This window comes from Nannospalax galili, unplaced genomic scaffold, assembly GCF_000622305.1.
Source record: "Nannospalax galili isolate Female #2095 unplaced genomic scaffold, S.galili_v1.0 scaffold319, whole genome shotgun sequence".
Classification (NCBI taxonomy): domain Eukaryota; kingdom Metazoa; phylum Chordata; class Mammalia; order Rodentia; family Spalacidae; genus Nannospalax; species Nannospalax galili.
Window position 1 is genome coordinate 338,663 of NW_008343413.1, and position 61,415 is coordinate 400,077.

Below are 61,415 nucleotides of genomic sequence, written 5' to 3' on the forward strand. Positions count from 1 at the left end.
AAGGTAGGCAGATCTCTGTGAGATTGAGGCCAGCCTGGTTTGTATTGTGAGTCCCAGGTCAGTTGGGGCTACAGGGAGACACTGTCTCAAAAAACAACAACAAAAAAAGTAAATAAATAAATAAATAATTCTGAATAAATGTTCTACTAAAATGCATTACCGCAAAGGAATATAAATTAAAATATTTTAAAAATTCATATATTAACAAATATTCAAACACTTAAAAAATCAAATTATTATACTCAGGTTCAGAAAAGATAAAAAGATCCTCATCAATTTTCCTATAGCAGTTGTGAATTTTGACATTTGAGGGAACAATTTTTTTTTCTTTTTTAGTGATCTCATGTAGCCCTGACTGATCTCAAACTCAATATGTAAGTGAAAATGACTTTGTACTTCTGATCCACCTGCCTCTACTTCCCAAGTGGTGGGATTACAGGCATGTACCACCATGAACTAAGGGCTTCATGCATGCTAAATAAGAACTCTACCAGCTGAACTATACACCCAGCCCAGGAGGCAATTTGATAATGTGGACCCAAAGCCTTATAAATGTCATTAACTCCACAAGCCTTTTGTAGTTTTGTTTAAAAAAAAAAAAAAAAAAACAAGTATTTTTTGTGTGTGGTGCTTAGGACCTAAAGACGTGCTAGGCCAACAGTCTACCACCACTGGTAGTCACATCCACAGATCCTGTGGTAGTTAACTTTGTCAACTTGACTGGATCTGGAATCAACTAAGTGATTCACCCCTGGTGAGGACATTTCTTAGAAAGATAAACAGAGACGGGGGAGAACCTTTCCTAGAGTGGGCAGCACCTTCCAGCTGCAAGCCAGATAGAAAAGGAAAAAGTGTCAGTTTATCTATCTACCTTGTCTTCTGGCTTCGCAGTGCATCTATCTTGTTGCTGCCATCTTCTGCAAACATCACAGCCCAGCTTCTTCAGCCTTCCAACATGTACTGAAGACCAGTGGCTCTCCAGGTATAATGCAGGCCTTCATGGGCAGATTGGGTCTGCTGAGACATCCAGCCTCATGAACTGAGTAACTACCAGGCTCTCAGCCTGTCCATTGTGTGGGTAGCCTTTGCTGAACTACCTCCCTTCTAATTAAACACCCTTTGTAATATGTATTCATGCTATCAGTTTTATTTTTCTGCTGAACCTTGACTAATACAGAATCCTCCCCTTTTTCAAAATAGTATACTGTTGCAACTTACTTTTTCATCTTTTTCTGTAGCCGGGAATTGAACTCAGAGCCTCATGCATACTATGTATATGCTCAACCACTAAGCTGCATCCTCAGTCACATTCCTTTATTTTATATTTTCATTTCTTTTTAATATTTTATTTATTATTATTTTATTTTATTTTTATTAATTCTTTTTTGGTCTTTTTGAGAAAAGGTCTCCCCGTAGTCCCAGCTGGCCTGGACCTCACTATGTAGACCAGGCTGGTCTCGATCTTACAGAGATCCACTTGCCTCTGCCTCCAGATTAAAGGCATGCACCACTGCACCCAGCTTTATTTATTATTTTATTTTATGTGTATGAGTATATTGCTTGCATGTATATAAGTGTACCTGTGTCGTGCAATGCCCACAGAGGTCAGAAGGTGTCAGATCCCCTAGGACTGGAGTTATGATGGTTATTAGCCCCTATGTGGGTGCTGGGAATCAAACTCTAGTCCTCTGCAAGAGCAGCTGGTATTCTTAACCACTGACCCATCTCTCCAGACCCTCTTTTCTTTCTTTTCTTTCTTTCTTTTTCTTCTTTCTTTCTTCTTTCATTTTCTTTCTTTTTGGGGGGGTGGGGGAGTGGAACTCACTGTGGAGACCAGGCTGATCTCGATCTCACAGAGATCTGCCTGCCTCTGCCTCCCAAGTGCCAGGATTAAAAGCTTGCACCACCACTCCCAGCTTTTCTTTTTATTATCCTTTCTTATTTGTTTTGAGGAAGGGTCTCACACTGTTTCCTAGACTAACCTGCAACTCGCTTTGTAGGCCAGATTGGCCTGAAACTTGATGCACCTCTGTTTGAGTCTCACCAGTGTTAGAATTATGGGTATAAATAGCTGAGTGACCACCTTGTACCAAATACTCTGTTGCTTTCAGAAGGCTGATGGACAAGACAAGCTGGAAGGAAGCTACAGACTCATGAAGAGAGAGGAAAACAAGTGTACAGATAAATTCAAATAGCGGTAAATTCTAGGAAGAAAAGCAAAAGATGGTATATTTGTTACTGTCACATTGTGACAAAATTCTGTGACAAAAGCAATTAAAGAAAGAAAAGCTATTGGCTGGTAGCTCCAGGGTAAAAGCCATCATAGAAGCAATACCTTAGCAGCAGAAGCTTTAGGCCACAGGTCACACTGCATCTGTAACCAGGAAACAGAGGGAGATGAATGTTTATATCTAGTTAGTGTTCTTTTTATGAAGTCTGGGGCCCCAACCCATGGAATGTTGCCCCCCTCATTCAGGGCAGGTCTTCCTACCTCCATTAACCTAATCTATTTATAAGCAGGTCCAGAGGCTAGCCTAATCTAGATAGTCCCAGGCATGCCCTGAGGCTTGCCTCCTAGGTGATTCTAGATCCTAGCAGGTTGACAATCAGTATTAACCATCACACAGGGACACAATGGGAGCCTGAAAGGATGAAAGGGGTTGCTGGTCGCATTCACTTGTCATCCCAGCACAAGGGAAGTTGAGCCGAGAAGATCATGAGTTTGACCCAGCCTGAGTTACACAATGAATTCCAGGCCATCCTGAGTTGTATGTTGAGATTCTGTCTTAAAAAATAAAGCAGGATGTGGTGGTTCATGCATTTTAGTACCCTAGCTCTAAGGGCTGAAGCAGGAGGATTGTGAGTTTGAGTAAGCCTGGGCTTCATAGACCTTGCTGGGGCGGAAGGAGAAAAGAGCTCCTGTGTCAGAGAGACCAATGCTCTCACCCCATCCAGCCTCCCACTAACTCTTCCTGAGATAGCCCCAACTGAAAAGCAAAGCTCAAAGCCCAGCCTTGTGGAACAGGGTAGTCACATGAACTGCCGTGGGTGCTGCACTAGGCATCTAGGTGGGGACCTCTCAAGTTAATCACATACAGTAAGATTTCAGAACTATTTGAGGGAAATTTGAATTTCAAGTTAACAAAAAGCTAAGGAGGAAAAGTGATTATGGATTAGACGGTGCTCTGAAAACATATCTCCTTTACTTCCTCCCCCTTTCTTAACTTATAAAGCTTTTAGGGACATTGTTAAAGGTTTGGTGAGAGCTTCTTGTTTGATTGAAAGTGAGTCTTGGGGGAAGAACTTTTATGATACACAGGCAGCAAACCTGTGCTCATGTACATAGAAAAGCTAACTAATACACGGAGAAGGGGAATGAGTTAGAATGACTGCTGGACTCTGGGTTCTGCTCTAATCAGCTCTTTAATCCTGACAATTATGTAACACCAGGGATTCTAGCTCCTCACCCAAGGGAAACTGGACTAGGGCATCTGTAAGGCCTTACCTGCTTTCTTTTTAAACCTGCCCTCAGATTAATATTGCACATACAAGTACACACTGCTGTGGTGTGGATATGGTTTTCTCTAAAGGTTCAAGTGCTGGAAGTGTCCCAATGGCGTAAAACTGAAAGGGCGTTATCAGGTGAGACTTCCTCAGGTGAGGCCTTTAGTTGGTGACTCAGTCATTGGGATGGAGTCCTATGTGGACTCATGTCTTTCTCTTGAAATTGGAGTAAGCTTCCTGGAAGTAAGCTAGGATTCATTACTCACCTCAAGACACAGTTGATATAAAGTGAAACCATTCCATGTGCGTGCCTCCTCTCACAGTACACATTTCCCTTCTCCACTCTGGATTGATCCAGCACAAGGTCCTCATGGAAGTCAAGTAGACACTGGCACCATGCACAAGGTCCTCACAGAAGTCAAGTAGACACTGGCACTATGATCTTCAATTTCCTAACCTTTAGAACTGCAAGCTAAATAAACCTCTTCTTTATAACTTACTTGCTTCAAGTATTTTGTTGTAACAAAACACACCATTATAACACACACACACACACACACGGGGGGGGGATTTAAAACCCTCTGTGGTCTTCATAACAAACATATCCACAGAGACAGATGATTACAAAACATAATAGAGAACTAGTCAAAAAAACTTGAACAGGTTGCACATAACTAACATGAATATCAGACCAGAAATCTGAAATGCTCCAAAGTCCAAAACTTTGAGCAGGACCCAAAATATTTTTAGATATTTGGTTTTCAGACTAGGGGCATTCAACCAGTAAAGTCTATGCAAATATTCCAGTATCATAAAATCCAAAAAACTCTTCTCCAAAGTCTGAAAAAAATTCTGGAACTAAGCATTTTGGATAAAGGACACTCTCAGTTCATAGAGATTTCAGGATAATGAAAGAATGAATATGACCTTTGAATTTGATAAACATGAATGTATACCTTCTATCTAAGTCAGAGACAGAGACACGTGTATATATACAAATTTTATTTTTTTATATTTATGTTTTGCTTGCATATATGTAAGGGCACCATGTCATGTAGTGCCTTCAGAGGCCAGAAGAAGATGTTGGATCCCTTGGATGCCACGTTACAGACAGTTATTAGCTGCAATGTAGGTCCTGGAAACCAAATCCAGGTCCTCTGCAAGAACAGCCAGTGCTCTTAACTGCTAAGTTATCTCTCCAGCCCAAGATTTACATTTTAAAAATATTTTATTTATTATTTTATTCAATGTGTATTGCCTGCATGTATGTAAGTGCACCCGTGTCATGCAATGCCTGTGGAGGTCAGAAAAGGGCACTGGATCCCCTGGAACTGGAGTTCTGAATTGTTGTTAGCCACCATGTGGGTACTGGGAACCAAATCTGGGTCCCTACAAGAACAGCTGGTGCTCTTAACCACTGAGCCATCCCTCCATCCTCCAAGACTTATATTTGTATATGATTTTAGTGTTTATAAAACAATATTATGCCATATCCCTTGAGACTCAACGACTAAGAGGTAGGTAGAAGGATTGGAGAGATGGTCCAGCAGCTAAGAGCTCTTACTGTTCTTCCAGAATACCTGAGTTTAGTTCCTGGATTCTACATCAGGCAAATCACCACCTGCAACTCTGGCTCCAGGGAATCCAACACTCTCTCCCGGCTTCCTTGGGCTCCAGTACTCACATACACCTACATCCACATAGATACATATATGAACATTTTTTTTTAATTTAAAAGTAGCTAGAGCAGTAGGAATCATTTCCTTGGGCTGTCGCCCAGTCCACCAGCATTTGTTCCCATGTGCTGCACAGACAGAACAAGGAAATGACTGGGGGCAGCATCACCAGTGTCTTTGGCAGCTCAGCTGAAACAACCAGAACACTAGGACAGCAAAATGATAGGCTCTCCAAACAGCCTTGAAGCAGAAGGCATCATGGAGTGGTCCCTGTCATCTCTTCACAAAGTCCCATTTTAATCTGTGCAGTGAGAGCTGCAGGACCCTGCTCTCCCCTTCTAAATCTTTGATTCAAAAACGTAATACTAAGGCTCTTCCTTTAAGAACAATGATTCATAACTGATATTTCTTGAACAACAATATGGCCTGTATCATCCCAGAGTAAACCTGCTGCTGTCTGCCCATGCCACAGCTCTCAGCACTCCCAACACCCCAAACACAATGTGAACACTGAATCAAACCACTGCCAAGTGTTGGTGAGCTGAAAAGACACCCGACACAAGTCATACATAAGATTCACAGAGGTCGTGGAGATAGTAAGTACTTACCTTAAACCAATTACTTAAAACTTGATAGGAATGTATGAAGGTCATATTAGGATGAACCAAACGCTGCAACCTGTTTTGTCATCTCATTAAAACAGATGAAAGCATTGCCGTTGGTGTTTTGTTGTTGTTGGTGGTGGGGAAAGGGTGGGGCAGTATGCTGGGGATCCCACCCAGGGCCTGTACATGGTAGCTAAGTGCCCTACCACTGAGCTACAGCCCCAGTCCCACTGAGCTTTCTGAGTTCTCATAGACTTCAACACTCTCTATGGGAAAACTTGATTCTAATTTTAAGTCTAGATATGTTCAGAAACATTAATTAAGGAACCATTGTGTATGGAGTAACCCCTAGGGTCTTAAAAAGGAGCTAGTCCTTGACACCCCCCTTTCTTCAATTCCCTCCTGACTCTTCCATTTCCTTAACACCCTCCCCTTTTAGCTCCCCTCTTTCCTTGATTCCCCTTTGACCCCCCTTTCTCTAACTCCCCTTCCCTGACTCCCCTTTCTAGCTCTCCCCTTTCCTAGACTTTCTCTTTTCTTTGCCCTCTTTCCTTGACTCCTCTTCCTCTGATTCCTCGTTCTTTGACTCCCCTGTTCCTTGACCCTCTCCCCTTTCTTTGACTCCCTTTTCTCACACCTCACCTTCAGGAACTCTCACCAGCTCTGCAGGAACCCTGGGCCTTCTCACTCACCACCTCTAGCCAGGGAGGGCTCTGGATATTTGCAGCATTCCATCTACTCTGCTCTGTCCAGGACCTGTGGTCTTTTTATAATGCAGCAACCAGAGCTTATCTTGAAAAAATGAGACAGATTTTACCATTCCCAAGATGTCTCCTAGCTCACTCCTGAAGAAGGTCAATCTTTGGGGTGGCATCAGTGGCCCTAGACAGTTCACCCCTATCTTCTCTGACCTCGACTCCTCTTCCTGCAGCTGTCACTCAGTTTGTTTCTGCCACCCTGGCTTCCTTGCTCCTCTTCCTGCCTCAGAAACTTGCCCTGGCTGGGGCCTCTGATGGAATAATCAGCCAGGCATCACTTGGCACAGTCTCACCTCTTTCATGCCTCTGCTCAAATGTCACCTCCTCACCAAGGCGCCCCTGACCTCTCCATTTAAATGTGCAACCTCTTCCACTCCCCAGGGCTCTCTGGCCTCCTTAATTGGCTCTTCTCTTTGCCATGGGAATAATACCTTCGAATTCACTAAATAACAGACTGATTACGTTCACTTCTCACTAGATAGCGTGCTCCATAAAGGCACAAATTTTTGTTATTTTTCATTTTGTCTAAAAGCACCTGGCACACAGAGGACCTGTAAAAGATCTCTGTTGAATGAATGAAGATAGACAGATAGATGCCAGAAACCAGTCCGCAAGCATGATTTTTAAGTTTAGATACTCAGAGTTACTGAATTTCCAGCATGTATTCTAGGTATTGCGAGACTGTTATGTGTTTTTGCAAATCTCTTTAAAAATTATTTAAATATTTTTATTTTTATGTGTATGAGTGTATTGCCTGCATGTGTGTAAATGCAACATGTCATGCAATGCCCACAGAGGCTAGAAGAGGGCATCAGATCCACTGGAACTGGAGTTATGAAAGATTGTTGGCCCCCATGTGGGTGCTGGTATTTGAACCCAGGTGCTCTTCAAGAGCAGTCTATGCTCTTAACCACTGAACCCGTTTTGCAAATCTCTGATTCCGTATTTGTTGACCTTGTGTGTAGTTGGTAGTTGTGAGAGATAAGAGACCACAGCTGTAGGCTGGGTGTGGTAGCACATGCACCTTTAACCCCGGCACATAGGAGGCTGAGGCAGGTGGATCTTTGTGAATTCGAGGCCAGGCTGGTCTACATAATGAGTTCTGGGACAGCTGGGGCTACAGGGAGACCCTGTCTCAAAGAGTCCACAGCTGAGCCAAGGGTAGAAAGAGATGAGCATCAGTGAGCACGTGGCACAAAATACTTCACTTGGAGAGACCTATAAAATAGGTATCAGAGTTTCAAGATGATTTTTCAGCTGTAAAGTTAGCAAACATTTTAAATAATTATAACAATATTGGCAAAGAAACAGGGTTAAATGTATTTCAAAAATAGAGCACTTCTGAAAAATTACTTGGCCAATAGGTCAAGACCTATTGAAAAATTAGCCAGGTGTCGTGGTGCACAACTTTAATTTCAGCACTCAGTAGGCAGAGTCAGATGGATCTTTGTGAGACTGAGGCCAGCCTGGGCATCAAAGTCCAGGCTAGCTGAAGTGACAGGGAGACCCTGCCTCAAGAAACCAAACAAATACTCAAGAATTAATTTGTTGGAATGTGCCCTATATGCGGAGGAAAAAAAGTTAAATGGACAAAGATTTTATTTGTATTTATAAGAGCCAAACTTGGAGCTAAGCATAGTGGCACACACCTGAAATCGCAGCACTTGGAAGGTAAAGTTCAAGATCATCCTCAATTACAAGATGGAAGCAAATGTTTAAATATTGAAGAAAAGGCTAGAGAGATGGCTCAGCCGTTAAGAACACTGGTTGTTGTTGCAGAAGACCTGTGTTCGAATCCCAGCACCCACATGGCAGCTAACTATACATAACTCCAGTTCCAGGGGATCGGACAGCCTCTTCTGTCCTCGGCAGGCATTGCACAACACAGGTGCATTTACCTACTTGCAGGCAATACATGAATACACATAAAATAAAATTAATAAAATATTTAAATATTGAAGAAAAATATGGATGATGAAGGAATTACAATGGACTTTCACCAGAGAAATCTATTTTAAAAGACAATAAAGGCTGGAGAGATGGTTCAGTAGTTAAGGGCACTGGCTGCTCTTGCAGAGGACCTGGGTTTGATTCCCAGCACCCACATGGGGGCTAACAACCGTTCGTAACTCCAGTTCCAGGGGATCTGATGCCCTCTTTGACCTCCATGGGAACTGCATGATAGGGGTGCACTTACACAAATGCAGGCAATACACTCATACACATAAAATAAAATAAAATTTAAAAAAAAAGTTTACCTACCAAATGCCCTTGATTTGCAGAGAGAAAAGTAAAGTGTTTTCTTTAGGTCAAATCTCTTTGTTATTCTATTACATAACAAACTGATTAGATGATTGACAGACTGATTTTTGTGCTTATTTCATAGTGTGCTAAGGTACTTGGAGTGGCTGTTTAGTTAACTGCTTTTTAATTAAATAACCACAGTAGTCCATATTTGTAGCTATAAATCCACGTGGAACCTTATCCTACTGCTTGAATAAACTATATTATCAATTATTTGACCCCAGCAGCTCTCGCCACAAAACCAGAGCTTTCCACTCTAGGCCTGCTGTGGTTTGCAGAGGGGATAAGATCAAACCTATGTGCCAATTGGGTCTGTTTTTTAATGAATCATTAATAGTTTAATAAGTGAAAAGTTCTAATGTGATTCTATATAATAAGCCCCTGCATCAATAGTTTACAGAGAAAAGATGGAAGGAAGTAGGTCAAACATAAACAGATGCGCCCAGGCTGGAGCTCACCGCCCACACTCTTAGCTCTCTGCCTTCAGGAAGTGGTGTCCATCTGATGCCAAATTCCCAGGGACTACAGTGCCTTCCATTCTCCTGCTCTGGGATGGGAGCTGAAATGCCCAGAATTCTTTGTACTTCTAAACCCTTCCTCTATTTCTCCTCAGGGCTCTGGGAACCCTAAGCGAAGAGGCACTCAGTCGCCTTCCTTGAGACCCCAGAACTCCTGAGGAACATCTATAAATTAGGTTTCTGAGTGACCCTCATTCTGATCACATAAAACATAAGTAGAAACAAAGTTGTAAAACTGGAGCTGGGTGGAGGGTAGGAATTAAAGGAAAGTGATAAGGGCAAAACAGAAACTGACCTTATTTTATCTAAGTGCTGTCCCTATCAGACCATTTCCTTAACTGTATATGCAATAATATGATTTTAAAAGAAATAATAAAGAAGAAATTAGACTGTTAGACCAAAAAATAAATAAATAAAATGTAGCTGGGGGAGGAGGGGACAGTGCTTTGAAGAAGGGCAGAAATGTACGGAGGCATCATACCCATCAGAATATCCAAAGTCAGAAACTCTCAGAGGCCCTCAGGAGCCCTAACCCTAAGCTGGGAGTCATGACTCAGTAGATGAGGTGCGTTGGAGGCCGTCAAAGTCAAGCTCTAGAAAGAAAGCCAACAGAGCAGAGCGAGCAAAGGAGGGCTAGGGAGGGCACTCAGGAAACCAGCTGCAAAAGGTGAGTTCACTTGGGCCGCATGGATGGAGCCACTGCTCTTTGAGTATGTCCTGTAGAGGACATGTTAAAGAAACAGCAGGTGGTGGGCCACCAAGATAGCTCAGCTGGTAAAAGCAGTTGCAGCACAAGCCTAGAGACCTGAGTTTGATCCTTGGTACTCACATAAAGGTGGAAGGAGAGAACCAACTCCACAAAGTTGTCCTCTGTCTTCCACACATGTGCCCATCATCACACACATATCATGCGCACACTCATGTACACATATAACAATAATTTTTTGATTGATTTTAATTTTATGTTCATGTGTTTTTCCCGCATGTATGTAAGCGCACCTGTGTCATACAATGCCCCTGGAGGCCAGAAGAGAATGTTGGATTCCCTGGGACTGGAGTTATGGATAGTGGTTAGCCTTCATGTGGGTGCTGGAAACCGAACCTGGGTCCTCTACAAGAGTAGTCAGTGCTCTTAAATACTGAGCCATTTCTCTAGCCCCAATAATTTTTTTTTAATAAAAAAGAAACAGCAGGAATTCCTTCAAAGCTCCTACCACACTGCTGAGCCTTAACCAAGAAAACCAGAGGTTTTGTCAATGTAAATTACCTAAGAAATGTCTTTTCTGAATTCTGATTCAGTGTCCTGCTCTCTGCTTTTATCAAGGATTCAGATAAGTAATGACTGCAGCAGAGCCATTGATTGGTCTCCAGATCATCTAGATCCTCTACACACATGCATGATAGTCCTCTTCCCCCCCCCCTCTCTCTCTCTCTCTCTCTCTCTCTCTCTCATTCTCTCTCTCTCTCTCTCGGACTCTCTGGAATATGGGATCTCATGTGTGTGAGCTAAGCACTCTTCTGCTAGGCCATATACCACATCCCCAGCCTGATGCACATTTATGAACTATATAGTAAAGCATGTTTCCTTTCTTATAATGCCTCTTGTGACTTCTCAAAAATAAAATAAAACTGAATTTGAATTTTAAGGGTTTGTGAGCATACAAAAGTATAGCATAGAAACTGCGAGACTTCAAAACCAAAAAATGGCCCAAGATCTTAGTGTTACATTGTTTATTCAGGAAGATACATTTTGAAGCTTTTCAGAGTGGCTGTCATGTATTTTTCATTTAATTTTATTTTTTATGCGTGTCTGTTTGTTACAGGGTCTTCCCCTATAGCCCAAGCTGGTCTCAAACTTAGGATCCTCCTGCCTCAGTCTTCTGAGTACTTAGATTCCAGGTATGTACCACCATACCCAACCTGTCATTTATTCTGTTGTAAATCAAATAGAATTCTGTAATTTGCTTCGTCTATAGCTACAGGTTTGATTTTCCTTGAGTCATGCCAAGAAGGACGTAAAGCTTATTTCTGTGTTTTGCTTCTGTTTAGGACAACATTTCAGGGAAATAGGATGACCTCAGTTTTACTTGAAAGACTGTGGGAAGTTAGCTCTGGGGTGTCTAAACTGTGACCTCTATTTTTATTTACTTCTTTTAAAAAATAGAACCATATGTGCTCATGTATCTCTCTAATGAGCTCTGATTTCCCTCTTTGTCTTGAACCATCTAGGGAAATTTTTGGTTTTGTTTTAACCTTTCAATGATGAAATAGAACATATGTAAAAAGGAAAGGACAAAATAAAATGTACAGCACAATAATTATCTCAATAAATACATAATCGCCATAAGGGTCAATAAATAAAAATTGTCAGCACCACAAAAGTCCTTTCACCCTCCTCCCCAACACCAGTGTCCTCTCTTTCCACTGCCCCTCCCTTGGCAGTCTGACTACAATGCCAATCACTCTTTAAATTATCACTTCCTAGAGTGCTTTCAACATCATGATTCAGTGCTGACATTTTTATTTTAAAGCCACATAGCTGGAATCATGCAACATGCAGCCTCTGGTAACTGGTTAATATTACCTAATGCCACATTTTAGGATGTAACTGTGGTCACATTTGTAGCTCACTGGTTTTTCACCCCTGTGTAGTAAGACATATTTATCAATTATTCTCTTTAGGAGCATTGAGATTTTCTAATTCTATTTTATTTTCCTTGATTACAAATGGGGCTGAGAGCCTGGGCTCTCATATACCATGGGCCACCTGGAAATCTTTCAAATCATTTTTTTTTTCTTTTTTGGACATAGGGTCTCACTAGGTAGCCCAGGCTGACCTCAAACCCATGGTTCTCTGGCTTCCACCTCCTGAGCACTGGGGTTCCATGCTTGTGCCACCACACCCCACCAGAAAATATTTTTGAACCATCTTTCAAAATTCTTCTTTTGCTGACCATGATGGTGCATGCCTTTAATCCCAACACCTGGGAGGCAGAGGCAGGCAGACTCTGTGAGATCTAAGCCAGTCTGGTCAAGTTCTAGGCCAGCTGGCGCTACAGGGAGACCCTGTCTCAAAAAAATGACAAACAACAAACAAACAAATGAACAAAAACTCCTCTTTTTGAACAAAGAAAAAGGATTCTGCTTGGATTCTCTAGAAGAGCCCAGCCCCACCTACACCCTGAGTTTAGCTCCGTGAGACCCATATTGGACTTCTAGCCCCCAGAACTGTGAGATGAGCAGCTTGCACTGCCCGAGGCTCCCAAGTTTGAGGAAATTTGTTACATAAGCAATCAGAAATCACTTCAGTTATAAAAATGAGTTCTTTCAAATTTAGGTATGATTTACCCACAATGGTATTTCAGAGGTCCAAAGTACATAATTTGATGAGTTTTAACAAGGGTGTACATTTGTATAGTCAACACCCTAATTCAAGATAGAGAACTTTTCAATGACTCCAGGAATTTTTCCCATACCCCTTCTTATTTACCCCACCCCCGACCCACACCCAGGAAACCACTTGTCTGGTTTCTACTCTCAGGTATTTATTTAGCCTCTTGGAGAACTTCAAATAAATGCGTGACACAATATGTAGTCTGTATTTGACAAGGATGCTGAATGTCAAGTTCAAAGCTAAAGATTCTAAGACAAATCGTGGCTCTTCTGCTCATCAACTCTGAGTTCAGGCAAGGTCAGCCTTTCGGCGGCTAAGATCCTATTTAGACTATAGACTGTCTACCTCACTCTCTCATCATGATGATCATGGGAGAAAAAACAAAAACAAATAAAAAAACCAAAAGAACACTTTGCTATTTCTTAAATGATACATATTCACAAACACCGATTTCCAACTCAAAACAGAAATTAGATACTAACAATATTTGTACAAGAAAATAATGAGTTATTCTTAATTTAAAATTGTTCTGTTTCCTGGTTCATACATTAACATTATTCTTTTTAGAAAAAAAAACATTTTAAAAGTATATTAGCATAGGAGTATTTAACAATTCCTAGCTTCTATACAAGTTACAGTTACCTCTTCAGAGGGAGAAATGTTAGAGTAGCCAAAAGCCCCATAAAAATAAATAAGAAAAAGAAAAGAAAAGAAAAAAAAGTGATGGGGCGATATGGGAGGTGTTGGAGGGGAGGGAGTGGGCATGGATTTGATCAAAACATCTTATATGCATGTCTGAAATGTTCAATAAAGTATTTTAAGTTAAAAAATAAATAAGGATGTCTCTTTTTTAAAAGGCTGAACAAGTTCTTTTCCTTTAGACCTTTAAATGAAAGAATTACGAATTTAATATTTTTTCAATTAACAATTGCAGTCTTCATATATGTATTTGTGCAAACTATGGTAGAATTGTGTTTACCACTACAAGAGAAACAGCAATAAAAGAATGGTCATTTTGTAATTTTATAAATATGAAATCAACTGGAATGAAAAATGTTGTTACTGTAATGCTCTGCCTAAGAATAAGCTATATCTTTGGGTCTAGTACATTGAACTACTCACAGTAAACATCAGGGGATGAGACCTGTGAACCTCTTGTTTATATTCCTAAGAGCCTCCATCAATAGCTAGGTCACTGTAATTGGATAAATCTTATTTCCACATGGGTCATGATGTTACCCTTCTAACTTGGTCATCCTGGATCAAGTCCTCTGTGCTGGATAGCTTTAGTTGTCAACTTGACACACCTGGGTAGATAGAATTGCAACTGAGGAATTCCCTCCATTGGGTTGGCCTGTGTCCATGTCTGTGGGACATTATCTCAAGTGTTGAGTGATGTGGGAGGGCCCAGCTCACTGTGGGTGGTACCACTCCTAGGCAGATGGTCTTGTGTTGTATAAAAAAGCAAGCTGAGGGGCTAGAGAGATGGCTCAGTGGTTCAGAGAACTGGCTGCCCTTACAAAGACCTGGGTTCATTTCCCAGCACCCACAATGGCAACTAACAACCCTCCATAACTCAAGTTTCAGGTGATCTCATGACTTCTTCTCCACTGAGGGCATTGCATGATACAGATGCACTTGCATACATGCAGGCAGTACACTCATACACATAAAATAAAAATAATAAATAAAATATTTAATAGAATTTTTTAAACTTTAAAAAAAATTTTATTTATTATTTTTATGTGTATGTGTGTATTGCCTGCATGTAGGTAAGTGCACCCGTGTCATGCAATGCCCGCAGAGGTCAGAAGAGGCTGTTGGATACCCTGGGACTGGAGTTACGGACAGTTGTTAGCTGCCATGTGGATGCTGGGATTCGAACCCAGGTCTTCTGCAAGAATAACCAGTGTTCTTAACTGCTGAGTCATCTCTCAGCAGGCTGAGCACAATCCAGGTAAGCAAGCCAACAAGCAGCTCTCCTCCACAGTCTGTGTTCTAGATTCCTGTCTTAGATTCCTTTGATGATGAACTGTGCTGTAAACTAAATAAACTCTTTCCTCCCCAAGTTGATTTTGGTGAAAGTTTTTATCACAGTGATTGAAGACAAACTAAGACACCTTCCACATCCTTATTTTGATAATCCAGAACTTCATAGCCAACTCTGTTACTCTACTAATCAAATACAACTTAGAATGTTTTTATAGAGCTGAGTCCAGTGGCACTCACTTATAATCTCAGCACTCTAGAGTCTGAAACAGGAAGATCACAAGTTCAAGTCCAGCTTAGGCTTTACAGCAAGACCCTGTCTCAAGGCAAGTAAACAAGCCAAAGGGACTTTTTTTTTTACTATATTAATGTTGTTTAATTTTATAACAGTAATTCAAGAAATAGCACAGTTGAATGTTAGTAATACCATCAAACCATCAACAATTGAATGAAAACTTCATTCTTTATAATTGATGCAGTGATTGTTGACTATCCATCACAGACTCAGTACTGCATGACTGCAACCAGGGGCGGGAGAGGGCTGGACATAGAGGTGGGAAGAAGAGAGATCCTTGATGCTATAAACCAAAGAGGAAAGACTTGCTAGAAGTGGTTTGTCTATATTCTCCCTGTCACCAGGGGGAAAAATATAGCAACAGAAGTCAGAGAGAGAAAAATTATTTTCAAGAAGTGTACTAGGCTAGTCAGAACTCTTAAGAGAATGGCCCCTAGACAAGCTCCAATTCTCCGCACTGAACAGAGGTCAGTGTAATGAAAGCCAGCACAAATGGGGGTCAACGCAGTAACGACTAACACTTCTTGAGTGGTTACTATTCACTAGGCACGATTTTAAGTACTTTGCAAACATTAATCTTTCATTTCTCATTCTAACCCTACCAGATTGGAGCTATTATGCCCTTATTTAACAGAGGAAGGCCATTTATTAAGTGAGCCTGGGCTCTCAATCATTACACCATTCTCCCTCTCAAAGGCTGGAAAATGACTCTGCATTTACAGTTAGAATTTTGAGCAATTACAATCAAAAAGGTTGAAAATTCTCATGATATACTACATTACTCTTGAGGGAAAAAAAGTGATCATTCAAACACACATAGAGTATGTGTAACTGAATGGAACACTTCAAAAGACCTAAATCCAGTATACAAACCAAGGACAAGAACAGAAATTGTTCTAGGCAGAACCAGGAGGGACTAATTGTCCTAGACACATTTCTTACAAGTATTCCCAATTCCCTATGGAAGGCAATACAGTTTACACTAGAGTTAACATTTGTACCACAAAGTAGCAATTTAGATAACAACATATTGTTCCTTCCTTAGCTCAAGTAGTTTACCATCAACTGATCCCGTCTGTCATTTTAAAGCCCCAAGGACAGAAGTCACATACAAGGATTATTAAAGTGCAGTATCAGAACCAAATAAACCAGTTCAGGTAAGGAAGTGAGGCCACTGAGGGAACTGCACCTTCAGCAAGCCGAGTTCCAAGACTGCCACTCCTGTAGCTTTGCACTATTGCTCTAGGATCCCAGCAGCAGAGCAACAGGAAAGCTGTTATTGTCACTTCAGAAGAAAAAAGCACCTCAGACATATGAAGGCCAATACAGGTCCTAAAACAGAACAGAATCCAGACTTCCCTTTCTTCCAGAACTCTGACCTGCTTGAGTTACAGTTTCTCAAATGTATCAAAAGGCAACATAACTGACTGGTGTCCCCCTTTGGGGACTTATAAGTGATCAGTGACAGGTTCCAAGCTTGAGCAGAGACAAGGAGGTAAAGCTTTCAGAACTTAGAAAATGTTACACTAATATGAGAACTGCCACGTTTTTAGCACTTCAGATATACCAGGTATGTATAAATCTATTTATTTATCATCTTTCTATTCATCATCCATCATCTACCAATCTACCATCTATCATCTCTCTTCTATCCATCTATCACCTATTAATTATCTATCTATCATCTATCTGTCTATCTATCTATCTATCTATCGATCTATCATCATCATCTGTGTATCATCTATCTATCATCTATCATCTATCTATCATCAATCTATCTATCTATCTATCTATCTATCATCTATCTCTATCTATCATCTATCTATCTATCTATCTATGTAGGTCTGCATATCATCTATCATCTATCTATCTATCTATCTATATCTATCTATCTATCTATCTATCTATCTATCTATCTATCTATCTATCATCTCTACCTACCCTTCCTGATGCACAAATCCTTAAAGCATAGCTATGAGGGTCACATTGTGAGCTATATTTTACTAATTAGAGAACCACAGAAGGTTAAGCAAGTTACCAAGTTAACACTGTTTCTGTATGAAATCAGGTCCAGAACTTATCCCAGCCACATGAATCACTCAAGACTGGCATTCAACAGGCTATGGTGACACATGCTGAAGACAGTCACCTGTCTTCCTCCTCATTCTCTTGCCAACTCCCAACACCTAGACCATTTCTGTTGAAATCTTTCCTATTATGCAGGAGATCCTAGCAGGCCTGTGTGAGGCTGTTTTGCTACTTCAAAAAGGGCTTCCCTTTGGTTTATTTTCCTCCTTGTTAAGAAGGAAAAATTCAGAAATAAGTCAGCAGATGGAGGAGGGAGGACTTAGAAACCAGGCCATATTGTGTGTGACTCTGTCCCTCATGCACCCAGTCTGGGACTGGATCACACACAATGCAGCCTGATTTTACCATCACACTTTTCCACGTCCTATCCTCCCTCCTCCACCTGTTGATTGTTTACTATACCTTCCCAACAAAAAAATGACCACATGGTGCACACAAAGCTCATAGCTGATAAGCACTCGACTCCACCTTCCATCAGAGCTCTTAGGCAGACTTCTGCTAGCTCTTCTTGTTTTTTTGCTTAAAGGACACTTTATATACAGTCAGTTGAGCACTCTGTCAAGAGGGAAATTCCCTTTCTTTGAAACCCTCAAATCAGGCTTGACGTGTTTCCAACTTTGAATTCCCAAGACTACTTTTCAAGGAAGCTTCTCAACCTGTACAGAACAAATCCCCAAGCTTCTCAGATCAATGAAGCCAGTATCTCCCAAGGGAACAGCTGGCACCTGTCCCAGTTACGGTTTTCTAGGTGACTAGTGTGCAGGTGGGGCTGAAGCACTTGCATTTAAGAAAGGCTGAGTTTTCCTTTTCCTTGCTCAGATAGTTTTCCTTGTGGCCTTTCCTGAAGGACATTGCCATTTAGTGCTCCAGAGGCAGAAGAACCTAGATTCAATTCCTAGTGTTTCCACTTCTAGCTTTGTGATCTTGGAGAACATACTTGACTTTGATTTTTTTGACTGTGCTACGGCAGCGACAGTGGACTCTCCTCTTGGACTCATATAAGGGAATCAAGCTAAGACATTTGAAGCACCTAGCAGGGAGCCAGCTCTTCCTGTGCACACACCATTTAAACATCAGTGGTTATAAAACCCATTCTTCAAACAAAAAGATGAGGAGCCCAATTAATGCACAGGCAAAACTACACTGAAGCCATCTGTCAGAGAGCGATGAAACCTATCTTCCCTTCCTCAGAGTACTCTGCACAGCCCTTATGGTTCCTGGGAAGCAATCTGAAGACCTCTGGTCTGGAATGTAATGACAAGAAGGAGCTAATATGGCTGCTTGGAGTTGCTTTTTTTCTGTCTCAGAACTGCTCTCTTCATCTTCCATCTCTCTTCTAGTCTCAGGCATCTGCCAGCCAGGTGACTCAATGTGGCCACAGGAGCAAGCAAGACAGAGCTAGTTGATTCAAATGTTATCTCTGCTCCAGCTAAGAAGGGGAGTAAGAAATTACTGAGCTCTCCTGGAAGACGTTGCTATAAATTCCCAGACCCCTCCTGGCTGTTTTTTAGGTGTGTGGTGGTGGCCAGACACTTGTACATAGCATGCTTCCTGTACAAGAGTAGAAAATCAGTGTGCCCTGGATGACCCTGGGTCATCCTGACTTGGCAAGGATCACTCTCTTTGGGAGAATAGCTTACCTGTTTCTCGTTCTAGGAATAGCTGTGTTCTGTTTCTTAGGCAGTGTTGATGGTTTCTGCCATAAGCTAAACCCAACCAATCAAAAACCTCAGCTCAGTTAGGCAACCTCTAAGGAAGCACGTACAGACTGAGATCAGCATGAGTGAAGTTGGCCCTGCCTCAGAACTCATCCATGCCACAGAACTGTCTGTTTTCTTTCCCTATGGGGAAGCTGATTTGAGCTTCACTTATGTGTATGTAGTTTCCATTACTTCGGTTCAATCTATGCAGTGTCTTCAATTCTTTTTTTTTTTTCAGAGTAGAGCATTCTTTATACCAACCTAAAGTTGAATAACTACTCAACAGTGAGAGTGTTTTGTTTTCACCTCCCCTAAGCAAGAGTCCATTTCCAGGCTTGTTTAAGAAAGCTGGTATTTCATACCATAGTGTGCTTAAAGTGTAAGCTGCAATTATTCGTCATGGCTGTTTTGGCTCTTTAATTGCAAGTAACAGAAACCAGCTTGTGCTGACTGTAGCCATAGAGGGGATTTGCCGCAGGATAAAGAAACATCTCATGGGAGCCAGGAGAGGAATATGGCTAGCTTTAGGAAGGCACCAGGCACTGGTGTGCTGCCAGGCCTCTCTGCCACATCTCGTCTGTTTGCCTGTGTTTTTCTGTCTGCTCACTGGCATTTACTGCCTGTGTGCAAGGAGAAGTGTCTCTGTCACTCATCACTTCTACTCAGGAGATGAGCTGAATATGCCTACTATCTTTCAGTACTGGTTGTCAAGGGGAAAGAATCTGATGGGTCAGATCCCATCAGTGATGGGCAGTGGTTGGTGGCTAGTAGCCTGGAGGCTGTCCACTCAATCAGTTTCCAGTTCTGGCTAATTATTAGTCACTTTGGGAGACTCTTTTTTTTTGTTTGTAACTCACTCTGTAGACCAGGCTGGCCTTGATGTCACAAAGATCCACCTGCCTCTACCTCCCTAGTACTGTAATTTAAGGTATGTACCACCACACCTGGCCTGCTTTGTTGTTTTAAAATGCAGACCTAGTCCCCACCCTACTGGAACTCTGAAATAAAATTCAAGAGATTCTCATGATAAATTAGAGAGTTACCACCAAACTGGTATTCACAAATCCATTTAATCTAAGAGATTGCCCTTTAAACTGTCTACTATTAGAGGTTACTTACTACAGTGCTGTGAGCAGTATTTCTGTGCAAATGTACGTGGTTGGAAATCCACTCCTCACAGCCCTGGCTGGCTGCAGAACCAGTCCAGTAGGGATGTGGGGAGCCAGCTCAGAGATGGATCTAGTGTACTACTCTTAAAGGCTTCATGGTTCAAACTCCCAGGCAACAGTTCCAGAGCAGTTTTCACCAAATGAAATCTGGCTCCACATCAGCCAAGTGGATAATGCAGGTGTGGGTCAGTGTGAGTCCTAACAGGTTTGGAATCTGTGCTTTCACACTAAGGAAAGGCAGAACTTCCCTAAGAAAATACTTTATTAAAGAATCCACATGTGGGGGGGCTGGAGAGGTGGCTCAGTGATTGAGAGCACTGGTACTTTTGCAGAGGACCTGGGTTCAATTCCCAGCACCCACATGGCAGCTAACAACCGTCCATAACTCCAGTTCCAGGGGAATCTGACACCCTCTTCTGACTTCCGAGGGCATTTCATGACAGGGGTGTACTTATACACATGCAGGCAATATACACTCATTTCTATGAATTTCTTTAAAAAGGAATCCAAATGTGTTCATGTTTTCATTTCATCGAAAGGTTATGCTGGCTGCATGGTAAGGTACTATCCTTTTCTCCTGTCTATTGGTTTTTTCCTTGTTTCCACTCAGAAGCTGCCTGGTGACAACCTGCCCTTGTTGATCTTTGCTCCTGCTCCTGTAGTGCCCCGAGTACTTTAACACCACCAATTGTAGTCACACCTCATCATCTCCACTTGGTTAAGGTGGTGGTTGGCAATTTGGTCACTGAATCTACTTGGAAAGTGGCCAGCAGAACCACTGTTCTACTGAGCTGATACAGTGACATGCCTGCTAACCTGCCCCCTGGTGTCCTTCCTGTCCCCCACCACCTTCCCCTTATTCCCACAGCCAGAAGCCACTTTCATTTTGTCAATAATCCAACAGCATTCCAGGATCTGGGGTCATACCTTCCCCAATTATAGAGAACTTGAGAAGCTCTGGACCTATACTCCTAGATCTAGGATGTCGTGCTGTTTCGGACAGCCTTCAGGACCATAAAGAATTCTGAAGATATTTATTCCTGTCCTAGTCTGGGATACTCTTGCTAAATCAGCAGTAATTCACAAGGCATGATTCAGATGCTGGCTCACTTTGTGCCTACAATAACCCTATAAAGTTTTGTAAGGAAACCTGGGAGCTCAGGAAGATTAAGTAACATGCTTAGCAGAGCACAGGTTACATTTCAGAACCAAGATCTAAAACTAGATTCGACCCCCAGCTTCATACTCTTATTAAACACTGTGCTGCACTTCAGTTCCCTTTTGAAATTTCATTGTAGCTCTTTCCTGTATGTGTCTTACTTTCTCAATTAGAATAAGACATTCGATAGGATTCCTTAGGTGAATATAAACAATACAATTATCCTAAGTTACTGGAGTGAAAGAGCCTCTACAAGTGCCTTTCTCATATAGCATATCTAATACAGTATGATTTTCTAGCAGTATGCGTTTTAAACTTTCTAACTAAATGTGGATTCAGGACTATTTGCATCTTTTAAAAGATTTATTTTTAATTATGTGTATGTCTCTATGTCTGTATGTGTCTATGTGTGTATGCAAGTATTGGGGGTATGTAGGTATGTTACTGACTGTGGAGGCTAGAGAAGGCATTGGATTCCCTGGAGCTGGAGTTACAAGTGGCTGTGAGCTGTCTGATTTGGGTGTTTGGAACAAAATCAGGCTTCTCTGTAAGAGCAACAAGTGCTCTTACAGACCACCTCCCTACTATGGCTGATGAAAAGATTTCTCCACTGTTATCTTCATTTTCCAAAAAGAACATTTCCAAATTTGAAGCCCAACTTCTTCTGGGCTGCTTATTGTAGACATGGATCTATATGTTTGGATCTGAAACTGTTCAAAGTAACATGTGTCAAGGCAGAGGGCAGCCACAACCTCAGCATTTTCATGACTGAGTCATTAAAGAATTGAACAAGCTGGGCTTGAAAGTACAGGGGGTCCAACATCTCTGGCCTCCACAGGCATCTGCATTCACAAACCCACATACCCACAAACACAAATACACAATAACACATTTAAAAAAAAATAAATCTTAAATAAAGGGAAACACTCACTTGCCTTAAAGGAGTTTTAAGACATAAGTGTTCTAAGGGGTATTGAGAACATTTTTCACATGAATAGAAAAACACAACTAATCACAATTATACACCCCTTTCACATTCAAGATGGTTTAATGGCTAAAAGCCTAAAGTGGTGCACTTGTGAAGCTGAAAGAGAGGATCACCATGAGTTTGAGGGTAGCCTGGCCTACATAGTGAGCTTAAGGCATACCTGGGTTATAAAACAAGACCCTATCTTGTAAAGCATAAAAAAACAAAACAAACAAACAAAAAGAAACCCCACACAACCGACTACAAGACTGCAAGGATGCAACAGCCAAGCCTTTTACTGAAAACTGCTCCAAAGTTTGGCAGAGACTACAGTTATGCACCAACCAGAAAAAATGAGCCAGTATTTGAAGAAATGCCGATTTATGCAGACTCAGGTATATCTCCTGGAAGTAAAACACCTGTCTCCAGTTTCATTAGCAAACTTTAGTTTTAGATATGATGTGTCATCATATTTAGGCTTTCTGCCCTCCCATATGTGTGACAAAGGAAGTGTTAAGTATACTCAAAAAGAAGGGAACTGACAGGTTTGAGCAGGAGAGATGTGAGAGTGCTCCCTGACTTGGCTGTGTGTTGGAGAGAAAGGGTAGAAGGTGAGGAAACAGGTACAAGTTGTTTCTTCATATATTGACTTTAAGATGCTGGTGACACCAGTGAAATATCCAGGAAGCTAACAGAGACTTGGAACTCCGGAGGCCAGGGCAATAGATTTCAAGAACCCTCTGCAAAGAGAAGATGGATAAATCTTGTGCACCACCAGAATATCTGAAGAGGACAAAGTTTAGGGGAGGGTACACTGGGTGAAGCAGAATGGTTCTTCCTCCACTACTACAGAGCGTTCTGACTTGAAAAATCCCTAATGCTTACTTTATTGTTGCCTTCTGCTTGAACAGCTGTAAATTTCTCTCCAAGCCTGTGCTGGAAAGCTTTAGTGTCAACTTGACACACCTGGGTTGAGGGAGCCTCAACTGGGGAATTGCCTTCATTGGACTGGCCTGTGGCCAAGTCCATGGGGCACCTTCTTGATTGTTGAGTGATGTAGGAGGGCCCAGGACACTGTGGGTGGTGCCACCCTGGGCAGGTGGGCTTGTGTTGCCTAAGAAAGCAGGCTGAACAGGGGCCAGGGGAGCAAGCCAGTGAACAGCAATCCTCCATGGCCAGTGCTCCAGCTCCTGCCATCAGGCTCCTGCCCTGAGTTCCTACCTTGGGCTCCCTGATAAACTGTGACCTGACCCGGGAGATGTAAGATAAAATAAACCCTTTCCTCCCCAAGTTGGAAGTTGTCAGAGTGTTTTGTCACAGTAATGGAGAGACAAACTAGGGCACTGACTCTCAAGCAGAGCCTGGAAATACGTGACTTTAAAGGGTCATGAAAACATATGGCAGTAGAATATGGTCTTTGAATAACCTTTCTCAATAAAAAACATGTGGTTTCTAAAAGCATAAAATTCTATCTATAATATTTGAGCAAAGAATCACATATTTCAGACTGTCATGTTGAAATTCTCTTACATGTCATTTTACAAGGCTCACTTTCCTTCTTACCTCTCAGATCACGAACTGGTAGACCAAAAGGGAGTTGCCTGTTAAGCAATGTAGGAGTTTATGTTTTATGACTTAAGGTGTCATTATTAAATTTTACTTGTTACTCCTCAATTTCAAATAACTTATCGTTTTGAATTTTTCTCACTATGCACAGAGTGAATCGAAGTTAGGTTGCTCTTTACATGTTTTAGGCAAAGTAGCAGGAGTGTAACTGTTGCAAAACCACATGGTGAGAAAATAACTGGAATATTCCATTCCACTATTGTTAGGGAGCAAGCATTTCAATGCAGCTCAGATATGAATAAATTCTTGACTGAAGGGGCACGAATGCTCAACCAGGTGTGGTGTGCTTGCCATCAGATAAAGGGAATTCAAAGGTTGTTGTTGGCTGCTGGATGGATAGGCTTCATGACATTAGTGAGAAGCGGCAGATTTGTTTTATACTCCCCCAAGAAAATGTTAGCTTAGTTTTCTTAGTGCTCACTGAAGAAGTCCTCAATAAGAGCTTTTACCAAATGTGAAGAAGAAAAAGGGAACACTACTGATAATAAACATTTTATCAACATGTATTAATGACAACTGGAAATTGAATACTGTGGACCAGAGATCTTCATGTGAGGTATGTCCAAACCTAGGGGTACTAAGGATCTCCAAGCAAAGGTTAATTTGCTCTATAGTCTCACCTTTTGTATGTACTATCCTCAACTGAGTCACCTAAAAAAACAAATGCGTACATTAAAAAAAAAAAAACAACAGCAACAATGCATCCACATTATTTCTCCCAGTCTACAAATCAAGGCACACCATTCACCTGCAGTCTAGGCATGCTGCCTGAGGCACTAATACTGTTGCGCAAAGGTAGGACCTCCCGAAGTTTCTCCGGCATTTTCTCCATTTTAAAGTATTTACTAAGGGGGTACTAGGAACCTGGCTCAGCAGCTAAGTGGGTTTGTTCTTCAGGCTTAAGGATCTGCGTTCAAATTCCCAGCACCCACATACAAACAGGGCATAGCGTCACTTTCCTATAACCTCAACAATATGGGGAGGAGACAGGCAGGATCAGAGAGCCTAGCCTTCACCTATGCTAGGTTCCAGTTCAGTGAGAGGCCCCTTCTCAAGGCAACAGAGTGGTACAGGAAGACACCTGATGCCCTGCTCTGGTCACACACATGCATGCACCACACACACGGACACCAGGTGTGGTGGCACACACCTGTAATCCCAACACCAGGATACTAAGGCAGGCAAGCTGACCGCCGTTACCATGATTTGAGGTCTTTAATCCCAGCATTCAGGAGGCTAATTTACGCTGGATCTCTGTGAGTTCCAGGCCAGCAAGGGCTACATAGTGAGACCCTGTCTCAAAAATCAAACAAACAACAAAATCCCCACAAAACAAAACTTTATCTTTAAAACAATGATGAAAAGCATCTTTGAATAATAAAAAAATTATAGTATTTTGGTGGTTTATTATTTTCATTGTAGCATCAAGTATTTCTCAGAACTATCAAAATTCTCATGATGAACTGAAAAAACTATACATTTCAGAATCATGCTATACAACATTTACTCCAAATACAGGCACCAATTTACTTAATCTTATAAATTACTACTATCTACTAGCAGAAAACAAATTCTAGATGCCAGATCAGCTGAATATATGTCAAATCTCAGTTGAATATATGCACACACTTTTACTGAAAGAAAACATCTTGCCCCTTGCCAACTACTTGCTTACTAAATTGTAATTTTAGCCAAATGACTGACTTGTTACAACCTAAGAAAATACTGAATCTTGTCTAAGTTAAATCTACATGAGTTAAAATCCTGACTGCTCCGCATAACCTTTTATGAGAGACTATATTGCTTCTTAGTGATTTTCATGTCTTCAGAATTCATCAGCCCATTTGAATTTCCAAGTCACTGTTTCTGACAAAATTAGCCCAATTTGGTTGCTCTAATATGATGGTTATTTAACTTGATCTCATATGATGAATATTTGTCTTAAATCATTAAATGTGAAATGCATTATTATGAAAGTATTAAAAACAACTTCTCCCCGACTCCTTGGCAGTCTGTTAGTGGGAGATCTCTGTCACCCTCCCTTCACTTCCTCCGTTTCCACCGACCTCTTAAAGACCAAATAAAATATGCTTGAGTACATCTCCATTCATGTTGGCCAGGCTGGTGTTCAGATTGGCAACGCCTGCTGGGAGCTCTACTGCCTGGAACATGGCATCCAGCCTGATGGCCAGATGCCAAGTGACAAGACCATTGGGGGAGGAGAGGACTCCTTCAACACCTTCTTCATTGAGACAGGTGCTGGCAAGCATGTGCCCAGGGAAGTGTTTGTAGACCTGGAACCCACGGTCATTGATGGTTTGCACTGGTACCTACTGCCAGCTCTTCCACCCTGAGCAGCTCATCACAGGCAAGGAAGATGCTGCCAATAACTATGCCCGTGGGCACTAGACCATTGGCAAGATTATTGACCTTGTCTTGGACCGAATTCGCAAGCTGGCTGACCAGTGCACAGGTCTTCAGGGCTTTTTGGTTTTCCACAGCTTTGGTGGGGGAACTGGCTCCGGGTTCACCTCCCTGCTGATGGAATGGCTCTCTGTTGATTATGGAAAGAAGTCCAAGCTGGAGTTCTCCATCTACCCAGCCCCCCAGGTTTCCACCACTGTTGTTGAGCCCTACAATTCCATCCTCACCACTCACACCACCCTGGAGCACTCTGATTGTGCCTTCATGGTAGACAACGAGGCCATCTATGACACCTGTCATAGAAACCTCGATATTAAGCACCCAACCTACAGTAACCTTAACCGCCTTATTAGCCAGATTGTGTCTTCCATCACTGCTTCCCTGAGATTTAATGGAGCCCTGTATGTAGATCTGACTGAATTCCAGACCAACCTGGTGGCCTACCCCCAAATCCACTTCCCTCTGGCCACATATGCCCATCATCTCATGCTGTAACCATGAGAAGCTTACAGTAGTCTGCTTTGAGCCAGCCAGCCAGATGGTGAAATGTGACCCTCACCATGGTAAATACATGGCTTGCCGCCTGTTGTACCGTGATGTGGTTCCCAAAGATGTTAATGCTGCCATTGCCACCATCAAGACCAAGCATAGCATCCAGTTTGTGGATTGGTGCCCCACTGGCTTCAAGGTTGGCATCAATTACCAGCCTCCCACTGTGGTACCTGGTGGGGACCTGGCCAAGGTACAGCAAGCTGTGTGCATGCTGAGCAACACCAGAGCCATTGCTGAGGCCTGGGCCCGTCTCGACCACAAGTTTGATCTGATGTATGCCAAGCGTTCCTTTGTGGACTGGTATGTGGGTGAGGGCATGGAGGAAGGGGAGTTCTCTGAGGCCCGTGAGGACATGGCTGCCCTGGAGGAGGATTATGGGGAGGTTGGTGGAGAGGGTGAGGAAGAAGGAGAATACTAATCTGTTCCTTTCAGCCCTGTAGCATGTCAAACTCCCAGAACTTCAGCTTCAACATTAGCTGACAGGCATCAATGTTTGCTGATTAGGTTAGCTTCCCTGTGATCATGTCTATTTTTTCCAAGTGAACCTGTAAGTTTTATCCCTGATGTATCAAAGTAAAAGCTTTAGGGAGAAAACAATAAGAAAAACAACAAAAAAGTATTAAAAACATAATTATACAAAAATTATACATATTATACATGTATAAAAGGTGTTGTAAAGGAACAGGTTGGACTATCCCAACTCTTTATGAATACACTGAATTGAACACTTCTCCTCTAGTTTTGGCAAGGTTCTTTGGGTTTGTATTCCCAAATTTGAGAATAATTCTAGGTAACAAATACTTCTAAAAGTTAAATAACCTCTAATTCTGTTTTCAACAACAAAAGGTCATGAAACCAGTCATGTTATTAGTTGATGACTTTTTAAAAAGCAATTTTGAAGACAGATCACAATGTAATCTTTGGCATTTAATTAAAAACCTAAGCAAAATGTTTTAGTAATTTCCATTTCTTTCTCTTTATGCAGAAGATGCATTCACATTTATGTAGACACAAATAAGAAACAAAACCAAACCAAACCATGGAACTGATACTGGGCTCTCTTCCATAATTGGGAGAAAAATTAAAGGATTTCCAAGTCCATGGATTACACCCCGCTGCAGCGTGCTTAGCTAATGTTATCCATGAAACTGTGGGTTCAACCCCTGGAATCATCCCCACTCCCCAAAGGATTACTCCAGATTTTACATTTCATTTAATATCAACCTTTTAAAATATTCCTATTTTAGGGGCTGGAGAGAAGGCTCAGTGGTTAAGAGCACTGACTGCTCTTGCAGAGGACCAGGATTTGATTCCCAGCACCTACATGGCAGCTAACAACCATCTATAACTCCAGTTCCAGGGGAATCCAACACCCTCTCTGAACTCGACATTGCACTACATGGATGCATCTACCTATATGCAAGCAATACACTCATAAATAAAATGTTTAAAATACTTCTATTTTAATAACTGAAGAAACATAAGTCTTAAGTCAGAATAAATTTTAAAGTGTTATTGAATATGCCTTTATTGCAAAGATGTATGGGAGGCATGACCAACATGACTTTCAAGCACAGAAGTATGTAATAAATCCCACAACAATAAAATCTAAAGACTAAGATAAATGGATCCAATAGGAATAACCTCTAGCCTAGGCCAAATTCTCAGACACAAGAGCTGAACAAGGTAAGCTTCTCAGGAGATGAAGGTGATGGCAAAGTGACTGCGCTGAAGACTTTCTAAGTGTGGGAATGGTCAGTTTTTATGTTTCACCACTTTTACCCTTTGTATAACTTTTCCTCATTTGCACTAATACAACCCCACATTTTCACCTATCTTCTGTGAGGTTTTATTACATTATAAAATCTTCTATGGGTAGTTGAAATATGTATGCAATTTAAGGAAGAAAAAAGGAAAGATTTAAAAGTATCTTTATGAATTTTATTTTTAAAAAAGAATTTTATTTGCAATTATGTGTGTGTTGGGGGTATGTGTACACGAGTGCAGTTGCCCATGAAGGCCAGAAGAGGGCTTCTGTTCCCCTAGGGCTAGAGTTAAGGCATTTGTGAGCTGCCCAATGTGGGTGCTGGGAACCAACTCAGGTCCTCTTAATCATGGAGCCACCTCTCCAGCCCCTCTCTTCATTTTCTATATGGATAATGGTATTACATTTCTATAGCACTTAGATTCCATTATAGAGTGATGCCTATCCTAAAATGTGAAATATTTATATTAAACTGGATATTCTACCTACTGAAAATATTAAACCTGGGAACAGATTCAAACTTGCAATGTAGCTGGGAGTAGTGCTGCACACCTTTAACCCCAGTGCTTGGGAGACAGAGACAGGCAGATCTCTGTGAGTTCAAGGCCAGCCTGGTTTACACAGCAAGTTCCAGGTCAGCCAGAGCTACATAGTAAGACTCCATTTTTTTAAAAAATAAAACTTTTTAAAAAATTATTTTAAGACGTGCCTTTAGTCCCAGCACTTGGGAGGCAGAGGCAGGCAGATCTCTGTGACTGAGGCCAGGCTGGTCTACATAGTGAATTCCAGGCCAGCTGGGGCTACAGGGAGACCTTGTCTCAATAAATAAACAAACAAATAGACCCAAATGTGTAATGGAATAATTAAAGTATTGGAGAATATTTAGTTTTGTTGTTTTTGTTTTTCACAGTCTCCCCAGTCCTGTCTGCCTCAGCCTCCTGAGGGCTGGAATTAAAAGTGTGTGCCATCATGCCCAGTTTGAGAGTATTTATGCAAAACAAAAATGTTTGTGAATTACTGCTCCAGCAGAAAGACAAACAATGGCCTTTTTCAAGGTCAAAGGTACCTTTAAATTAGCAATGCATAAGCTGAAAGACTAGGAAAGACCTTAGCATTTGTTTGCTTGTTCTGGCACCTAGAGGGAAAGCCAAGCATTAACAGGGACTCAACATTTCTTCCTCTAAAATGTATTTATGTTTCATTGGAACAAAGGGGAAGGCTTGTATCTAGTTCTACCCAGATAGCCACTACTTCATCAGATTGAAGCCACCTACCCAATTTTAGGAAGAGGTACCGATCTTACAGAATATGTTTTCAACTAACCATCATATGTTAGGGTCTGAGGATACAACATCAAAGAACCTCCATAGGAAAAAATAGTGAGTGTGAATCTCTAGCACAATTTAAAGGACTAATGGGTAGAGAAGATGTGTAATGAACAGAGGGAGGTGCCAAAGGTCAGGGTAGTCTGGAAAGAAGGCTGGAATCAAAGACAGTCTTACAAGCACAGAATCAAGAGAAGAAAGTTGATGGGCTAAGTTCTGGGGTCAGAGTAGAAGAGTGCCATGTGATATGATGGTGGGGAAAGTGATTAGCCTGGAGCAAATGGTCATCATGAAAGCTGGAAAATAGAAAACAGACTGGAAGATCTTAAATATCAAGAGACCTGAGTTTCATTCTGGAAGAAATGTTATTCCTGGAATCAAGGTACAAAGCAACATATTTATGGGAGGAACATGTAGGAAGACACTATTTTGAGTATGTCACCCGAAGTTCATGTTGATGGTATTGGGTGGTGGGGCCTTTGGGAAGTAACAGGTTAGATGAGGTCATGAGGATGGGACCCTCATAATGGAGTTAGAGGCTTTATGGGGAAGAGATCTGAGCTAGCAAACTAATACTTTCTGGCCATTATGATCTCCTCAATGTTGACACACAAAGTAAGACCCCTACCAAATTCTTAGCACTGTTTTTCCCAGCCTCCAGAACACAGTGAAAGCAGCGTGTTCTTTATAAATGACTCAGTCTGTGGTACTGTTACAGTATCATAAAAAGGACTAAGATAACAGACAAAAGCCAATTAAATTTTAGCAATGGTTAAAGATAATCTGATATGCTAGAGGACATAGGCTGAAGGGAGGAAAAGACCAAGAATACTGACAAGGTTTCAAGCCTATTGTCAAGTGGTCACACTGACAAAAACAAACCAATGAGGAAAACACATTCAAGTTCAAATGTGCAAGGTCAATAAGCAAGAATGGTTCCTCTATCACCAGCCATATCATACTAAGGTACATTAAAATCCAGAAAATCATGTTATTTTGTTTTCTTGATCAATTCTAATAGTATTATCGATCATAGTACATGAATTCAGGTTGGTCTCTGAATCTAAGGTCTCGCTGCACTTTCAATCAGGTTGAAAGCATGGGTTAAGAAAGAAATGTATCTGTCACAACTGCCTGTAACTAGTTTCAAGGATATAAGGCCCTCTTCTAGTCTGAGGTCTGCACGTATGCGACCCCCCCAACCCCATGTAAATCTTCAAAAAAATAAATGCATCTATCTGTACCAAACATGTACATATTTCCTAAATATACTAAATACAACTCTTCTCAGCATTCAACCTGGGGTGTTTATTATAAAATAATTTAGAGATGATTTCAAGTATATGAGTACAGGCTCCATGCAACCAAGACACGATTGATATTATATAAAGGACTATAGCATCATCCTTGCTGCTGGGTCCACCAATGGCTCTGGGTCCCAAAAGATGCCAGCACCCTATTCCTCTATCCCAAGCTTAAGCCTTTTAGCCTCTGCCTTTTATGGACTCAAGATACCAACATTCCTCACAGTACTCGGGTACTTTTAACAAAGATCCTTTTCCTATAGAGAATTCTCCAAAGCTTCAGCTTGTTACATTTGAATCAAACTGCTTTAACAGTACTCAATGCTAGGTGCAGTTACTACTGTACCTTAACATTTTGCTCTCAACTTCTCAGTTATTTACTGATGGGACTTACATTCTTTACATCAGGAAGGGAGAAGTTGACAGACTTATACAAAGGACTGAGTTTACTATTTTCAGATTGCTGGCCAGGAGGTTTCTGTAGTGAACATTCAACTCTGCCACTGTAGCATGAAGACAGAGAAAGCAGATAAATGAGAATAGCAGCTATTTTGATAAATTTTTAAAAACACCAAAAGTTCATGCAATTTCCATGCTACAAACCATGACAGGCATGATAGCACCTGCCTGTAATCCAGCACTCAAGGATTTGAGGCCAGTCTGGACTACATAGTGAGACTCTGTCTGAAAAAGGTCTTTTGATTTTGATCTTCCACTTAAAAGTTAAAAACATACTTGGTATCTAGGCCATACAAAAAGAGGAAGCAGTTCAGATTTGGCCATGGTTGGTAATTTGCCACACAGTACTCTGAATTAATAAATGTATGAGATTACAATGCTTTATGGGGGAGGAATATCTGAAATGCAGGTTAGTGCTACAGAAGCAAAGAGAAAACTAAGTACAACAGAAAAAGTGACTTAACAGTATCACTCATTTATCAACACTGGAATCAACTATGCATGGAAAACACCTGCTATCTGCTGCTAGACTCAAAAGTCTCTGACACCAAGGAACTTACTCATTTCTCTATGGCAGCTCAGAAAGTTCTTCCTTCAAAACACAGCCTACCCTCCTCAGACTTCCACAAAGCACAAGAGTGGGCTTGTTTGAGGCCAGTGGTTTCTCTGGTGCCCGTCTCTGAGGCTGAGGCCAAGTCTGCGCTGCTGTATGCCCTCCTCTCCTCAGGACCCTTACTACTCTTCCTTTCCTCTCCTGCAAAACATTTTTCACATTAACATGTAAGGGGCAATACTTAGGAAGATGTACTAAAGATTGTTCCATCCTTCAAGAAATTACTGAAGCAGCATCTCCCCTTTTACTAAGTTCTGTATTTCCATGATCTTTCATGGCAACCCCAGTGAGGAAACCCATCCCTAAGGCAGAACAAGCAGGTCTCTTATGGCCAAAAAAAAAAAAAAGACATCAGAGAAACACTTCTCCCATTCTGCTGCTGATGCAACCAAGGGAGGGAGAAGAGGAGAACAAGAAAAAAAGAAAATATTTTTTTCAGAGTAAATGTATTTTATACAAATGAACATGATATGAAAAACAGAAAATAGGCGGCTGGAGAGATGGCTCAGCAATTAAGAACACTGGTTGTTCCTGCAGAAGACCCGGGTTCCAATCCCAGCACCCACATGGCAACTAACAACTGTCCATAACTCCAGTTCCAAGGGATCTGACAGCCTCTCTGTCATCCACAGGCACTTACCTACATGCAGGTAATACACACTCATACACATAAAATAAAAATGATAATATATATGTGTGTGTGTGTGTGTGTAAGAAAAAGAGAAAATATAGCTGAGTATATACTAATTGGTGTGTGGATTTTGAAAAAAAATACAGAAAATCCCCACATGTGAATGTGGCCAAGTAAGGGAAACAAAAGCAAGGAAATTAGTATAGCTAGTAACTAAGGGGAAAACAAATGGGCTTGCAAACAATTAATTAGTACTACAATCACTGTAACGTTATAATAGTAACAATGTTACAAATTATCTTGGTATACAATGGCACTTATTTGTCAGCATTCTTCTAAGAATTTGATTTAGAAAAATGAAGACAGCAAAATATTTAGCTGAGCCAAAAGAATTCCAAAAACTTGTGATCATGGTCTTCTCAAAAAAGTTAAGTACTTTTCAGAAAGAAATTAAGATGTTTGACCCAAGCCCCCAAAAGAAAAAAAAGGGACGGCATGACTACTTCCTGCCATTCTCCAGTGTTCTAACTGTAGTTTCAGCTATTCACATGGAAACAGGTGACAAGCAATTAGTTTTGCTGGGGCATGAATCTGATCCTACGTTAAGATATAACTCATGTGGGGAAATCACCTAAGGAATGCACTTAGTGGGCCTCCTGGCATATGACTCAAGAGCGAGGTGCTGTTTTTGCGCTCCTTTGCTTCAAGACACAAGCACATCTACTGTCCTACCATTCTCCTATTTGTTAGGGTTGGAAAACCTTTGTGAAACTCACCTAATTGCATCAATCACTGAAATAACTGTGGCATTGCAGGTTAAAAGAACCAAACAATGTCAATGCAATTGGCCCATGAAAAACTTTTCAGAGTAATTTAATTCTGAAAGTCCACATTTTCAACTTCTAGGTAACTAGAGTTTTACATTAACAGCTCCAAAGCATATTTTGCTTTTAGAAGTAGGAACAGCTGGGCACAGTGGCACATACCTTTAATCCCAGTACCCCGAAGGCAGACGCAGACAGATCTGAGATGGAGAGACCAGCCTGGTCTACATGAGTTCCAGTTGGGGCGACTTTCTCAAAACAAAACAAAACAGAAACAACAACAAAGAATTATTTCCCAACACTTACTGGTCATTCACAAAGTCAAACCAAGTATTTTACTGGAAACATTTAACCTTAATCATAATACCGAACACAAACATAAATGTTGATCAATTTTAAGTCAATTTCAAAGCATAGTCAACAGGATATACATTACAATGGAGAAGGCAATGGACAAAAATCCAATAAATCCACTGATCTGTATACAGTCGTTATCATTTTCACTTATATTTTTCTGCTGACATTTTTTTGGAGTCAGTCTCAGTATACGGTCTAGAATGGCCTCAAACTGGCTTCCACTGTGAACTCAGGATTACATGAATGTGCCAACAAGATGGCTATTCCGAATTTCCACTAATCTCATCAGTAACCAGACTTTTAACTAGATCCTATGTTCTATCTCAGGGTTTCCAATTAGGAGATGAAGCAGGCAGAAATGTACAGCAGTACTTTATTAATTTCATTTACTTATTTTCTGTGCGTGTGTATATGTTGGGTGTACTTGCTACAGCATGTGTGTGAAGATCAAAGGACAACTTGTATTCCATTCTCTTTCCATGTGGATCCTGGGGATCAAACTCAGGTTTTCAGGCTTGGCAGCAGGCACTTTTACCAGATATCTTACCGGCCCATACCCTTTATGAAACTCTTGCTATATACAGTTTGCCCCCATACCTTTGGGTTCAATATCCATAGATAAAACCACCTAGGCTGAATATATTCAGGAGAAAAATTTCCAAAAAGCAAAATTTGAATCTGCTGCTCAGCAAGCACTACACTGAATCCACCATAATGAAGTGATGCATAGGCACACCTGCTGTCACTACCACCACCGCAGATCAGTTTATTTCCAGCTCATGTTGTTTGGCCATCATTCGCCTCACGACTTACTTATGTACTATGTAGTCAGGCCTACCCTGGTCGTGTCGGTACCAGCATGTAAACTTTTATTCTTGACATTATTCCCTAAACAATACAGTACAGCCACCACGTATTTACATTTTATTAGGTATAAGAAATATAGAGATCATTTAAAGTATATGGAAGGGTATGTTTAGGTTATATACATAAATGTATGTCATCTGAAGTACAAAACGAGCGTCTGTCAATTCTGGTGTCCATATGGCATCCTGGAACTAATCCCCCGATAATACTGAGGGAGGGCTGTAGGTGAGCTTCATCTACAAATTTCAAACTTTAAAAATTAAAAGGGCTATAATACTCATAAAACTTAGTGGCAAGATAAAGACTACCCTTTGATCCTTTCACTTCGAAAAACTAATTTAATGCAATGCTGTTAATGCAGAAATTCATTCTGTATTTCAACATCAGTAAGATGACATTTGAGAACTGGACCAATAAAATTCTGCATTTTAAAACCCAAAGGAACACATCTTAGACACCTTAAATTAGAAAAATTCAATTCTAAGCAGGAAGTGTTACTGTGTAACAAATACTGCTCATATCCAAAGTGCTGGTGACAAAGAATTCAGTATGTCCTCCCCCCAAATTTGTTTGCAAATGTGTTTTACATACACATCCATCTATCTATAACTGTAAGATTTCAAATGTTTAAGGTGCTTAAAGGTTGCACTGCAGGACCAGTTCATACATAGTTATCTGCTACCTTTTCACAGTAACTGACCCAGACAAAAATGCAGTTACTTTCTACAGTGTGGCATTTGTGGAGCTGGGGCACCCTCTGTTGGTAAGGAAGAGGACACACTCATCAGCTCTCCTCCAAGTATTTTCTCATTGACTCGAAGTTCACAGCCATCCTGAAGCATTCGAACTGCTATCCGAGCAATATTCTTAGAGTCATCAAGACCACTGTGAGGCCGCCCATCGTAATCCATTCCTAGTTTTTCAAGCATTATTGTCAGTTTGGTTTGGCTTCTAGGAACCTGAAAAATAAAGTTTAGCAAATTATTTAGTGTTCGAAATTACAATATAAAGCCACAGTTAAATTGAAAAATCAGAAAAAAAATTATAGGTAATGGCAAAATAAAGCAAGGCAAAATTCTTGATCAAATGAAGCAAATACTTTGAGAGCTTTGAAAAATGAATCTTAGAATTTTAGCTGAAAATATAGACCTCTCAGATTACTAAAATCTTTGCAGTTCTGTAACTTAACAAATCACTTATTAAACAGAATGTGCTATTCTGTTTAGCTAAGCTTAAGTTTGTTTTTGGTTGTGTCAGGGTCTTGCTACACCCAGGCTGGCCTTGCCCTTGTGATCCTCTTGCTTCAGCTTCTTAAACGCTTGGATTACAGATGTATACCATCATGCCTGGCTATCTGTTTATGTGTGGTCCTGGGAACTGAAACCACATACTTGTATATGGCAGGTAAGCACCTGACCACTGACTTACATCCCCAGGCCCAGGAGCTACCTTTTCAACCCAAAATATTATTTTTTTCAGAGTTTTCTGTAATTTCTTAATTTGACTGACTCCTTGAGACACAAAGATGACTAAAAATTAGCAAAGAATGAAGAGAACATCATGCGGTATTGTCAACCTATTCAAAATCCCCCCGCCCCAATGAGACAGGGTAGTCCCATAGTCCAAGCTGGCCTGGAACTCACTATATAGACCAGGCAGGCCTCCAACGCACAGAAATCACCTGCTTCTGGCTCCCAAGTGCTGGGATTAATAAAGGTGTGCCCCACCACACCCAGCTCCTATTTTTTAAAAATACAAAAATTTCACATACATTTAAAAGTAACTTTAGGGCTGGGTATGCAACTCAGAGGGTAAAGCATTTGCAAAGCATAAGCAAGGCCCAAGTTTCATTCTCAGCACTGCAAAGAGAAATGGAAAAACAAACAGAACATTACCAATATGTTGGATAAGTTAGGTAGAAAGGACAAATTCCTGGACACGATACAACTTGCTAAGACTGAATTATAAGGGAAACATAAAATGTGAGCATATCTACACCTAGAAAGAAGACTGAATCAGTAACTGAGAATTTCCTAATATGGAAAGGTCTGAACTAGATGGCTTCACTGTCAAACACCAAATACCTAAAGAATTAACACCTGGAGTTGAGAGACATACTCAGTGGGTTAAAGCACTTGCTGTTCAAGTGTGAAGACCTGAGTTTCGGTCCTCAGAATCTACATAAAAGCCAAGTGGGTATGGCAGCCTGCCTGTAATCCCAGCATGAGAGAGAGAGGAGAGAGAGAGAGGAGGAGGAGGAGGAGGAGGAGGAGAGAGAGAGAGAGAGAGAGAGAGAGAGAGAGAAATATTCTAAAACTAAGGAAGATTTATTTCTGAACTGCAAGAATAGTCCAACATGAAAATTAATGTAACATGCAATATTAAGGAAAATGGAGAAAACCACATCACCACCTCTGTGGTGGTTTGAAGAGGAATGCCCCCACCACCCCCATAGCCTCCAAGTTCTGAATACTTGACCCCAGTTGGTGGCACTGTTTGCAGAGGTTTAGGAGGTGCAGTCTGGCTGGAGGAAATGTGTCACTAAAGGTAGGCTTTGAGTACATAGCCTTGCCCACTTCCTGTTTCTCTCTCTCTCTCTGCTTCCTGTGCCTGCTAGAAGATGTGGGAGAAGAGGTTTTTGCTCCTGCAGCCTCCTGCCATGCCTCCCCTGACATAATGAACTCTTACCCCCTGGGAACCATAGGCCCAATAAACTCCTTCTATAAGTTGCCTTGGTGTTTTATCACAGCAACAGAAAAACAATACAGCTGAAGTAGGAAGATTCATTTTACAAAATTCAACCAGCTTTCAGGGTAAAAACACTAAAAAAACATAAAGATCCCTCAACACAATAAAAGCTGAACAGTTTCCACAGCTAATATCAGTCAATGGTAGAAGCCTGAATGCTTTTCTTCTACGAATGAAAACAAAATATCCGCATTTCACTACTTCTTTTCAACTAAGTATTGGAAAGTCCTACCCGGGACAATTAAGCAAGATAGCACCGAGAAAGGGAGAAGTAAAATTACTTTTATTTGCAAATGACATCATATGTAGTATCCTTAAAATGTCCTATTAGAACTAATAAAAAGTTGTGAGATCAAAATCAACACACAAAAACATTATGTTCCTATCCACGAACAATGAATAATCCAAAATGGAAATTAAAAAATCAAACCCCAGGCCAGATATGGTGGCATATGCCTTAAATCTCAGCACTCAGGAGGCAGAGGCAGGCGGCCTGTGATACGAGGCCAGCTTGGTCTACATACCAAGTTCCACCTGTCTCAAAACAAAACAAAACCCACTTAAAATATGAAGATTTTAAGAGCCAGGGGTGGTGCATGACCATAAGGAAACAAAGTCTTGCAGGCTCCTGGGACCTTGTTCATATGAACTTACAGCAATGATGACAGCATGTACAAGACCCATGCAAGCTCAATTAGACAAAAAGCCAGCACAGAACTGGGGAAATGAGGGACTGGAGAGTTGGCTCAGCGGGTAGAACAAGGGCCCAAGTTCGATTCCCAGCACCCACATGGTGGCTAACAACTTTAACTCCAGTTCCAAGGGAATCTGATGTCTCTTCTGACTTCTGTGGGCACTGCACAAAAAGGGTGTACTTACACACATGCAGGCAACACATTCATACACATAAAATAAAAATTAAAAAACAAAAAAAAGAACACGGGAAATGGGTAGGAGGCCCCAACTTTACCCAAGCAACTATTGGCAGCTGATCACTGCTGGGTGAGGGAGACTTAATCTTCTTTTAAGGGAGTGGTGCTAGATAGGCTGATGAACTCACACCAAGGGACACCTGGGTACACAAACTTGACATACCAAAACTGGTAGGTTGGCTATGGGTAGGGTGCAGGTAGGGGAGAGGGCCTAAATATGATTAAGTTGTATTGTATGAAATACACAAAAATTCAATAAACTGTATATTGAAAAAAATTCTCTCCCCATATATGTGTATATACATATATATACATACACACACACACACACACACACACACGTGTGCGCACACACAGATTTTTTTTTTTTTTCTTTAAAAGAGTTAGACATACTGGCACACACATTTAATCCCAGCACTCAGGAGGTAGAGGCAGAGGCAGGAGGATCTCTGTGAGATCAAGGCCAGTGTGGTCTATGTAGTGAGTTTCAGGTCAGCTGCAGCTACAGGGAGACCCTGCCTCAAATAACCAACTAATAAATACATTTGACTAGGAAGAATAACATCTACATAAGGAGAGCTACAAAATGCCACAAAATTTTACTTTTTAAAGTTATTTTTATTTTATATTTATAGTTTGGTATGCATGTGCATAGGTGTAACCGTGCATGCAATGCCTAAAGTCAGAAAAGGACGTTGGATCACCTGGAACTGGAGTTATGGTTAGCCACCACTTGAGTGCTGGGAACTGAACTCAGGTCCTCTGCAAGAACAGCCAGTGCTCTGAAACCTGAGCCACCTCTCCAGTCCCCCTCCCGCCCAAGAAATTTTAAAAGGCACCAATAAACACAAAGACAATCCCTATTTATGGATTCTCAGATTTAATATTAAGATGTTAGCATTAGGGGCTGAGAAGATGGCTCAGTTGGTGAAATCCTTATCATACAAGTACATAGACCGAAGTTTATATCTCCAAGTGCCCATGTAAAACCCAAGTATGGCAGTGTGGGCCTCTAACCAAAACATGGTGGGATAGGGGTAGAAACAACAGGATCCCTGATGCTTACTGGCAACCAATCTAGCTGCATCAGTGAGCTCCAGGTTCAGTCTAAGACCCTGCCTCAAAAATACAGTGGACAGTGACTAGGAAGATACTTGAAGTCAACCTCTCTGGTCTTAACATGTACACTCACATGCATATGTACCCACCCCCACACACATGAACACACAAAGTGATCTAGAGTCAATGTTCTGCCTATCAAAATCCCAACCCTTTCCTTTTGTAGATAAAGACAATTCCATCTTAACACTAAAATAGAAACTTCTTGTTTGGGTTTTTAAAATATTTATTATTTTTTACTTTATGTGTATGCCTACAGGTGTATAAGTACACCCAGATTGTGCAATCCTTGCAGAGGTCAGAAGAGGGGGTTGTATTCCCCTGGAATTGGAGTTGTGGATTGTTACTAGCCACCATGTTGGGTGCTGGAAATCAAACCCGGGTCCTCCGCAAGAGCAGTCAGTGTTCTTGTCTGCTGAGCCAACACTCCAGCCCTGTTGTCTGGTTTTTTGAGACCAAGCCTTACCACGTAGCCCCAGCTGTCCTGGTATTCAATATGTAGAGCATCCTAGGCTGGCCTTGACTTACAGCAATCCACCTGCAGAGCCTCTGAGTGCTGGGACTAAAGGTGTGGAAAACCATGCCCAGACTTCATACAAAATTTTGATGGACTCCAAATAGCCAAAACAATTTTTAAAATTAAACAACAACAACAAAAAAAGTTGGGAGGACTCACATATCCCAATTTCAAAATTTACTATAAAGCTCAGTAATCAAACCAGTATGTATCAGTATATAGATGTAGAAAGACTAATAGAACAGATTAGAGACTCCACAGGTAAATGTCCTTCACAGTCAAATGACTTTTAACAGGAGTACCAAGATCACTAAGTAAGGAAAGAGCAGTCTTGTACATGCAAATGAAGTGGGACACTTACCTTATATAAAAATATTAAATCAAAGACTTAAAACACAAGACCTAAAATTACAAAACACTTAGAACATAGATTTGACAATGATTTCTTGGATATAATACAACACAGTAATTAAATGAACCAGACTTCATAAGAAATTTAAGACCTTTGTGTATCAAAGGTTATTATTATAGTGAAATGGCATTAATAAAAGTAAAATGCTTCAATAAGCAAGTTTCAGCAATTCAACTTTATAACAATTATAAATAAATCTGTTAAAATTGTCTGGACGATGCCAACAGTTTGATTTTTAGAAACAAGTAAATAGGAGCTGAAGAGATGGCGAAGCAGTTAAGAGTGCTCGCTGTTCTTGCAGAGGACAGACATCTGGATTCCAGCATCTACTCTAGATGGCCCACAACAGCTTGTAACTCTAGCTCCAAGGGGAAAAGATGCTCTCTTCTGGTCTCATGTGCACATACTCAAACATACAGACATACACGTAATTAAATATGCAATCCTTTTTTTTAAAGTAAATACAATTTTCTAGGCAATGACCAGAAAAGAAGTAATGAGAATATTCTCAAGATGGATGTGGTGATGACTGTACGACAGCATAAATGTGCTTCAATAGGGGCTGGAGAGGTGGCTCAGTAGTTAAGAGCACTTACTGTTTCTGCAGAAGACATTGGTTCAGTTCCAATAACTTACATGGAAACTTACAACCACCTGTAATTCCAGTTCTAGGGGATCTGACACATTCTGGCTTCTGCGGGTTCCTGCATGCATTTGATGCACAGAGACACACAGACATTAATTAAAAAAAACAAACAAATATCTATTTTTTTTAAAAAAAAGGTTAAGATAGTAAATGCATTATGCACACTCTTCCTCCCCCAGAGGGGGAAACAAAACAAAACAAGCCAAAAAGAAAAATTACACACCCACAACACCCCAGAAATACAATGAGAAGTTCTGGATAGTGTCAGGAAAAGTTAACCATTAAATAAAGACTAATTCATTCCACTGAATTCACATAAAAACGTGTGTGAAGACCTGGATGACAGCTGGGGATATAACTGTAAATCAGTGGTAGAGCTTGCTTGGCTAGAATACATGAGATCCTCTGTCACCTGCACTGCCACATACACACATACAAAGCCAGGTGACAGAGAATACACAAAACTTCCATTCTTCTAGCATGGAAAAATTTTCAATAGGGTATCTGAGATGAACAGCAGGAAAACAGAAGCCAGATTTTACAGACCGGTTTGAGGGCTCTAAGATCTAACCTCCTTAATACATGCTTTCATCGCAGCAGAACTGACTTTTCTTAATTCTCTACTCAGCCTACAAACTGCACTCTGAGATAAAAAACATTTTACAAATAATCTGATTTTAAGCTAGAGATGCAACTCAGTGCTCTGCCCTTAGGAATCTAAATTTACTGCAGACAATATTCTGTCAGTTACTCATTCACAGAAAAGCAATGAACATGCCACTGCTTTTCTCAATATTCCTTTTCTTTTCTCTCTCTCATTTTTCTATGTAATCCAGGCTGGGCTTGAACTTATGATCTTACTGACTCAGTCTCCTGAGTGCTAGGATTACAGGTGTGTACCACCATGCCTGGCTGCATTTTCTAACTTTCTACTTGTATTACCAAGTTTTTTGTTATTGCTTAGCAATTGCAGAGCAAGGGTAGAAACTTTTAACATCTGTAGAAATGAAATCTATGCAAACTCAAACTATCTCCAAAATAGACTATTTGTACAGAAGAAATGTGCAGGACTTTCATGAATATAAGGCCTACAAGGGAAACATTTAATTTTATAAATACTAAGCCCATATTTGAGCCTAATATACTATATAAAAGGAGAAATTAGGAGTTTTCCCTATAATCGTGTATAAATTGTGCCTGAAGTTACATTTTTATTCATAGTATTCCACTTTTATCCATATTATTTCTACTTTCAGAAATATCAAATTTCACTTTGGTTTAAGCCAATTTATCAAATTTATAATGTTTGCCACATAAGTTTCAAAAATTTATAAAGAGGAAATAAAGAGATTAATCAAGTTGAATTACCCATTTCTGCTATGCACCCAAGAAAAAAGTATTTTTTAAACTTTAAAATAAAGGGGGGGGGCAAACTCTTGCATAATAACCATCCACCTCTGATGTCACCAGCAGACTTTTAGGTCTACTTGGATGAAACAATCTATATATGGTATATAGCCCAGGCCAGCCTAGACCTCCTACCTCAGGCTCCAAGAGTTACATATGTGTGTCAAAATGCTTAGCTTGGAGGAACAAGGTTTTAAAATAAAGAATCCAGCTTTCTTCTACTAACACGAGCAATGCCAATTACAAAGAGCAGAAAACCACACACACACAAAAAGAACAGTTAAATAATTTGGCCATAATCTACTCAAAAGAACACTGGAAATTTTATTATGTCTATAACTTTATGATTACATTGATATATGTACATTAGAGTAAGCCACATATTTTATATAGGTCTGAAACTATCTTAAAATTTTATTAATAAGCCTTAAAATACAAAAATTATTCCTCTAAGTTACACATTTGAGAAAGAATACCCTCACATAAAAATGCACTAGTATAACCCTGGGAATATCTGGAAATTGTAGCATAAAAACCCCTCAAAGTGATTTAAGCCCTTAAACCCAAATGCAAATTCACACAGTATGTATAAGCAGGATGCAACTAGCAAAATTCAGAATACTAAAACCATTATGGGACAAAATGATTTAGTTCTTTTTTTTTTAAATTAAAAAGTTAAATGACTGTTAAAGGAAAATGGACAGTTGGGAAGGAACTTATAGATTAAAAAAAACTAAAGAGAAACCAGTTATCAACCTACAGCAAATGTGTGAACTTTATACTGATTTTGGTTCAAGACACAAAAAGTATAAGAAACAAAACATACAGTATTTATAAAAAAATGGGTGACAGGAGGAATTATTGCTATGTTTTTAGGTGTGATAATGGCATCATGAAAATGGTTTCAGAAAAGAGCCCTCAAGGTTCTGAGCACATAATGAAATATTAACAGATGAAATGATGCCAAAAAATAGTCAGGAGAAGAAAAGTGGGGCTTTAGTTGAAACAAGACTGTCTAGGAATTTATAACTTCCAGAAATGAGTCACTGATCATTACCCCTTTCTACTTTTATATATAATTAGAATTTTCTATAACAAAATGTTACAATTCACAAAATTGTGCAAAGAAAAACCCACAAAGAGAGGAAAATTATCAAGTATAATCAAAGAACTAATAAGTCGTTAAAAAAAAACCCAAGTTAAACCAATAACAAAATGCAACAATAATTTTAAGAGAAAAAAGGATGAACAGACATAAACAGGAACTTCACAAAAAGAAATGGCTAGTGACTACAAAAAGTCGTCAATGTAGAACATTCATGAGAGTGTGCCACACCCCACTAGATTAAATTTAAACTCTAAATGTCTAGCAAGGCCAGATGGCAGCAAAGATATAGACCTACTTATTGTATACTCAACACTGCTTATGAGAGAGCAGTGATGGCTCTCCTTTGGAAAGCTATTTTTGCATTATTTAGTAATCTCAATGATGCACACAGCCTGTGACTTAGCAACTCCACTCCTAGGTTTATACCCCAAAGAAAAGAGTACAAAAAAGTGCCGGAAGACTTGTACAAGAATGTTTACAGCAGCACTGCTGAAAAAAGTCTGAAACTAAGTAAAAACAAAACAAAATCCCACAAAATAAATGGTAAGTCAAATAAACCAAAGCGTATATTCACCCAGGGAATTCTATAACACAATAAAGTGAGAAAATGGCAGCTATATAGCCCAATAGATGATTCTCAAGTATAATGTTAAAGATAAAAGCAAAGTAAACAATGCAGCCAATATAATGCTAATTACAGAGAAATGCTATCATTTCAAAGACTGGCAAAATCAAACTATATGGTATGAGGATATACATAAATTAAAGCTATAAAGAATAGTAAGAAAATCATTACCATCAAAGTACAAAGCAGGGTTACCTGTGAAAAAGGATGAAAGCTAGATGAACAGCAGTTACAAGGGCATTCATTCAAAAGTTTCCTCAGACTCTGTTCTGTATGCGTATTTCTCAGTTTAAAAGAAATGTCAAAACAACAAAGATAGGGGGCTAGAGAGATGGTTCAGTGGTCAAGAGCACTGGCTGCTCTTGCAGAAGACCCAGGTTCGAGTCCCAGTATCCACAGGCGGCTAACATCCTTCCATGACAGTTCCAGGGAATTCAACACCCTCTTCTGACCTTTGTGGGCACTGCACCACATGGGTGCACTTATATACAAACAGGCAATATACTCATACACATAAAATTAAAAAAATACACACACACACACGCACACACACACCCCTCCACATGTGTGCCTAGGCACACATTCAATTTAAACTTTAATTTAAAAAATGTTTAAGTTTTTAAGGAAAAGTTCCTTTTTTGCATCAAACTATTTTAGGACACACTTTACCAAAAGGTGTTGTAAAGGGAGAAAGATGGTAACAAAGGATCCAAGACACGATAGAAAAGTTAAGGAAATTCCCAAGGAATTTTAGAAGGCTAAAGAATAAAATATTGAAAATTAAAGGCTCCAGAAGATACCAACCAACGGCTTTGCACAGGCCCGATCCCAGCACTTTGGAAACACAAAAACAGTTCTCACCAAGCGAATGCTACATAGTGAGCCCCTGCCTCAAAAAAAAAAGCAGTAGAGAGAAAGGTTGCAAGTCCTCTGCATAGGCCATAAACACCAGTAATGACTATAGTGATAATGACTACATTCTATAAAGATGCAGGTTGAGAGGAAGGACATTTGAGCGCGCGTGCATGCATGCATACATGCGTGCGTGCGTGCGTGCGTGCGTGCGTGCGTGCGTGTGTGTGTGTGTGTGTGTGTGTGTGGGGGTTGTTAATAAAGATAAAATATCCTTCATTATAGGAATTTAACGGGTATCTCAAAATGAAATTTCAAAACCTCTCAGTATAAACATGCAATTTAAAAAATATATAAAAGTTTAAAAAGAAAAAGAGGAGAGAGGGCTGGAAAAATGGCTCAATGGTTAAGAACACCGTTTTTGCAGAGGACCCAGGTTCGAATCCCAGAAACCACATGGCAGCTAGCAGCTGTCCGTAACTTCAGTCCCAGGGGATCCGACAGCCTCTTCTGACCTCTGTGAGCATTGCGTGATATGGGTACACTTACCTACATGCAAGCAATACACACATACACATAAAATAAAAATAAATAAAATATTTTAAAAAAAGAGAGAGAACAGAGCTAATGGAAACCTTCATTATTCCAAAGTTGACCCCATGTTGGCAAATCCTTTGGTCTTTGATTTTTTATTCCTATTCCCCCTCCCCTTAAACTTCACTGTATATCTAAAATAAATAAAATAAAACAAACAAACAAACAACTATATAAAGGTAAACATGTGAAGAAACCATTTTAAGCAGTTAAAAGAATCTACCTCAGAGTAAGAACCAGTTCTGATAAGGGTTAGGATAAGAAAGGCATATCTCTGTAAGCCATGAGTGTTATTTTAAAATTTATGCTACTCACACATATTAGCTTTAATCAAAGTAAATTAAAATCAGTGAGGAGGGAAGGGCAAGTTCAGTAATATAGTGCTTGCCCAGCAGGCATGAGGCCCTGGGTTCAATTCCTAGTATCATAAGAAACCAAAAACAGAATAAAACTCAGTAGGCATTAGTTCCACTAGCAATCCACATATCCTTCTGTCATATAATTAAGTCTATTAAAGTTAACACGTTGAGAATCTAAAAAGTAGCAATTAGATGGCTTTTATCTGTGAAAAACAGCTCCCAAACCACCACAACTGAATATATATGTAAAGTAGAACAAACTTATCATTAAGAGAACAATAAAGTAAAATTTTTACCTTGTAAAAGTTTCCATATGACTTTCGAATATTGATCCACTTTTTAGCAAAGGCAGGATACTTGAGTCTGCTGAGTTGACACTGAATGTTCAAGAACTTACTCATATCCCATGAACTTACATAAAGAGAGAAAAATTAAATGCCAATCACTACTAAAAATAAAGTCATTCTATTTCTTAATTTATACATTAACTTTTTCATATTCATACATAAATCAAGCTCAGAAAGTTACCCTTACTTCCTACAAAATTCTTTTAAACTTTAAAAAGGAAACAAAAAATTAAGTTGTACATATTAATTTTTTCTTCATAAATTAATTCTTATTAAAATCATCCAGATTCCTCTGTGATTGTGATTCCTAGACAGAATCAGAGTTCCATCTTACCAAGGTCTTTTCTGTAACTCTGTTGGGCTTATGTGCAATATCAAGTTTATCATATTAGTAAATTCTTTAAGAGTATGTTTTGACATAAACAAAAGCACATAAATAAATAGTAGACAGACAAATTCAAGGAGTTAAAATATAACCTGGTCTGCTCTAGCAAGTTTCTATACCACCACTGAGCTTATAATTGTTAAGAAGGTCAATACTGAGTGTGCAATGTAGGAATTGTGTTGGTCCGTATGCGGCTTTTCTTAGGCAGTCAGAATAGCAGTAGAAATTAGAACTTTTCACAGTAAATAAAAAACACCTCAACTGCCAGGCCAAGGCCCAGGCCAGCTGAGGCTATAAGGAAAACCCTATCTCAAAACAAAAAACAAAACAAAACAAAAAAAGCCTCTCAATGCAGGCACTATAAAATTATAAACAAATGTGAATTCTGAGGACCCTACTGCTGATTCTGAGCTGCTTATTTCTAGAGCTATCATTTACTGTTTTGTTAATGCTCTAATTACAAAAAACACACAGGTTCTGAATGATCTGTCCCAGAATTTAAGGTTTTATGTAACTGCATTATTTGTTGAGTTCAAGGTCAGCCTGGTCTACACAGTGAGTTCAGGCTAGCTTAGTAGGGAGACCCTGTCTCAAAAAGGAAAAAAACCCATAAAACACTGCAATGTGTTTAGGACTTTTTTCTTTACCTTTACCGACACTGTAGTGCAGTTACCTTGGTACCATGTCTATAATCCTTGCTTTAATTCTTCAGATCTTTCCATGTAACTTCTGGAGGGTTTTTAAGATCATTTCAAAATATAGCCCAGGCTTGCCTCAAATTTACCATATAGAGTGACCTTGAATCCCTGATTCTCCTGTCTCCAGCTCCCAAGTGCTGAGATTATAGATGAGTGTCCTCATACCCAACTCTCCTCTAACTTTTCACTTAACAATACTTCTGGGGTATGTACTCTGAGCTCAGCGCTACAGTAAGCACGATGGAAGACTACCAAACTACTCACCCTGAAAGGAATATCCTTACAAAATAAATCGTCGCCCCCTCCCCCACTAAAAAAAGAATCAAGACATCAAATACTTAGAATGGTACATAACATAGTGGCTCTAAGACTTAATAAAAAACAATGAAAAGACCAATGTGAGTCACAGTGCCAGGGTAAAACACAAGGACAAGGTAGTGATGAAGAGGATTTCTCAGCAGGAAGAAAGCATGAAGTATGCAGAGAAGGGCATATCATGTGACTACATGGGCAACCTGAGTACCAGCAGACGGAACAGGTGTGTGTGGTGGTAGGGTGAGACGAGGGAACCTTGGTGCCCAGCTGAAGGCTTTTGTGAGCAAGCAAATGTCAGTAACAGATTTTAGGAAGGTCATTTTAGTTCTGCATGTTAGCATTTCTCTTTCTGGTTCTCCCTCCTTTCTTTCATTCCTAGGTTTGAAAATTTAACTAGAATTAAGAATGTGAAAGAAAAACGCTGCTTGGAGACTTCAGGGGATCTTTAGTAAGTAATACTTTTCTGGATATTCTAGAATTTAGATGAGTAAGAGCCATCTTTATTCTTTAAAAAGTTTTCAAAAGATAATTTTCCTACTTACCCATCTGTTAATATGCAATATTTATACTTAGTTCCTAATTCCTTCATCTTCATCCAATCAATTACTTTCTTCAGTACCTGAGGGAAAGCATCGGCTCTGTCTACTTGATCCTGGGATGTAAAAGGAAAGCAAAGTCAGGGCAGTTAATTGCATTCCTACAAAGACCCAGGTATAAACTGAGCATGAGAAGCAGTATGAGAATGGCCTGTTTAAACACCCCATGATTTCCATGACTTAGACCTACTTACCACCTAAATTTTCCCTTAAGACAATTAAATCAGTTATAGCCAAGAACTGCTTTCAAATGAAATGAAATGCCCAGTCTTTCTTCTCTACCTAGTCATCTATCATGACTCAACCCAAGTTCACCAATATGAAGTAGCTTTTTCCAGGATAGGGGGCCCTCCCTTCATCACAAATAGAAGTCCTATATATAGATGTCCACAATACCCTGTGGCCCATATTGTGACCACTGCCTCATTCTGTCTGCCCTCCTGGTTTACAAATTATAAAAAACTAAATAAAAAAAAATATTTTTAAATGGGACTGGAGAGATAGCTCAGCAGTTAAGAGCACTGGCTGCTCTTGCAGAGGACCCGGGTTCAATTCCCAGCACCCACACAGCAGCTAACAACCATCTGTAACTCCAGTTCGAGGGGATCTGATGCCCTCTTCTGACTTCCAAAGGCACTGCATGACATGGGTGAGCTTACATACAAGCAGACTTTACACTCATACATGTAAAATAAAAATATTTGTAAAAAATAGGGCTGGAGAGATGGCTTGGCAGTTAAGAACACTGTTCTTGCAGAAGACCTGCGTTCAAATCCTAGCACCCACATGGCAGCTAAAAGCTATCCGTAACTCCAGTCCCAGGGGATCCGATAGCCTCTTCTGACCTCCACGGGCACTGCACGACACAGGTGCACTTACCTACATGCAGGCAATACACATATACACATAAAATAATAAAATTTTTTAAAAAGTTAAAAAAAATTTTTTTAATTATAAGAAACTGAGGCAGAAACTGTCTTTGAATCCCTAGTTCCCAAGCATATACTACAATAGGTACTAAATTATGGGAAGAGTGAGTGAATCAATAAATGGATGAACTAAGTAAGTTAACAAATGCCTACAACATTAAAAGACAATTCAAAACACAGATCTAAAAAAATAAACCGACAGAAGTTGTATTAGCCAAGACTATACACAAATACACAGACACATTCTAAAATTTCTCTGAGTGCAGGACAGTAACACTTCACTAATGTTCCATTTGATAAATGCAATCTTTTTTAAAAACATTTTACTTATAATTTTTATTTTATGTGTTATGCATGTATTGCCTGAATGTAGGTAAGTGCACCCGTGTCGTGCAGGGCCCTCGGAGGACAGAAGAGGCTGTTGGATCCCCTGGAACTGGAGTTACGGACAGTTGTTAGCTGCCATGTGGGTGCTGGGATTCAAACCCAGGTCTTCTGCAAGAAGAGTCAGTGTTCTTAACCACTCTCTAGCCCCTTACAAATGAAATCTTTAGTGCATGATTAAGACTCCTTAAAAGGAGCCAGCACTTGCAAGGCAGAGGCAGGTGGATCTCTGTGAGTTCGAGGCCAGCCTGGTCTACATAGTGAGTTCCAGGCCAGCTGGGGCTACAGGGAGACCCTGTCTCAAAAAGACCGAAATAATAATAATAATAATAATAATTAATAATAATAATAGATCCCACTAATAAACCAAGCCAGGTGTGGTGGTGCACACCTTTGATCCCAGCACTCGGGAGGCAGAGCAAATGGATCTCTGTGAGATTGAGGCCAGCCTGGTCTACACAGAGAGTTCTAAGGCCTTCAGAGAGACCCTGTCTCCAAAAGAGCCCCCCGCCCCGCCAAAAAAAAAAAAAAAAAGATTCCTTAAAAGGAATGTGCGTGAGATCCCCTGGAACTGGAGTTACAGAGGCTTATTAGACTCCATGTGGGTGCTGGGATTTGAACCTGGGTCTCCTGCAAGAACAGCCTGCAAGAACTCTTAAGTGCTGAGCCATCTCCATTTTGGGGGGGGTTTGTTTTTACTTTTTTTCACTTTTGTTTCTGAGATGAGGTCTTTCTATGTTGCCCAAGTTGGTCTCAAACGTCTATGCTCAAGAGGTCCTCTTGCCTTGACTCTATCTTCTCTGCTTTTTCAGGTGAGCTTATGAGCACATACTGCCACACTCAGCTCTAAGGCTTTTTGTTTAGTTTTATTACACAAAGACCTTTACCAAGGAGGAAAACAGCATATTAAATTGCTCATAAGAACAATTTTTAAATTATCTATAAATCATTATTTTAAATTTTTCTTTCAAGGTTTAAACAAATGACAAACAACAACAACAAAAATAAAACAAATTATCACCTGAGTGATCCCAGTAAGATTGATGCAGAAATCAGAAAGCTGTGTGTTCATCTCTGGCCTTACATACTGCTGAAAGGTGTCTTCCTACAAGGGAAGATAACAAGTCAAAATCCTATGGCTTATGGTATATAACACACTACCCACAAAAAAATTAAGTCATACCAAATCATAATTTTATAAGAGTTCATAGCAAAGGTCCCACTAGAATTCTTAAGGAAAATTTCCCAAACAAAAAGCTCTCCAGTTTTTAAATTTAAAACATCACTTATTTTGATTTTTAAAATTTTAAGTTAGCAAGTATCTGAAAGTGCACCTTCAAACCAAAGTTTAGGTGAACAATTTCCTAAGGTGTAAATGTTGGTCACCTTGTTTGTACTATTTTTAAAAACCATAAAGCCTATTAATGCGATCTGCACTCTAAAAAGCTTCAACAATTCTTTTTTTGTTTGTTTCTGAGAAAGTGTCTTACCATGCAGCCCTGACTGGACTAGAATTCAAACTTAGAGCTATCTGTCTCTGTCTCTGGAGCACTAGGATTAAAGGCATGCACCACCACTCCTGGCCAAGATAGTTAAGTTTGAAAAATATATTCTTTTGAAGAAATACCAGACTTCAATTATAAGAACTCACTTCCAGACTACTAGACTCTCATTTACTCTTGGATATTCTTTATTTTCATAAATATTTAATGAAACTAAATTCTGAAGTCAAAATTTTACTATGTCATAATAGTTTTAGGGTTGACAATACTAATTTTGTAACATGTTTGACATCTTTCAAGTTTTCATGTTGGTCTTCATGTTTTATGTTCCCAACTCTGCAAACAACTAGGTGAGCCTTAGCATTTTGATCTGAGTGCTTTTCTTCTAGTTGACACTACTTCCTTAAACCAGAACCCAATGTCATCTTTTGAAAATTAAGAAAAATTTCAAAGACTGAAGATTTAAAGATGGTAAATGTTTATCTTAGGATAAAAAGAACTATTTTTTTGTAAGAGAAAGTTTAAATTAAAAAAAAATTTTTTTATTTATGTGTGTGTGTGCACACGTGTGTGTATGTGACCACACAGGCCAGAAGATCCCTTGGAACTGGAGTTATGAATGGATGGGTTGTGGGACATCTGACATGGTGCTGGGAGCTGAACTCCAGTATTCTATAAGAGCAGCAAGTACTCTTAACTGCTCAGCCATTTCCCCAGCCCCAAGAAGTTTAAAAATTTAGAATGTCAAATGTTTATACTCCTTAAGATATTTCTTAAGAACATATTCTACTACATAACAATCTGTTAAGCAGATGGCGGCTAATGGAAGAATTGTCAAAGAGAAAAAGCAAAGACCAGCAAAGAACTTTTTTAAAAAAGCTTAATAATTAGAATTTTAAAGTCACATTAGTTTATAAAAAAATGAATCTATTACCAACCAAAGAGTACTGATTCAGATAAGGTAAGCAAAATGCAAAATACGCTTGATTTATATTAAGTTTTATAAAAGAATTAACATATGCAGAGTTTCTATTAGACTTAATGCAAAAGCCACTTACGACTATAGCAAAGAATTTAAGGGTCTCCAAATTAGGTGTTTTGTACTTACTGTGTCACTTTTACTCAAGGAGTCTGTCTTCATGCCAATCCCTTTAAGTTTATAAGCTTGCAAATAACTACAACACCCATTAATAAAATGGAAAGGTAAAATGATTTCATATCTGAAATTACTTCCAAGCTCTCTACCGTGGCTCTTCATAAGAAATAGTCAACCAACAAACAACATATTCAGCCCAGGAAGACTCAGCTGCCCCATGGAAACTACTACTCACAAGCCTTAAGTGACACTGCCTTGCTTAGCTTTGCCTAAATAGTTCAAACCTTCACACAGCCATAAAAAAGTATAATAATTTAATGACTAGGTTTCATGTCATGTTGGTAATAAAATGACTTTAGACCTAAAAAGGCAGTGGTTTAGAGACCTAAAATTTCTAAACCAGGACTGACCATCAATTAAACCTTGGCTCTTAAATGGGACACTATTTCGCAAATATTCATACCCTATATATAATATATATAGTTCAATATAAGGTTACTGTAAAATCACAACTGCAATAAACTGATACTGACTTTCCTGCTTAAAAGATTCCACTTTTCAAGAAAGGTGTAAGGAATGGCCACCATGTGTATTTATCGGGAACAACAAAGGCCCTGGCTTCTAAGTCCAAGATTCCTAAAGTGAGCAAAATGAAATGCTATAACTTATACTGGATGTCAGTTGCCAGATTGTCCACTAAGTACCTATGAGCTAATGTTTTCCATACTGGTGTTAAAGAGGCACTCAGAGCTTATGCCTGTATACTCAAGCAACACTGGTTCAGATATATGTCAACGTATTTAGCCACACTCCTTTGGAGGAGTATACCAGCCATTTTTCTCATGTATCTGTACAATGCAATTATGGACAGTCATATACGCTGTCATTTATTAGTTCCACTGAATAAATCCTATTTTATAACTGTGATCTGTAGATGTCCTTGAGCTTTCATAAGTCTGTCTGAAGCTTGCACTGACCCTAGATGCCATACCATTTACATGGTCTTGCCTTTGAGCCTGCCTCCCTTTCTCCAATATTGCCAAATACAGTTTATAAAAGTCCTTTAGAAGTATCAACATTTTGTTTATAATTTTACTTTTTAAAGTTTTACATTTCTTTATTCCCTGTGTACACCAGAGCACATGTGTGGAAGTAAGATGACAACTTACAGGAGTCAGTTCTGTCTCTCCTCAATGTGGGTTCCAGGTTGCCAGGCTTGGCAGCAAGCAGCTTGACCCACTAAGCCACTTTGCTAGCCCCATTGTTAATAACTTTAAATAAAAATCTTCCAAAAATGTAACTGCCTTTACCAATACAATCAGGTAATACTAATATATTGCAACAAACACTGACAATTTTTTTTTCCATTTCTAACAATCATATTATAGAGACCTATAAATCAAACACTTATTCATATAAAAGTAAAAGTAGGTCAGAGAAGGAGGACCACAAACACTAGCTACCTAGGGATGTTTGTAAGTTAACCTACTAAATAAGATAATGTGGTAGGCTTTATTTAGAGTAAGATTTAAAGCACTAGAAAGCAAGTTATCAGCCAGCAAAACTTCTGGGGTCAGGGGAAGAACCAGGGTCAAGTCCTAGGAAATAAGTGGCTGGAAAAAGCCTGGCACAGAAAAGAGAAGCAAGTAAGTCAGTATGGTTGGAATGGATTAAAAAAGAAATAATAAATGAATAAAGAAAAGAAATAAGGAAGGAAGCAGGAGCTGGAGCACTAGCTCAGTGGTTAAAGAGCAGTGACTGCTCTTACAGATTGGATTCCCAGCACCCACATAGTGGCTAACAACCAGACATCTGTAACTCCAGCTCCAGGGGATCCAAAGCTCCCTTCTGATCTCCCTAGGCATTGCACAACATGGGTGCACTTATACACATGCAGGCAATACACTCATACACATAAAATAAAAATAAACCAGGAAGTAATCAGAGGTAAAAAAGAGGCCAGATCATACAAAGAACATGGCTTTTACTTTAAGAGTTAAATCTGAAGCCAGGACAAGGTTTTCAAAGGATTCATAGGGCCACTATATTGAAACTGACTATTAAAAAGGCTAGAAATAGACTCACCAGATGGCAAATACAGTAAATCAGGTAAGAAACAACTGGGGCTCAGATTGGAGCCACAGAAGTTCATTCAAAACACTAGGTTCTGCCTCTACACACCTTTAATCCCAGCTCTCAGGAAACAGATGCAGGTGGATCTCTGTGAGTTCCAGGCCAGGTGGAGCTACAGGGAGACCCTGCCTTAAAAAGACTAAAATGAGCTGGGTGTGGTGGCACACACTTTTAGTCCCAGTATTTGGAGGCAGGCGGGTGGATCTCTGTAAGTTCGAGGCCAACGTGGTCTACATAAGAGAATTTCAGGCCAGCTGGAGCTACAGGGAGACCCTGTCTCAAAAAGATCCACCCCCCCCAAGAAAAAAAGTAGTAAAAGGTTTGAAATATATTTTGAAGGCAGATCCAAAAGGACTTACTAGTTATTTTAGATGATATGAAAGAAAAACTGAAGTCAAGGATGATTCTAAATTTTTTGAATCAAGAAATTATGAGAGATGACAAATACAAAGACTTGTCATCAACCAAGTTAAAGAAGGCTGAAGACAGACAGAACAGGGATACATTTAGGTAAAGACTCCTGTTTAGATGTCCAAGGAGAGCAAACAAGTAGCCCACATTTAGGGCAGAGATCCAGATTGGAGCCACCTATTTAAAATAAGTCATTTAAAAAAAAAAAAAAAGGACAGTCCCTAAGAGCTATGGACAAGATAATTGTGAAGGGAGAGTAAGTACATGCAGATAGGAGCTAGGACTGAGCCATGAGGAATCCACTATTATGAAGGAATCAGCAAAGGAACTACTAAGGGACAATCTGGGAGGCCCAGAGAAAAATCAAAGACAAAGGAAGTTTAACGACAGTTACGAAGAAAATGTTTTGAGAGAACAGTTAAATCTACAAGAAGTTTATTAAAAATCATAGATGACCTTGACACAAGGCTCAGCAAGTACAAGTGCTTGCCATGCAGCCCAAGGACCTGAGTTTGAACACACATAAAAAAGCCAGATGTGGTGGAACATGTCTGTAATCCTAGCTCTCCTATAGCAAGATGGGAAGTAGAGACAAGAGAATTTCTCAGAAGCTCACAGGCCAGCTAACCTGGGGCAGGTAGGGCAGCAGAAATAGTAAGAGACCCTGCCCCAACAAGATGGAAGGAGAAAACCAACTCTGCAAAAGTTGTCCTCTGACGAATACATTGCAGCAATGCACACATCTGCACTCACACATCATACACATACATAACACACTCAAACACAAATGAAAGTCTTAAAGCAGATACACAGTTTAAACATAACTGAGTGAAATGGGTTTAAGAAATGATGGGAAGAAAAAAAATGGAGACAGAAGTACATAACTTATTTTGCATAATTTCTCCGTTAAAAAAAAAAAAACAAAAAACAAAAGGGGTAGCTGGCAAAAGACTAGGACAAAATGAAGACTTTCTTATGGTGTTACATGTCAGTCAGAGAAGTAAAATCTAATGAGTTATAGAAGGTCATTTGCCTTCACAGCTGCCATTTTCTCTTTTAATTAATTGACTATTAATCTGTTTTTAAAAAGGCAATTTTAGAAACAGGCTGGAGTGCACAGGGTAGCACAAATAAAATGCCCTGCTACAACAAGGTAGAAGGAGAGTCAACTCCTAAAAGTTGTCCCCTAACCTCCATTAAGGGGCTTTGTAAAAGACGCTTTGAACAGGGAGGGAAAAAAAAAAAATCTATGTATTATTACACACGACATGTTTCTGTACTTATATCAGTGTAGTGGTCGTGTAGGTGATATAACAGAAGTGACTTTTAAAGAGATGAGATAACATATAACTCAGATTTTATAAAGCAAATGGTATTTGGACGAATTCATTCTATGAACAATGCAGTGATGACAACTGCCTGGCACGTACATATTACATGGTTTAGAGGTTAACGGTATAGTGTTTCTATAAGCTATGATTTCTCAGACATCAGGGTAACCAGCAGACTGTAGCAGTGACCCTGTATCATAGAAGCTTTTAAAACTGTGCTAACGCCAGGTGCCCTTCCACAGAACAACTAAATTCTTATCTCTGTGACCAGACATTGGGATTTTTTCACTTTGTTTTTCATTCCTCAGGAGATTGATACCTATTCAGGTGTTTTAAGCAAACAGAAAGGCACTACAATTTTAGTTCAGGGGAAGAAGAAAAGTAGTTTCTGAAACTGTTTTAATAGAGTTTTTCTGTTAATCAGGTTGATTTAGCAACAAGCAAAAAAAAAATCTCTTTAGAATTCTATTTCTAGCTAAAATGGCAAACGAGAGATTCCAATTTATTGAACACCAGAACAACTGCTCCTAATAAGATAATGAAACAATTCACTTACTATTTCTAGGGTATGTGTATTCAATAAAACAACAGGAAACTCAATTATTTCATGTATGAACTCAGTTGGATTACCCTCTTCACAAGTAGCTTCAAAGTCAATAATACAAATATAGTCATAGTAACTGTCTGTAGAATTACTTTCTTTCAACATCAACTTCTGCTTCTTGTAATAGTTTTTCAGTCTCTTCTTTAGGACATCCTTGACTCCTCTAAATTAAAAAATAAAAGTAAATGTTATGGTCAGTAATAAGAACTCTTAACAGCTGGTAATCATTTCAACAGTCACAGTCACAGCATAACTTAACAAATGCTAGCTAAAATATAAGGAAAGTAAGCCTCAAAGCTAAGTTAGTACAAAGAGCTAACGAAAACAAAATATTTAATATGACATGAACACATTCCTTCATAAAATAAGCACTTTCTTCAATATATCTGGCATTTCAGAACATAACCTAGCACAAGTACACAAATTTGTAGGCACATGCACACCCCCCCCACACACACACATTCACACTAACATATCCATACCACCCTATGTTAACACATACATGATACAAAAACTAGCATTTGAGTTATTGTTATGTCATGGTAGGAATAAAAAAATCATTTTTAATTTTTAAGTATTTTTAAGATTTTCTAAAATGAGCAGGTACCAATTTTATAATATTCAAGTTCTTTTTGTTGGTTTTTAAAAGTTAGAATATATTAACTGTACCAAGTAATAGGTTAAAAATCTGTTTTAATTACCTAGTTTCAAGCTTGAATTCTGAAAGCTTAGCTCTGAGTTCTTCCTTACTCATTCTATTAATACAACCATTTGTAATAGCAATTTCTTTGTAAACTGGGTCACTGAAGTCACTTCCGTTGGAGGTTATGAATTTAGATCCATCTGTTTCCTTGCCATCAAGTCTATATCGCTGTTTTTTCTATGGAAAAAGGGAAGAAGGTTAACTGATGATTAGCACAAATACATTTTAATGATGCAAAGTCCTGTGGGTTCTCCGGGCTACATGTTCAAAGTACCCACGGGAGTTCTTGGAGGAGGGCATGAAGAGGAAAGTGTTTCAAATGCAATGTGCCTGCTTTATTCTGAGTCATGAGAGGCCTCAAAGGCAGTAGGGCTAAGTTAAAGAGGACTGATGGAAGAGTCAGAGCCAGCACATTGCAGAGCCTCAGCTGGCCATTTACTAGTAAGCATGGCCTTGGCTAGTTATTAGCCTTTGACCTTCAGTTCCCCACCTATAAAAATGAAGTATAATTATCTCAAATGGTATTTGGTTAATGGTAAACAGTATTTATGCAGCACTTACTATATATTAGAAGCTCTTAATGCCATACCCAGAAGTAACTAATAAATGGGAATTTTACTTATGATCATCAGAGTGTAAAACAGATCTGTTCACAAACAATATACTCAAACTCTTAAATAAGCCAATTTTAAATGACCTTTTACAACATTACGCATGTATGAGATAGTGACTTCCTGAATTTTTAACTTGACTTCAATTCATAAAATTAACAGAATCTGCCCCAGTAAGTCTCTTTTGACTGCCAGTCCAGATCTAAACTTCCTAGTACCAAGGCAAATAAGGGAATTTATTCAGTTTCAAAACTCACAATTTTTGATTTACATATCAGCTATTCAAAACTATAGCACTGTCTTATTACAAAACTTTTCTTTCCTTTTTTATAAAAAGAAATATTATATTTATTGGTGAGGGGGCACTTGTGTGCCAGGATGCACATGTGAAATCAGAGGACAACTTGGCAGAAGTGGGTTCTCACCATTCACCACGTGGGACCCCAGATCAAACTCAGGTGTCTGGTTTGGTGGCAAGTGCTTCTGCCCACTAAGCCACCTCATCAGCTCTCTTATCTCTTAAATCACATATCTCCACTCTATTCTCTACATAAGCAGACCTAAATCATAAGTATATTGATTTCCAAGGACTTAATTTAGAAGTTAATTATTTTCTCCATGGACTGTTGGAACTGTCAAGACTTTGTCATTTATTATTAATATATTAATGCTCACGTGGCCATAATTTTCTATCTTGTTTCATGTGAACTTACAGAATAATAAAGAAGAATAACCACAAATAGTCTGCAGTCCCTGACTTAGAAATGATCTCAATGGACCAAGGATTACTTCTCACTCTCAGTTCTCAATGTGACACATTTACTGGTAACATACTGCTAGGTGTTGTGCCAAAGAACTCACAGGACCCATAATACTTTTCTCCTTCAGAAACAGGCCAGCAATTGCTAAATAGTTCCAGGCCACCTGGGGCTACAGGGAGACTGTCTCAAAAAAAAAAAAAAAAACACACACACACACACACACACACACACACACACAAAAAAAAAAATTTTTAATACTGAGAAAAACTTAATGAAATATGAAGTACTTGTTAAAATATAAAAATGTAATTGCACTAGTTTACATCAACCACTGCAACTAGAGATGGAAATGTTTAACCGAATCCCATCCACAACAAACAACTTTGGCTGATATAAAAGAAAAATATATGTTTACAAATAATCAATAGTAAGTTTTTAACAAACATGACAGCCACTAAAACCAATTTGGAACAGACTCTGGCCTTCAAGGCAGTATATCCCAAAGTTTCAAGACTTTCAAATACAATGAGGTATACTCATACTTCTCTTGTAAAAACAAACTTGGAAACTGACTTAGATGATGTTATTGACAAAATGTATTAGAATGAAGAGGGAGATGCGGTAGGACGGGGGTTCTTTCCAGAAAGGGCAAATACAGGCCTCTAACTTATAAAGGATAACAAAATAAAATTATGCAAAGGTCCAGGTTGGAAGGGCACACAGGCAAGAGAGCATATGACCCTAAAGGAAAACCTTCCACTACAGGACATGAGGAAGCTGAGCAATGGAGAGCAAGGAAGAAGATGCGCTATAAGCAGTGAGCAGACCCAGGAGGTAGGACTGCGTGGGGCAGCAACCTACACTAGTGCCATTCGGAACATGGCAGAATGGTTCGGGCTACTACAGGAAGTCCCTGGCGAACTCCACTGTTTGAAGTGCTCAACTTTTATTATTATGAGAAACTGAGTCATTCTGGTGTTACATCCACAGTCCGCAGCGCGAGGCAACAATAATTCGTTAAGATGAACTGCTACTGTAATTACGATGTAGTGAAATACCAAAATGACTTGGAAAGCCAGTCACTGCTGGGTTCTGTAGATGAGGGCAGGGAATGGGAGAGAGGTGGAAGCTTCAGGGACAGGCGGCAGCGGCGTTCTGCTGGCGGGGGGGGGGGGGGGGGGGGGGGGGGTAGAATCTCCCAGAGGCTCGGCCAGGGCTCAGAAAACAACGAACCAATCAGCCCCGGGGAGACGGAACACAGACAGCTCACGCAGAACTCCCGCTCCGAACCTGTGGTCGGGACTGGTCCCGTCCAGCCGAGGATGCTGCCCCGACCGCGTGGACCACACGCAGCGGGAGCCCTACAGAGACGGACCCGCACGCTGCAGACCCCCGGCCGCGGGCGACTCACCTCCACACTCCGCGGCTCGTCGTTGTCCGCCCGCGGCGTCTTCGGCTGCGCGGTGTCGCGCTGCTCGTCCGCCATGCCACCTATCAGGCCCAGAGACGCGGCTACGGGGGATCGCTCCCTCCCCTGGCACCCAAGCCCTGCAGAGTAGCTTTTCTCCCTTGAAAAACTACAGAGCTCTAATTCCCGCGGCCGCGGCCACACAAACTCAGGCTGACACCTCCCACTTCCGGGACGTAGGGCGTCCGCATGCCGAGCAGGCGCAGTGGGAGGACGCGCGTGCGGACGCGCGAACGCAGCGGCGGGAAGAGGCGGGGAGAGGCGGGGAGGTGGGGAGGGGGTGCCTGGGGGAGTGGCCTGACGGCTCTGTCCTCGGTCTGGGGTTTCTGGGCCGAAAGCTGTTTAATGTTTGATGCGGGTCCTAAGGTCTTTTTCTTCAGTAATTCAGTATCTGGAGACCGGAGAGATGGCTCAGTGGTTAAGAAGACTAACTGGTCTTACAGAAGACCCGGGTTCGAATCCCAGCACCCACAAGGGAGCTAACCGCTGTCCAGTCCTAGGGGATCTGACAGTCTCTTCTGTTTTCCGCTGGCATTGCACGACACGGGTGCATTTACCTACATGCAGGTATAACAGTCATACACATAATATAATACAATATTTAAAAAATAATAATTCAGTGTCAGTATCCAGTGTTGCTTTGGAAACTGACAGTACGATCTTTGCGCTTTTGTAGATTTGTTCTGTCTAGAGACGGCATGTTTTCTCTTTGCCATTCATATATTTACGTCACTATAATCTAGGGCATTTCTCCTTTTTGTTTCTGTGGCGTTCTGTGACATTTTTCAGTCTTGAGTCTCATTTAGTGTGGGGAAATTTTTCATCATTTCCTTACATGTAGCTTCCTCCAATTTTTTTTTTCTACCTGGGATGCACAATATAGTGTACTTCTGTTTTTCATATGCTTATTTCATAGCTTTTATATTTTTCATATCTTAACTTTTTTTCT

At 40.0% G+C, this 61,415-nt stretch overlaps 1 protein-coding gene and 1 pseudogene across 1 annotated transcript; one reads left to right on the forward strand and one right to left on the reverse strand.

Moving 5' to 3' along the window:
* The first annotated feature begins 25,839 nt into the window (after positions 1-25,839).
* LOC103739304 lies at positions 25,840-27,146 on the forward strand (annotated as a pseudogene).
* Positions 27,147-34,917: 7,771 nt separating this feature from the next.
* Positions 34,918-60,648, reverse strand: Eri1 (exoribonuclease 1). The gene is made up of 7 exons (XM_008839640.3): positions 60,410-60,648; positions 57,625-57,803; positions 56,876-57,086; positions 50,868-50,951; positions 48,480-48,589; positions 46,489-46,603; positions 34,918-35,832 (listed from the first exon to the last, which is right to left on the reverse strand). The coding sequence occupies exons 1-7, from the start codon at positions 60,482-60,484 to the stop codon at positions 35,590-35,592; spliced, it is 1,017 nt and encodes a 338-aa protein (XP_008837862.1). The 5' UTR covers positions 60,485-60,648; the 3' UTR covers positions 34,918-35,589.
* Positions 60,649-61,415: the final 767 nt, after the last annotated feature.

Bases quoted from the DNA above. Each gene is read 5' to 3' on its own strand.
- Eri1 (XM_008839640.3), bottom strand. From the start codon at position 60,484: ATGGCGGACGAGCAGCGCGACACCGCGCAGCCGAAGACGCCGCGGGCG. The intron at 50,952-56,875 runs GTAAGTGAATTG...CTTCCCTTGTAG, and splicing joins ATACACATACCCTAGAAATA to GAAGACACCTTTCAGCAGTA. The intron at 46,604-48,479 runs GTAAGTAGGAAA...TCTTTATGTAAG, and splicing joins TATTGCATATTAACAGATGG to TTCATGGGATATGAGTAAGT.